Raw genomic sequence first — 72089 nt, 5'->3', positions numbered from 1 at the left:
TTATGAGTTTATGCATTTTGATGTACCGAAGTTAGTTCGGAGTCCCGGATGTGATCACGGACATGACGAGGAGTCTCGAAATGGTCAAGACATAAAGATCGATATATTGGAAGCCTATATTTGGACATCGGAATCGTTCCGGGTGAAATCGGCATTTTTCCGGAGTACCGGGGGGTTACCGGAACCCCCCCGGGGGTTATTGGGCCTACATGGGCCTTAAGGGAGAAGAGGAGAGGAGGCAAGAGGTGGCCGCACGCCCCTCCCCTTCCTAGTCTGAATAGGACAAGGGAAGGGGGCGGCGCCCCCCCCCCTTTTTCCTTCTTCTCTTCCTCCTATTTCCCCCTCTCTCTCCTTGTCCAACTAGGAGTCCTACTCCCAGTGGGAGTAGGACTCCCCTTGGTGTTGGGGAACGTAGTAATTTCAAAAAAATTCCTACGCACACTCAAGATCATGTGATGCATAGCAACGAGAGGGGAGAGTGGTGTCTACATACCAACGCAGACCGACTGCGGAAGCGATCACACAACGCAGATGAAGTAGTCGTACGTCTTCACGATCCAACCGATCAAGCACCGAAACTACGGCACCTCCGAGTTCGAGCACACGTTTAGCTCGATGACGATCCCCGGACTCCGATCCAGCAAAGTGTCGGGGAAGAGTTCCGTCAGCACGACGGCGTGGTGACGATCTTGATGAACTACAGCAGCAGGGCTTCGCCTAAACTCCGCTACAGTATCATCGAGGAATATGGTGGCAGGGGGCACAGCACACGGCTAAGGAATAGATCACGTGGATCAACTTGTGTGTCTAGAGGTTCCCCCTGCCTCCGTATATAAAGGATCCAAGGGGGAGGGCTGGCCGGCCAAGGAGGGGAGGCGCAGGAGAGTCCTACTCCCTCTGGGAGTAGGATTCCTCCCCCCAATCCTAGTCCAACTAGGATTCCTCGGAGGGGAAGGGAGAGAGGGGGGCCGGCCACCTTCTCCTAGTCCTAATAGGACTAGGGGAGGGGGAAGTGGCGCAGCCACCTTGGGCTGCCCCTTTCTCCTTTCCACTAAGGCCCATGAAGGCCCATATGGCTCCCGGGGGGTTCCGGTAACCCTCCCGGTACTCCGGTAAAATCCCGATTTCACCCGGAACACTTCCGATGTCCAAACATAGGCTTCCAATATATCAATCTTTACGTCTCGACCATTTCGAGACTCCTCGTCATGTCCGTGATCACATCCGAGACTCCGAACAACCTTCGGTACATCAAAATGCATAAACTCATAATATAACTGTCATCGTAACCTTAAGCGTGCGGACCCTACGGGTTCGAGAACAATGTAGACATGACCGAGACATGTCTCCGGTCAATAACCAATAGCGGGACCTGGATGCCCATATTGGCTCCTACATATTCTACGAAGATCTTTATCGGTCAGACCGCATAACAACATACGTTGTTCCCTTTGTCATCGGTATGTTACTTGCCCAAGATTCGATCGTCAGTATCCAATACCTAGTTCAATCTCGTTACCGGCAAGTCTCTTTACTCGTTCCGTAATACATCATCTGACAACTAACATATTAGTTGCAGTGCTTGCAAGGCTTATGTGATGTGCATTACCGAGAGGGCCCAGAGATACCTCTCCGACAATCGGAGTGACAAATCCTAATCTCGAAATATGCCAACCCAACATCTACCATTGGAGACACCTGTAGTACTCCTTTATAATCACCCAGTTATGTTGTGACGTTTGGTAGTACCCAAAGTGTTCCTCCGGTAAACGTGAGTTGCATAATCTCATAGTCATAGGAACATGTATAAGTCATGAAGAAAGCAATAGCAACATACTAAACGATCGGGTGCTAAGCTAATGGAATGGGTCATGTCAATCAGATCATTCAATTAATGATGTGACCTTGTTAATCAAATAACAACTCATTGTTCATGGTTAGGAAACATAACCATCTTTGATTAACGAGCTAGTCAAGTAGAGGCATACTAGTGACACTTTGTTTGTCTATGTATTCACACATGTATTATGTTTCCGGTTAATACAATTCTAGCATGAATAATAAACATTTATCATGATTATAAGGAAATAAATAATAACTTTATTATTGCCTCTAGGGCATATTTCCTTCACTTGGCGCGCCACACCCTGTCCGGCCGCCTCCTCCCCTTGCTCCTTTATATACGGGGGCAGGGGGGCACCCCTAGACACACAATTGATCCACGTGATCGTTCCTTAGCCGTGTGCGGTGCCCCTTGCCACCATATTCCACCTCGGTCATACCGTTGTAGTGCTTAGGCGAAGCCCTGCGTCGGTAGAACATCATCATCGTCATCACGCCGTCGTGCTGACAAAACTCTTCCCCGACGCTTTGCTGGATCGGAGCCCGGGGAACGTCATCGAGTTGTACGTGTGCTAAGAACTCGGAGCTGCCGGAGTAACGGTGCTTGGATCGGTTGGATCGGGAAGACGTATGACTACTTCCTCTACGTTGCGTCACCACTTCCGTTGCGGTCTACGAGGGTACATAGACAACACTCCCCCTCTCGTTGCTATGCATCACCATGATCTTGCGTGTGCGTAGGAAAATTTTTAAAATTACTATGAAACCCAACAGTGGCATCCGAGCCTAGGTTATGGTTTGATATTATTTGCACGAGTAGAACACAAGTGAGTTGTGGGCGATATAAGTCATACTGCCTACCAGCATGTCATACTTTGGTTCAGCGGTATTGTTGGACGAGGCGACCCGGACCGATATTACGCGTATGCTTACGCGAGACCGGTTCTCCCGACGTGCTTTGCACATAGGTGGCTTGCGGGCGACAGTCTCTCCAACTTTAGTTGAACCGAGTGTGGCTACGCCCGGTCCTTGCGAAGGTTAAAACGGAGTCAAATTGACAAACTATCGTTGTGGTTTTGATGCGTAGGTGAGATTGGTTCTTTCTTAAGCCTGTAGCAGCCACGTAAAACTTGCAACAACAAAGTAGAGGACGTCTAACTTGTTTTTGCAGGGCATGTTGTGATGTGATATGGTGAAGACATGATGCTAAATTTTATTGTATGAGATGATCATGTTTTGTAACCGAGTTATCGGCAACTGGCAGGAGCCATATGGTTGTCGCTTTATTGTATGCAATGCAATCGCGATGTAATGCTTTACTTTATCACTAAGCGGTAGCGATAGTCGTGGAAGCATAAGATTGGCGAGACGACAACGATGCTACGATGGAAATCAAGGTGTCGCGCCGGTGACGATGGTGATCATGACGGTGCTTCGGAGATGGAGATCACAGGCACAAGATGATGATGGCCATATCATATCACTTATATTGATTGCATGTGATGTTTATCTTTTATGCATCTTATCTTGCTTTGATTGACGGTAGCATTATAAGATGATCTCTCACTAAATTATCAAGAAGTGTTCTCCCTGAGTATGCACCGTTGCGAAAGTTCTTCGTGCTGAGACACCACGTGATGATCGGGTGTGATAGGCTCTACGTTCAAATACAACGGGTGCAAAACAGTTGCACACGCGGAATACTCAGGTTATACTTGACGAGCCAAGCATATACAGATATGGCCTCGGAACAAGGAGACCGAAAGGTCGAGCGTGAATCATATAGTAGATATGATCAACATAGTGATGTTCACCAATGAAACTACTCCATATCACGTGATGATCGGACATGGTTTAGTTGATTTGGATCACATGATCACTTAGAGGATTAGAGGGATGTCTATCTAAGTGGGAGTTCTTAAGTAATATGATTAATTGAACTTTAATTTATCATGAACTTAGTCCTGGTAGTATTAGCATATCTATGTTGTAGATCAATAGCTCGCGTTGTTGCTTTCATATGTTTATTTTGATATGTTCCTAGAGAAAAATTGTGTTGAAAGATGTTAGTAGCAATGATGCGGATTGGATCCGTGATCTGAGGTTTATCCTCATTGCTGCACAGAAGAATTATGTCCTTGATGCACCGCTAGGTGACAGACCTATTGCAGGAGCAGATGCAGACGTTATGAATGTTTGGCTAGCTCAATATGATGACTACTTGATAGTTTAGTGCACCATGCTTAACGGCTTAGAATCGGGACTTCAAAGACATTTTGAACGTCATGGACCATATGAGATGTTCCAGGAGTTGAAGTTAATATTTCAAGCAAATACCCAAGTTGAGAGATATGAAGTCTCCAACAAGTTCTATAGCTAAAAGATGGAGGAGAATCGCTCAACTAGTGAGCATGTGCTTAGATTGTCTGGGTACTACAATCGCTTGAATCAAGTGGGAGTTAATCTTCCAGATAAGATAGTGATTGACAGAATTCTCTAGTCACCATCACCAAGTTAGTAGAACTTCGTGATGAACTATAATATGCAAGGGATAACGGAAACAACTCCCAAGCTCTTCGTGATGCTGAAATCAACGAAGGTAGAAATCAAGAAAAACATCAAGTGTTGATGGTTGACAAGACCACTAGTTTCAAGAAAAGGGCAAAGGGAAGAAGGGGAACTTCAAGAAGAACGGCAAGCAAGTTGCTGCTCAAGTGAAGAAGCCCAAGTCTGATCCTAAGCCTGAGACTAAGTGCTTCTAATGCAAAGGGACTGGTCACTGGAAGCAGAACTACCCCAAGTGATTGGCGGATAAAAAGGATGGCAAAGTGAATATAAGTATATTTGATATACATGTTATTGATGTGTACTTTACTAGTGTTTATAGCAACCCCTCAGTATTTGATACTAGTTCAGTTGCTAAGATTAGTAACTCGAAACGGGAGTTGCAGAATAAACAGAGACTAGTTAAGGGTGAAGTGACGATGTGTGTTGGAAGTGGTTCCAAGATTGATATGATCATCATCGCACACTCCCTATAATTTCGGGATTAGTGTTGAACCTAAATAAGTGTTATTTGGTGTTTGCGTTCAGCATGAATATGATTTGATCATGTTTATTGTAATACGGTTATTCATTTAAGTAAGAGAATAAATTGTTGTTCTGTTTACATGAATAAAACCTTATATGGTTACACACCCAATGAAAATAGTTCGTTGGATCTCGATCGTAGTGATACACATAATCATAATATTGAAACCAAAAGATGCAAAGTTAATAATGATAGTGCAACTTATTTGTGGCACTGCCGTTTAGGTCATATTGGTGTAAAGCGCATGAAGAAACTCCATGCTGATGGGCTTTTGGAATCACTTGATTATGAATCAGTTGATGCTTGCGAACCATGCCTCATGGGCAAGATGACTAAGACTCCGTTCTTCGGAACAATAGAGCGAGCAACAGATTTGTTGGAAATCATACATACTGATGTATGTGGTCCGATGAATATTGAGGCTCGCGACAGGTATCATGATTTTCTGATCTTCACAGATGATTTGAGTAGATATGAGTATATCTACTTGATGAAACATAAGTCTGAAACATTTGAAAAGTTCAAAGAATTTCAGAGTGAAGTGAAAAATCATCGTAACAAGAAAATAAAGTTTCTACGATCTGATCGTAGAGAAGAGTATTTGAGTTACGAGTTTGGCCTTCAGTTAAAAACAATGTGAAATAGTTTCACTACTCACACCACCTGGAACACCACAATGTAATGGTGTGTCCGAACGTCATAACCGTACTTTATTAGATATGGTGCGATCTATGATGTCTCTTACCGATCTACCACTATCGTTTTGGGGATACGCTCTAGAGACGGCAGCATTCACGTTAAATAGGGCACCATCAAAATCCGTTGAGACGACGCCTTATGAACTGTGGTTTGGCAAGAAACCAAAGTTGTCGTTTCTGAAAGTTTGGGGTTGCGATGCTTATGTGAAAAAGCTTCAACCTGATAAGCTCGAACCCAAATTGGAGAAATGTGTCTTCATAGGATATCCAAAGGAAACTATTGGATATACCTTCTATCACAGATCCGAAGGCAAGACTTTTGTTGCTAAATTCGGAAACTTTCTAGAGAAGGAGTTTCTCTCGAAAGAAGTGAGTGGGAGGAAAGTAGAAATTGACGAGGTAACTGTACCTGCTCCATTATTGGAAAGTAGTACATCACAGAAAACTGTTTCAGTGACACCTACACCAGTTAGTGAGGAAGCTAATGATAATGATCATGAAACTTCAGATCAAGATACTACTGAACCTCGTAGATCAACCAGGGTGAGATCCGCGCCAGAGTGGTACGGTAATCCTGTTCTGGAAGTCATGCTGCTAGATCATGATGAACCTACGAACTATGAAGAAGCGATGGTGAGCCCAGATTCCGCAAAATGGCTTGAAGCCATGAAATCTGAGATGGGATCCATGTATGAGAACAAAGTATGGACTTTGGTTGACTTGCCCGATGATCGGCAAGCAATTGAGAATAAATGGATCTTCAAGAGGAAGACGGACGCTGATAGTAGTGTTACTATCTACAAAGCTAGAATTGTCGCAAAAGGTTTTCGACAAGATTCAAGCTATTGACTACGATGAGAGTTTCTCACTCGTATCTATGCTTGAGTCTGTTCGAATCATGTTAGTAATTGCCGCATTTTATGAAATCTGGCAAATGGATAAACAAAACTGCATTCCTTAATGGATCTATTAAAGAAGAGTTGTATATGATGCAACCAGAAGGTTTTGTCAATCTGAAAGGTGCTAACAAAATGTGCAAACTCCAGCGATCCATCTGTGGACTGGTGCAAGCATCTCGGAGTTGGAATATACGCTTTGATGAGTTGATCAAACCATATAGTTTTATACAGACTTGCGGTGAAGCCTGTATTTACAAGAAAGTGAGTGGGAGCACTACAGCATTTCTGATAAGTATATGTGATTGACATATTGTTGATCGGAAATAATGTAGAATTATTCTGTAAAGCATAAAGGAGTGTTTGAAAGGAATTTTTCAAAGAAAGACTTCGGTGAAGCTTCTTACATATTGAGCATCAAGAGATAGATCAAGACGCTTGATAAGTTTTTTCAATGAGTACATACCTTGACAAGATTTTGAAGTAGTTCAAAATGGAACAGTCAAAGAAAGAATTCTTTCCTGTGTTACAAGGTGTGAAGTTGAGTAAGACTCAAAGCCCGACCACGGCAGAAAATAGAATGAGAATGAAAGTCATTCCCTATGCCTTGGCCATAGGTTCTATAAAGTATGCCATGCTGTGTACCAGACCTATTGTATACCCTACACTAATTTTGGCAAGGGAGTACAATAGTAATCTAGGAGTAGATCACTGGACAGCGGTCAAAATTATCCTTAGTGGAATAAGGATATGTTTCTCGATTATGGAGGTGACAAAAAGGTTCGTCGTAAAAGGGTTACGTCGATACAAGTTTTGGCACTGATCCGGATGACTCTTAGTCTTCATCTGGATACATATTGAAAGTGGGAGCAATTAGCTAAAGTAGCTCCGTGCAGAGCATTGTAGACATAGAAAATTGCAAAATACTTACGGATCTGAATTTGGCAGGTCCGTTGACTAAATTTCTCTCACAAGCAAAACATGATCACTCTTTGGGTGTTAATCACATAGCGATGTGAACTAGATTATTGAATCTAGTAAACCCTTTGGGTGTTAGTCACATGGAGATGTGAACCAATCACATAAAGATGTGAACTATTGGTGTTAATCACATAGCGATGTGAACTAGATTATTGACTCTAGTGCAAGTGGGAGACTGAAGGAAATATGCCCTAGAGGCAATAATAAAGTTATTATTTATTTCCTTATTTCATGATAAATGTTTATTATTCATGCTAGAATTGTATTAACCGGAAACATAATACATGTGTGAATACATAGACAAACAGAGTGTCACTAGTATGCCTCTACTTGACTAGCTCGTTAATCAAAGATGGTTATGTTTCCTAACCATGAACAAAGAGTTGCTATTTGATTAACGGGATCACATCATTAGGTGAATGATCTGATTGATATGACCCATTCCATTAGCTTAGCACCCGATCGTTTAGTATGTTGCTATTGCTTTCTTCATGACTTATACATGTTCCTATGACTATGAGATTACGCAACTCCTGTTTGCCGGAGGAACACTTTGTGTGCTACCAAACGTCACAACGTAAATGGGTGATTATAAAGGAGCTCTACAGGTGTCCCCAAAGGTAGATGTTGGGTTGGCGTATTTCGAGATTAGGATTTGTCACTCCGATTGTCGGAGAGGTATCTCTGGGCCCTCTCGGTAATGTACATCACATAAGCCTTGCAAGCATTACAACTAATAAGTTAGTTGCAAGATGATGTATTACGGAACGATTAAAGAGACTTGCCGGTAACAAGATTGAACTAGGTATTGGATACCGACGATCGAATCTCGGGCAAGCAACATACCGATGACAAAGGGAACAACGTATGTTGTTATGCGGTCTGACCGATAAAGATCTTCGTAGAATATGTAGGAGCCAATATGGGCATCCAGGTCCCGCTATTGGTTATTGACCGGAGATTTGTCTCAGTCATGTCTACATTGTTCTCGAACCGTAGGGTCCGCACGCTTAACGTTACGATGACAGTTATTATGAGTTTATGCATTTTGATGTACCAAAGTTAGTTCGGAGTCCCGGATGTGATCACGGACATGACGAGGAGTCTCGAAATGGTCGAGACATAAAGATCGATATATTGGAAGCCTATATTTGGACATTGGAATTGTTCCGGGTGAAATCGGCATTTTTTCGGAGTACCGGGGGGTTACCGGAACCCCCCCGGGGGTTATTGGGCCTACATGGGCCTTAAGGGAGAAGAGGAGAGGAGGCAAGAGGTGGCCGCGCGCCCCTCCCCTTCCTAGTCCGAATAGGACAAGGGAAGGGGGGCGGCGCCCCCCCCCCTTTTCCTTCTTCTCTTCCTCCTATTTCCCCCTCTCTCTCCTTGTCCAACTAGGAGTCCTACTCCCGGTGGGAGTAGGACTCCCCTTGGCGCGCCACACCCTGGCCGGCCACCTCCTCCCCTTGCTCCTTTATATACGGGGGCAGGGGGGCACCCCTAGACACACAATTGATCCACGTGATCGTTCCTTAGCCGTGTGCGGTGCCCCCTGCCACCATATTCCACCTCGGTCATACCGTTGTAGTGCTTAGGCGAAGCCCTGCATCGATAGAACATCATCATCTTCATCACGCCATCGTACTGACAAAACTCTTCCCCGACGCTTTGCTAGATCGGAGCCCGGGGAACGTCATCGAGCTGTACGTGTGCTAAGAACTCGGAGGTGCCGGAGTAACGGTGCTTGGATCGGTCGGATCGGGAAGACGTACGACTACTTCCTCTACGTTGCGTCACCGCTTCCATTGCGGTCTACGAGGGTACGTAGACAACACTCCCCCCTCTCGTTGCTATGCATCACCATGATCTTGCGTGTGCGTAGGAAATTTTTTGAAATTACTACGAAACCCAACACTAACACACCCCGTCAACTAAGCTCTTTTCTGGCGCCGTTGCCAGGGAGGTGAGTGCTTGAAGGCATATCTTTAGATCTTGCAATTGAGTCTTTTAGTTTCTTGTTTTATCACTAGTTTAGTTTATAAAAAAACTATAAAAAATGGAATTGAGTTTGTCTCATACGCTTCACCTTTTTAATATCTTTCGTGAGTATGATGGAAAGGATAATTGTGCTCAAGTGCTAGAAGAAGAAATCTATAAAATGTTTGGCACTAAATCTTTGAATGATGAGCATGATTGCAATGTTGTTAGTACGAATTCTTTGAATATCCATGATGCTATTGATGATTGCACTAGTTATGCTGAAAATGTCTCCTATAAACATGTCAATTTTTGTGGAGTGCATTGGGTTTGTAAGTACACACCAAATAGGGAAGATAGATATTGCAAGAAGCATAAGTACTTAGAAACCAAATTGTTGCAAGAAGAGCTAGATGAATGTGCTGAAAATTTAAATTATCTTGGCCGTACTTGTGGACTTTGCAATGAAAGTAGTCATTTAGCTATCCGATGCAAATTATTTCAAGATCTAATCATGTCCAAAAATTGTGATGACTTGATTTCCCTTGCACATTATAATGAACTTAGTTTGCTTATGGGTTATGAAGAAATGAAACGTTTAACTAATGATCTTCCAAAATTTGCCCGTTACAAACTTCTTGGCTTTGATCTAGAAGAAATTTATATGTATTGTGCGGTGAATTGTATTGAAAATCCTTATATTGCCAATTACATAAAGAAAGGAAAACAAATAGAGGATGAAGAGAATACTAATGAAAGGGAAGAGACTTCCCAATATCCTCCTATTATTTCTTATGATGAATCAGGTAACGAGGAGGAGCCTTCTATTCAACCAATCTCATTAATAAGGAGCTCCAAAAAGAGGATTGAACTCACACATGATGTGAAGAATAAGAAAAGAAAAAGGAAGAGAGGTAAAAAGGTGTCTCTCCCAAATAAAGTTGCACCTATTATTGTTGTGCCTCATGAAAATGAAGATGATACACTTGATGATGATCTCATTATGCCTATTGCTTGTTGTGATGATTATGATTGGGAAGATAATTATACTTCTTATGATCTTGAAAATCTTTTTGGCACTTGCTTGGAAGAATATAATAATTGCTATACTATTGGTGATAGCCATACTATTAATGATGAGAGTGATTATGCTTATGATATGAAAAGGCCCAAGCTTGGGGAAGCTATGTTTGATGAGGATGACATATTTGAGAATATATTTGCTGCAATTAATGTTTGTCCCAAGCTTGGGGATGCTATGATTTATGAAGATGATATTTTTAGTCTCCCAAGTTTTGATATGCAAGTTTATAATGATGATAGCATGCCTCCTACTTATGATGATTATTGTGATGATACTTATGCTATAAAAGTAGTGATTATATTTATAAAACTTGTCATGATTATGATTACCCCTTCTCTGAACAGTACTCTTTTAATGTGGAAACAATTTATAGTATTCGAGTTTCCTATGATACTCCCACTATTCCGAATGAGAAGAATTTTGCCTATGTGGAGAGTAGTAAATTTTCTATGCTTGTAGATCATGAAAAGAATGCTTTATGTGATGGTTATATTGTTTAATTCATTCATTATGCTACTGAAAATTATTATGAGGGAGGAACATATGCTTTTAGGAATTGCAATAATATCAAGTTTCCTCTCTATGTGCTTAAAATTTTGAAGTAATGCTTGTTTTGCCCTCCTATGCTAGTTGATTATTGTTCCCATAAGTTGTTTGCTCACAAAATCCCTATGCATAGGAAGTGGGTTAGACTTAAATGTGCTAGTCATATTCCTCATGATGCTCTCTTTATGTTACAATTCTTATCCTTCATGTGAGCATCATTGAAATCATCATGCCTAGCTAGGGGCATTAAACGATAGCGCTTGTTGGGAGGCAACCCAATTTTATTTTTGTTCCTTGATTTTTGTTCCTGTTTAGTAATAAATAATTCATCTAGCCTCTGTTTAGATGTGGTTTTATTCTTTTAATTAGTGTTTGTGCCAAGTAGAACCTTTGGGAAGACTTGGGGAAAGTCTTGTTGATCATGCTGTAAAAAACAGAAACTTTAGCGCTCACGAGAATTGCTGCCATTTTTATTTGGAGAGTGCTATTGAGTTAATTATTTTTGCAGATGATTAAAAGATAAATTCCTCAGGTCCAGAAATTTATTTGAGAATTTTATGAGTTACAGAAGTATACGTTTGATGCAGATTACTACAGACTGTTCTGTTTTTGACAGATTCTGTTTTTCATGTGTTGTTTACTTATTTTGATGAATCTATGGCTAGTAAAATAGTTTATAAACCATAGAGAAGTTGGAATACAGTAGGTTTAACACCAATATAAATATAGAATGAGTTCATTACAGTACCTTGAAGTGGTGTTTTGTTTTCTTTCGCTAACGGAGCTCACGAGATTTTCTACTTTAAGTTTTGTGTTGTGAAGTTTTCAAGTTTTGGGTAAGGATTCGATGGACTATGGAATAAGGAGTGGCAAGAGCCTAAGATTTGGGATGCCCAAGGCACCCCAAGGTAATATTCAAGGACAACCAAGAGCCTAAGCTTGGGGATGCCCCGGAAGGCATCCCCTCTTTCGTCTTCGTTCATCGGTAACTTTACTTGGAGCTATATTTTTATTCACCACATGATATGTGTTTTGCTTGGAGTGTCAACTCATTTTATTTTGCTTTGCTTGCTGTTTGAATAAAATACCAAGATCTGAAATTATTAAATGTTAGAGAGTCTTCACATAGTTGCATAATTATTCGACTACTCATTGCTCTTCACTTATATCTTTCGGAGTAGTTTGTCATTTGCTCTAGTGCTTCACTTATATCTTTTAGAGCATGGTGGTAGTTTTATTTTGAAGAAATAGATGAACTCTCATGCTTCACTTAAATTATTTTGAGAGTCTTAATAGCATGGTAATTTGCTTAAAATACTAATATGCTAGGTATTCAAGAATAATAAAATTCTCGTATGAGTGTGTTGAATACTAAGAGAAGTTTGCTACTTGATGATTGTTTTGAGATATGAGGATGGTAATATTAGAGTCATGCTAGTTGAGTAGTTGTGAATTTGAGAAATACTTGTGTTCAAGTTTGTGATTCTCGTAGCATGCACGTATGGTGAACCGTTATGTGATGAAGTCGGAGCATGATTTATTTATTGATTGTCCTCCTTATGAGTGGCCGTCGGGGACGAGCGATGGTCTTTTCCTACCAATCTATCCCCCTAGGAGCATGCGCGTAATATTTTGCTTTGATAACTTCTAGATTTTTGCAATAAGTATATGAGTTCTTTATGACTAATGTTGAGTCCATGGATTATACGCACTCTCACCCTTCCACCTTTGCTAGCCTCTCTAATACCGTGCACTTTTCGCCGGTATCATACACCTACCATATACCTTCCTCAAAACAGCCACCATACCTACCTATTATGGCATTTCCATAGCCATTCCAAGATATATTGCCATGCAACTTTCCACCATTCCGTTCATCATGACACATTCATCATTGTCATATTGCTTTGCATGATCATGTAGTTGACATCGTATTTGTGGCAAAGCCACCGTTCATAATTTTTCATACATGTCACACTTGATTCATCGCAATCCCGGTACACTGCCGGAGGCATTCATATAGAGTCATACTTTGTTCTAGTATCGAGTTGTAATCATTGAGTTGTAAATAAATAGAAGTGTGATGATCATCACTAATAGAGCATTGTCCCAAAAAAAAGGGGCCAAATAAAAAAAAGAAAGGCCAAATAAAAAAAGGCCAAATAAAAAAGGAAAGGCCAAATAAAAAAAGAAAGGACAAATAAAAAATAAAAAATAAAAGGGACAATGCTACTATACTTTTACCACACTTGCACTTCAAAGTAGCACCATGATCTTCATAGTAGAGAGTCTCTCATGTTATCACTTTCATATACTAGTGGGAATCTTTCATTATAGAACTTGGCTTGTATATTCCAATGATGGGCTTCCTCAAAATGCCCTAGGTCTTCGTGAGCAAGCAAGTTGGATGCACACCCACTTAGTTTCTTTTTGAGCTTTCATACATTTATAGCTCTAGTGCATCTGTTGCATGGCAATCCCTACTCACTCACATTGATATATATTGATGGGCATCTCCATAGCCCGTTGATACGCCTAGTCGATGTGAGACTATCTTCTCCATTTTTGTCTTCTCCACAGCCACCACTCTATTCCACCTATAGTGTTATATCCATGGCTCACGCTCATGTATTGCGTGAAGATTGAAAAAGTTGGAGAACATCAAAAGTATGAAACAATTGCTTGGCTTGTCATCGGGGTTGTGCATGATTTAAATATTTTGTGTGGTGAAGATGGAGCATAGCCAGACTATATGATTTTGTAGGGATAGCTTTCTTTGGCCATGTTATTTTGAGAAGACATGATTGCTTTGTTAGTATGCTTGAAGTATTATTATTTTTATGTCAATATGAACTTTTGTATTGAATCTTTCGGATCTGAATATTCATATCACAAGTAAGAAGAATTACATTGAAATTATGCCAACTAGCATTCCACATCAAAAATTATCTTTTTTATCATTTACCTACTCAAGGACGAGCAGGAATTAAGCTTGGGGATGCTTGATACGTCTCCAACGTATCTATAATTTTTGATTGCCCCATGCTATATTATCTACTGTTTTGGGAAATATTGGGGCTTTATTATCCACTTTTATATTATTTTGGGACTAACCTATTAACCGGAGGCCCAGCCCAGATTTGTTGTTTTATGCCTATTTCAGTGTTTTGAAGAAAAGGAATATCAGACGGAGTCGAAACGGAACGAAATCAACTAGAGAAGTTATTTTTGGAAGGAAACACACCTGATGGACTTGGACCCCATGTCAGAAGATACGGGAGCTGCCCGGGGGGGGGGGGGGGCGCCCCCCCCCCCCCCCCCCCCAGGGCGCGCCCCTTGCCTCGTGGGGCCCCCGTGGCTGCCCTGACGTCCTTCTTCTGCCTATATAACTCCATATACCCTAAAACTTCCATAACAGAGATTAGATCGGGAGTTCCGCCGCCAGAAGTCTCCGTAGCCACCGAAAACCAATCTAGACCCGTTCCGGCACCCTGCCGGAGGGGGCAATCCTTCACCGGTGGCCATCTTCATCATCCCGGCACTCTCCATGACGAGGAGGGAGTAGTTCTCCCTCGGGGCTGAGGTTATGTACCAGTAGCTATGTGTTTGATCTCTCTCTCTCTCTCGTGTTCTTGAGGTGATACGATCTTGATGTATCGCGAGCTTTGCTATTATAGTTGGATCCTATGTTTCTCCTCCCCCTCTTCTCTCTTGTAATGAATTGAGTTTTCCCTTTGGAGTTATCTTATCGGATTGAGTATTTAAAGATTTGAGAACACTTGATGTATGTCTTGGTGATCAACTTGCGGGTTTCGTGACATTGGGAACCTATGCATAGGGGTTGGCACACGTTCTCGTCATGATTCTCTGGTAGAAACTTTGGGGCACTCTTTGAGGTCCTTTGTGTTGGTTGGATAGATGAATTGAGATTGTGTGATGCATATTGTATAATCATACCCACGGATACTTGAGGTGGCATTGGAGTATCTAGGTGACATTAGGGTTTTGGTTGATTTGTATCTTAAGGTGTTATTCTAGTACGAACTCTAGGGCTGTTTGTGACACCTATAGGAATAGCCCAACGGATTGATTGGGAGAATAACTTTGATGTGCTTTCGTACCCTACCATAATCTCTTCGTTCGTTCTCCGCTATTAGTGACTTTTGAGTGACTCTTTGTTGCATGTTGAGGGATAGTTATGTGATCCAATTATGTTAGTATTGTTGAGGGAACTTACACTAGCGAAAGTATGAACCCTAGCCCTTGTTTCAACGCATTGCAATACCGTTTACGCTCACTTTTATCACTTGCTACCTTGCTGTTTTTATTATTTCAGATTACAAATACCTTTATATACCATCCATATTGCACTTGTATCACCATCTCTTCGCCAAACTAGTGCACCTATACAATTTACTATTGTATTGGGTGTGTTGGGGACACAAGAGACTCTTTGTTATTTGGTTACAGGGTTGCTTGAGAGAGACCATCTTCATCCTACGCCTCCTACGGATTGATAAACCTTAGGTCATCCACTTGAGGGAAATTTGCTACTGTCCTACAAACCTCTGCACTTGGAGGCCCAACAACGTCTACAAGAAGAAGGTTGTGTAGTAGACATCACGCCTCAAGGCGACCTTCCGGACTGTGGGAGCAAAGGGAGTAAGGCTCCCGAGGGCTCCGAGTTCGGCCCCCGGCCGAACACTGCGCCGGAACCTCCAGCGGTTCTGGATTCGGGCAGGCGGCCTTCTTCCAAGAGGGGTAAGACGCCCGTGCCGGTGACCTATGTCCATGCAGAGGCGCCGGACAACTTGCTGGGAGCGCTTCGCGGCACTTCCATTGACGAAGAGCACTGCACAATTATGAGTGCGGTGATCAAGAAGGTTCAGTCCGCCAAGAGCGGACTGACTGAAGCCTGTGCCAGCCTTCTAACAGGCTTTGTGGTAAGTGTTTAAAATATGGGAAAAATATTACCACATAGACAGTAGCCCCTGATGCTCTGTTTGGTGTTCACAAAGAAAAGCCGAATAGAGGATCAAATAATATCTGCAGGAGTCTAATATAAATATGTTTGTATGCGTGTGCAGGCTTCGCTACTGACCTCTGCCGCACTGACTGCGGAGGTCGCCGCACTGAAGCAGGACCTCGAGGGGTCCGAGAAATAGCTCGGCCTTGCTAAGAGGCAGCTCGAGGAGAACAAAGGTAAGTAATACCTAGTCTATATATATAAGATGTGATTGCAAAATGACAGGATCATCCTGAATGTACCAGGGGACACAACCAAAGTGGCGTCCCTGAAGCAAGCGTTGTCCGAGGCCGAAAACAAAGTGGCCAAGGAGCGCACCGAGCGGGAAAGGCAGGAGGCGCAGGTGGGCGAGGTGCAGCAGGAGCTCCAGGCTCTCTTGACGAAGCATGAGGGTTGGAGCTTGACTCGAAGACAAGAGAGTCCGAGCTTGCCGCGGCCCACGAGAGCGCAAAGAATGCCAATGCCGAAGCCCAAAAGGCCCTCTAGGAGATTGATGTGATGAGGAAGATAGCGGCGGGTAAGGCATTCAATATGCAGAGCAAGCATGTGAAATTAAATTACTTGTTACTTACCCGAGTTCAGAGCTCTCCAGGAGCATTCATAGATTTGCCCCACAGCGTGTCAGATGCCGCGACATTTTACTGGGCCGAGGAGGGAAACTCGACGGAGAAGTTATTCTGGGCCCAGTATACTGGGACCGAACACCCGGTGCCTATGAGCGACCAGCTTAAGCAGCTGGTCGAGCTACACAAGGCGGCCGAACAGGCCATGTAGGGCTTTATAGTTCGGATGTGGCCTGACGACGCCCTTCCCAACAGCTACTTCGGCCTGGTTAGGCGGCTTGTGGATGCCTGCCCACGCCTGGAAGTCATCAAGCGGTCAGTCTGCATCGAAGGTGCTCGTCGGGCTTTCGCCAGTGCGAAGATGCACTAGGCCAAGATGAACGCTGTGAAGCTGGTGAAGGAGGGGCCGCCGCAGGGCAAGGAGCATCGCAACCCCGAGATGTACTATGAGGGTGTCCTGAAGGGTGCCCGTCTTGTAGCGGACGAGTGTACTAAAGATGTAATGTTTGAATGAATTTGCTCGTGTGATCCGGTATGATGAAAACTTGTTCATATGCGCTATGCAACGCTTGTTTGAATTTAAAATATTACCTTCTGTCCGGCTGTTTATCAAATCTGAGAGATGGCTAGTCATCGGCTTCTGCCCCCATGCCACAAGTGTTGGGGTGTTCGGGATAAACCTAAGCACTCTTGTTCCCATTTTTTGGGTCCTTCGAGGGAGGTGCTCAGCACAACGAACAAGGCAATTGGACTATAATGCTTTATCACTCTCACTTAGCCATAGAATTCTATAATTTTAAATTTCGGCGAAGCCCCTCGTATTCGGAAGGCCGAATTCGGGGCGCTATACACGCCTTAGGCCGGACAGAGCCAAATCCTCGCTCTAAGCGGCATAAGTCTTTAGGGACTCGAAACCTCGCGAACAGCGACCAGTCTCTCGCCTTATCATGACATTCAGTTTTAGCTTTCTCTACTGAGGTGCTTAGCCCAGCAGAACCGGGGCACAATCGCAGTAGTTCTCCCAGTGCTACCTTAGCCGATATAGCGGAACGTAAGATACCAAAACATGGGAGCCGGGCAAACCCAACTATTGACCCGAGACATGATTCGGAGCTGATGCATATAATGCTATAAGTTCGGGGTGCCGCACTGTCGAAAGTGTTCGGACTTCTAACGCTGTATTATGGGTACGTTTAAGCCCCTTGCATATTGGCCGTACCAAAGTGTACAGGTGCTGGGTGTCATGAATGAACATATATACATATAAAAAAGAAAAATGCAATAATAGTCTTAATGCTATGCATTGTTTATTAAAAAAGGTGCGTTAAAGCCACACGATACAAGTAGTGCGATAAGAAAAAGGTGGGACTATTTGACATGTCCCCTCCAAGGGCAAGCTGAGGAATATTATTGAAAGCAGGTATTTCGCTTGTTACAACAGACCACCTGGGAATTCCATGACGCGACATAGCTTTCTGCCTCCTTGGTTGTTGTGTCATGTGTCCGGCAAACATACTGCCGGTCGGAGTTTCCAAAGAGTAAAGTCCTGAAAGAGAGAAAAAATAATAAGGCGAGAAGCCCCTAGTGCGGTTGAGTCGCGTCTTGGAGCGTGCTATAGTCGTGCCCCCCTCCCCACTTGTGCCCATGGTATTTCAATGTGTAATTATGTATGCGAGGCACAGATTTAGCCGTTTGGCTGGGATTGGGGTGGGGGCCGCATTGCTATGCGAGCTCGGAACGTGCCAGGCGGTCTTGTTGCCGATTACTCCAGGCGCGCTTGAAGGTGTCCGGGTCCGGAATCGCCGAACTGGTGGATTGCCTTAAGAGGCTGCTTTGCACTTCTGCTGCGAGGGCCGCAGTGTGCTCCTCCATGCGGAGAGAGCGCTCTGTGTTTCCATTGACTGTGATGACCCCCCGAGGTCCTGGCATCTTGAGCTTGAGATATGCATAATGCGGTACCACATTGAATCTCGCAAATGCGGTTCGCCCGAGCAGTGCACGATAGCCACTGCGGAACGGGACTATATCAAAGATCAACTCTTCGCTTCGGAAGTTATCCAGGGATCCGAAGACCACTTCCAGTGTGACTGAGCCTGTGCAATGGGCCTCTACACCTGGTATGACGCCTTTAAAGGTCGTTTTTGTGGGCTTGATCCTTGAGGGGTCTATGCCCATTTTGCGCACTGTGTCCTGGTAAAGCAGGTTCAGGCTGCTGCCGCCATCCATAAGGACTCGAGTGAGGTGAAATCCTTCAATGATTGGGTCTAAGACCAGTGCGGCAAATCCGCCATGACGGATACTAGTGGGGTGGTCCATGCGATCGAAGGTGATCGGACAGGAGGACCAAGGGTTGAACTTTGGGGCGACTGGCTCCAACGCATATACGTCCCTGAGCGCACGCTTCCGCTCCCTCTTGGGGATGTGGGTTGCGTATATCATGTTCACCGTCCGCACTTGTGGGGGGAACCTCTTTTGTCCTCCGGTGTTCAGCTACCGGGGCTCCTCCTCGTCATCGCTATGTGACCCCTTATCTTTGTTTTTGGAATTTAACTTGCCGGCCTGCTTGAACACCCAACAATCCCTGTTGGTGTGGTTGGATGGCTTGTCGGGGGTGCCATGTATTTGACACAAGCGATCGAGTATACGGTCCAAACTGGACGGGTCCGGAGTGCTTCTTTTTAATGGCTTTTCCGCTGACCGGGTTTGGAGCCTTTGAATCCGGCATTGACTGTCGTATCCTCGGTATTGTCGCCGTTAATGCGGCGCTTATGTTTGTTGCGACGTGACCTGCCGTTGCTGTCCTTGGTATCCGAAGTACCATGGTTCTTTGATATGTTATTGCTGCGAGCCAGCCAGCTGTCCTCTCCCGCACAAAAGCGGGTCGTGAGTGTCGTGAGGGCTGTCGTGAGGGCTGCCATAGATTTCGTCTTTTCCTAGCCAAGGTGTCGGGCGAGCCACTCGTCGCGGATGTTGTGCTTAAAAGCTGCTAGGGCCTCTGCATCTGGACAGTCGACGATTTGGTTTTTCTTTGTGAGGAACCGTGTCCAGAATTGCTTGGCCGATTCCTCTGGCTGCTGAATTATGTGGTTCAAGTCATCGGCATCTGGTGGTCGCACATAAGTGCCCTAAAAGTTGTCGAGGAATGCGGCTTCCAGATCTTCCGAACAGCCAATGGACTCTGCTGGCAAGCTGTTGAGCCAATGCCGAGCTGGTCCTTTGAGTTTGAGTGGGAGGTATTTGATGGCGTGTAGGTCATCACCGCGGGCCATGTGGATGTGTAGGAGGAAATCCTCGATCCATAGCGCAGGATCTGTTGTGCCGTCATATGATTCTATATTTACGGGTTTGAAACCCTCTGGGATTTGATGATCCATTACTTCGTCTGTGAAGCATAAGGGGTGTGCGGCGCCTCTATACTGGGCTATATCGCGACGCAACTCAAATGAGTCTTGCCCACTGTGTTCGGCCCAGCCGGACTTACTTTTACTGTATCCGGCGTGACGATTGTCGTCTCGCATAGTGGCGCGCCCTCGTGATCCGTAGATCGATCTTGCATGCTTTGCTTTATCCTCCAATATATCTCGTAGGTCTGGCATATTTCCCCATGCCTTTTTATTTGAATGGCGTCGGGATGCAGGATGGGCTTTTGGCTGGAATACCTCTCTGTCGCGGCCACGAGGTGGCCGATCAGCCGCCTCATACGCTGGAGATGTAGGTTTTGGTGCTTCCTCCTCCAGTCGGCGTAGCAACCTGCACTTTGGGTAACTCTTGGAGGGGCGTTCGAGTTTATATTCCTCGGCCGTAAGGACTTCGGTCCATCTGTCAGCTAGCAAATATTGATCAGCTTGAAGCTGTTGTTGCTTTTTCTTATGGCTGTTTGCCGTGGCTATAAGCCGGCGCTTGAAGCGCTCTTGTTCGATGGGAGCCTCTAGCACGACGAATTCGTCGTCGTCGAGGCTTGCCTCGTCTTCGGAGGGAGGCATGTAATTATCATCCTCCGCCTCTCCATCTGCCGCTCTCTCAGGAGGGCTGGCTTCTCCATCCTCCTGCCCTAAGTCTTGCTGGAGGGGATTATTGCCGTCTTCGGCACTGTCCGGAGTGCTATTATCTCCTGTGCCGGTATCACCACTTTTGCCTTGGCAGGACTTAGAGCGGCGCCGCTGACGCCGGCGCTTGGGTTGCCTCTTGGAGGGGCCATCCTCCGTTTTCTCGTCGCCCTTGCCTTCTTTGGGTGTGTCCACCATGTATATATCGTATGATGAGGTGGCTGTCCAGTGCCCTGTGGGCAGTGGTTCCTCTTCGTCTCCCACATCGTCGTCCACTATACTACAACACTGATGCAATGGCACGTAAACTGCCGGGAGAAAGCACTTCAAATGGCAGGCTATCTGCCGGGACAGTATTTCTCCCGGCAGATAGAACCGCCACGAGAACGGCTGCCGGGGATTACTTCTCCCGGCAGATACAATATTCCCGGCAGTTTATCTGCCCTAGCGCATTAATTTGCCGGCACTTTACTTTCTCCCGGCGGATTAGTCTGGACACATGAAACTTCAATTACCGGCAGTCTTACTGCCTGCATAAGCTTGTTTACCCGGCAGTTTTTTTGCCAATACGTAGATTTCAGTCCAAATTGTTCTAGGCAATCCTATGCATACCCATTCAGTATGTTCAAACAATCAGGACATATCACACAATTTATACAGACTTCAATCAAAGTAACATATGTCTCATCCCTACACTTCAGTCAATGTAACATTAGGCCTCATCCAAAACCTTTAATCTTCATTCGATCATCATATATTTAACGACCATATAATGGCTTAACAAAAAGTACAGTACATAAATGTTTTAAAATGTGCCACACAACCAAAATGAAACATATAGTGGTTTAACAACCAGCAAAATGAGCATAGCGAGTGTCCAGGTCCAACAGATTAACAAAGCATATTACATATTCACTCCACCAACTTAATTGTAGGTCTTCCAAATCTTCAGGAGCTTGAAAATCTTCCAAACTTCCATCGACTTGTGTACCTTTGGAAAACCTGCAACAGATAGGATACTCAAAATGGAGCTCTCGTTTCAGAATTTAAATTGACACATTAAAGTTGACATGCTACAGTTTAACTAAAGGAATATGTACAAAGACCTGGCAGAGTAGTCATTATTTCCATCTCAAGGAATGATACGACACATGTAGAAAAGAATACACCATACTACAAAGTGACAATTTGACAAACAAAACTATGCGCCCATGCCTCGATCTAGAATAGAGGAACCCAAATATCAAAGAATCAATATTTTAGTAGCAAAAAACCAAAATAGTCCAATACAGTAGTAGGACTTGATGACTTAACATGCAACAGTTGGGAAGGGTAAATAGAAAAAGGGATAAATATTTTAGTGTACTTCAAAAAGAGAAAAAAAATTCAATGGCAGATCCATAACTGGACTATCCTTTGGTACTGAAATGAACAGGAAGCAAGTATACAGAAATAATAGTGGAAGATGTTAAATCCTGAACCAGATACTGAACTTTACTGTACACTGAATTCAGAAATAGTAAATTTTTTTCAACAGCATATTCAGAATTGGACTAGCATTTAAGAACAGATCAAGACCTGTGTCAAACTAAATACACTTTTCAATGGAAAGCTATATACATATTCAGGCTAAAACAAAGGCATCAGAACAAGCAGGCTAAGCTTCCACTAATTATATGCAAGAACATGCATACACGGGACATGTAAAAGCTTTCACTAATATATGCATACACAGGACATGCAAGAACATCCAATAAAAGTCTCATCGGTCCAGACACATGGATCTAGCAATTAACCATGCAGCAACTTAACATCACACACATAGCAGCCAGGAGAAACATGTATATTACCTCCTCACCTGGCTTGTGGTGCATTCCTGCTTTTTCCATGGACTTGTCCACTTCCAAATGCATACATAGAAGCAAAGCTTTTGAAGCAATCAACCATCATAGTCATTGGTAAGTTTAATCATATTATATACAAACGTATCCCCGTATCCTAGTTTTTTTAAATTTGGCGTATCGGGCGTATCCCCGTATCACGTATCCGATACGTATCCAAGTATCCATGCAACATAGACCGTATCATGACAAAAGAAAATACATTAAAGCCATTAAGCACTTCATAAGGGAAAAATATCTTATTTCGGCGATTTGAACCATAAATAGATTAGCGAAATAATATTGTTCAAACTAAAGACCAACTCGTCGTCAAATTAGGGTGATGCTACCAACAAATTAGTGCGTGTAACTTGTTTTACCTCTTCAAAACAAGGAGCGCAACCATCCTTCCCTTTTGGGACAGTTTCAGTATTTTCTAACTATTACACTATCCAGGCCTTCTACTTGACTCTCCTAGTCCAGAATGCCATGCCTCAAGAACAAGTAAGCATCTGTACAGTCCTTCCATGCATTCATCTATTAAGAAGAACAAGGCTAGTAGTAAAAAGACAGAGCATGGATTGGATAATGGTTTTTGCAAACTAAATTTAAACAAATCTACATTCAGTATATAACCAAGAAATCAATGAAACACTTTTGAAACAAAAGAATAATGGTAGGCTAATAGGAACTCGCTCCTAGATTTTCTACCAACCTATTGATTTATAAGGGAGAAATAGTAGAATCATACAACTTTTGATGTTATACCATGCATTCATCTCACAAGCGAGCACATGAAAACCCAATAGGCAGGAACTATCAGGCAACATAGCAGATGAAAAGCTTTGGCAATCCATGTGTTAAACTAATCAGAAGACATGCTAGCATATTACCTGCAGAAAAGGCTGTGACATGTTGTCTGAACAATCTGGCAGCACACTGGAAAATTCTTTCATATATCATCATAAAAGATCCAATAAAGTTGTGGAATTGTCAACAGTCAAGGCTCCTTTAATATGCTAGACCAAGATTCAGAAAAAATCAGTACCCACATTTGACAAAGAACTCGAGCACCTTTTGGTCAAGAAGGAAACCTGGTGCATTTAAGTTAATTCAACACATCCAAAAGTAATATTTCATATGATTTGTTCTAACTACAGGCCTGTACCACTTCTACACATTGCGTATCTGCACATTCTAAACAAATAAAAGGTACATAAATTGCAACAAAATGTCACCTTTCACTTGAATTGAAGGAGGCAGGGATGTCCAGGGAAAAGACGTTGAGGATGCAGACCCGTGGCTTGGTGCTCAGTGAAGCTTGCGGGGAGGCCTGCTCGAGGAGGAAGCGCGCGTGTAGGTTAGTGGCGAGGAAGGCGTTCTCGGAGGATGGTGGCCGCTGGTGGAGCGGCTCGGCGACGACGGTGGTACTCCCTGTCAAACGGGTGCTCGGCGGCGCAGCTCTGGAGTGGGGCGACGACGGCAGTGACCGGGGGTAGTGGAGTGGTTGTTGGGGCAGCGGAGGATGGTGGAGGGGCTGCCGTGATGGGGGGCAACAGCGTCAGTGATTTTGTCGGAGGGCGGTCGTCGGCGGTGGGATGGTTGGGGGTCGGCGACGGGATGGTTGGGGGCGGCGGCGGATTGCTGTCCGGTGGAGGGTGGATGGGGTATCGACTTGTGGGCGGCGGAGGAGCTGCGGCGGTGGGGGGGCTACGCCGGCAGTGTTCCGAAGCGGCCGCAGGCGCCGGTGGTGGGAAGATTTGGGGCGGCGGCGGTGGTCTGGTGGAGGGCACGGGTGGATTGGGCGTGATTTGGGGGCGGCGTTGCGGTCTGGTCTTTTTTTTGAGACAAATCTGGTGGAGCGGGAGGGCCGGCGCGTCTATTTCTTTCCAAAATTTCGCCAAGTCGCGCGCTTTTTTTCTCGCTGGCGCGTGCTTAGAGAGCCGATATTATTTGGGTCTCGCTCAAAAGAAGGTCTCCGGGAGATTATGGGCCGAGATTTAGTTCTCCCGGCAGAATATGGGCCATAAAGTGTACCGGCAGTGTTGGCGCCGTTGCAGCTCAGGTTCTCCCGGCAGTTCATCTGCCCTAATGTGCTTCTAGCGGCAGTAACTAATCTTCCGGCAGATACATTGTCCTTAGACAGGTTTTTCTCCCGGCAGTTAACTGCCCCCAATAAGGTGTTGTGGTGTAGTGGTCCATACCGTCGATGTTTTTGGAGTCGAAGTCGAGCATGTCGGTTAAGTCGTTGACAGTGGCTACTAAGTGGGTGGTGGGTGGGCGGCGAATTTCTTCGTCATCCGCATCCCAATCCTGCCGAACATAGTTCGGCCAGAATCCTCCTGACAAGGAGAGAGACCTTAATGAGTTCAGTATGTCGCCGAAGGGCGAGTGCTGAAAAATATCCGTGGAGGTAAACTCCATGATCGGCGCCCAATCGGATTCGATAGGAACGGGCACAGGCGGTTCGGAGTCCGTGGCCGGAGAAGGATCCGGTAGTTTAGCAACACAGCTCTCGTGAAGGGTAAGGTCGAGCTCCAGCTCGATCGCCGTTGAGGATACAGCCTCAGAGACGGGGTCTATCCACCCGTCTATGGACGGCGCAACTGACTCCGAATTGAGGCTCGGAGTGGCTGCCGGTGCGATCTCCTGAACATTGTCCGATGGTAGAGCTAAATCGTACTCATCGTGACCGCGTGGCGCACAAGGCAGGGGCTCGAATCCGTCGAAGATCAAGTCTCCGCGGATATCGGTTGTGTAGTTTAAGCTTCCAAACCTGACCTGGTGGCCAGGGGCGTAACTTTCAATCTGCTCCAGATGGCCAAGCGAGTTGGCCCGCAGTGCGAAGCCGCCGAACACAGAGATCTGTCCGGGGAGAAAAGTCTCACCCTGGACTGCATCGCTATCGATGATCGTAGGAGCCATCAAGCCTAACGGCGACGACACAGAGGAACTCTCAATGAAAGCACCAATGTCGGTGTCAAAACTGGCGGATCTCGGGTAGGGGGTCCCGAACTGTGCGTCTAAGGTGGATGGTAACAGGAGGCAGGGGACACGATGTTTTACCCAGGTTCGGGCCCTCTTGATGGAGGTAAAACCCTACGTCCTTCTTGATTTATTCTTGATGATATGAGTATTACAAGAGTTGATCTACCACGAGATTGGAGAGGCTAAACCCTAAAAGCTAGCCTATGGTATGATTGTATGTTGTCCTATGGACTAAAACCCTCCGGTTTATATAGACACCGGAGGGGGCTAGGGTTACACAAGATCGGTTACAAAGGAGGAGATATACATATCCGTATTGCCTAGCTTGCCTTCCACGCCAAGTAGAGTCCCATCCGGACACGGGACGAAGTCTTCAATCTTATATCTTCATAGTCCAATAGTCTGGCCAAAGGATATAGTCCGGCTGTCCGGAGACCCCCTAATCCAGGACTCCCTCAACCACCGCCATCGCTGTTCCGCTGCCAGTAGTCATTGCGCTGCTTCGTGTTGTTCTGCTGCTTGCATGGAGCAACCGTGGCACGCGTAGTTTTGTCGTGCCGATGTAACCCCCTTGTACCCATATAGATTGTAATAAAGAGCTGATTTGTTTTATGCTAAGTAGTGTTGTATTCACCAGAAGACTTCTCCTCGATCTCTGGGCTGGAATACGGGGCGTTCCGATTTCTCTGAGCCGGGGTGCCACATATGTTTACTATATGATGCATCTAGTTGCTAACCCTTTCTTTTTCGTGTTACTCAAGTATATTTTGTTGCATATGATTGTACATTCTCTTGATGAAGATGCATCTCTACCAGGTACCTAGATTCTTGATGGCGAAGAAGCAGTGCTATGTCATGTACAAAGGGAAGGTTCCGAAAGTGTATGAGGAGTGGCCTGAGTGTCAAGTGCAAGTGGAGGAGGACTCGGGCGCCAGCCATAAAGTCTTCAAAAGCATACAAGAAGCAGAAGCTAGTTACTTGAGGTTGACGCTAGTGCGAGAGAGGACTCATAACCGTCGCCTCATGTACTGCATAGTTTCGCTCTCACTCATAGTGATAGATCTTCTTGCGTATATCATTGTTTAGATGGATGACGATGTAGTTGCAAGTATTCGAAACTTGTATCGCTATTTTCGAGATGACGGCGAGAGACCACTTTGTGTTGGATAATGATTATGATGATGACATGATTTGATGAGACTATTTGTATGTATATGCTATGATTACATTTGTGTGTGTGTGATGATGACATTTGTAAGTGCTAAAGATTATTGTATAAAGCCTGTTCAAATACAAAACAAATATGCAGAAAAAAATTAGAAACTAATAAAACTAGCAGTAGCGAGGGGAGTAAAGTTAGCAGCAGCGCGTCCTTACCAATAGCGCGGGCTTAATTAAAAGTGTTGTAGCTATTAGCAGTAGCGCGTTGCTATAAAGCCCACTACTACTACGCATGTATAGCAATAGCGCAGGCCAACACGCGCTATTGCTATAGGTTAGCTGTAGCGACGTATCAGTAGCCCGGGAACCCGTGCTACTGATACACCTAATACCTGCGCTACTGCTAGGTTTTTCCCTAGTAGTACGGGGGTGTCTAAAACCCCTTCCGGTGACCCGATGGCCACCCGGTGCATCCATAAACCCTTCCGATGTCCGAATACCATCATCCTATATATCAGTATTTACCTCTCGACCATTTCGAGACTCCATCTCATCCGGGACTCCGAACAATATTCGACACCAAATCATATAACTCATATAACACTATATCGTCAACGAACGTTAAGCGCATGGACCCTACGGGTTCGAGAACTATGTAGACATGACCGATACACCTCTCTGGTCAATAACCAATAGTAGAACATGGATGCCCATATTGGCTCCTACATATTCTACAAAGATCTTTATCGGTCGAACCGTTATGACAACATACGTAATTCCCTTTGTCCATCGGTGTATGTTACTTGCCAGAGATTCGATCGTCGGTATCTTCATACCCAGTTCAATCTCATTACTGGCTAGTCCCTTTACTCGTTCCGTAAGTCACTTTGCTTGCAAGGCTTCTTATGATGTGTACTACCGAGAGGGCCCAGAGAACCTCTCCGATACTTGGAGTGACAAATCCCAATCTCGATCTATGCCAACTCAACAAACACCTTCAGAGATACTGTAGAGCATCTTTATGATCATCCAGTTACATCGTGACATTTGATAGCACACAAGGTATTCCTTTGGTATCCGGGAGTTGCATAATCTCATTGTCAAATAAATATGTATTTCACATGAAGAAAGCAATAGCAATAAACTAAACGATCAATATGCTAAGCTAACAGATGGGTCTTGTCCATCACATCATTCTCCTAATGATGTGATCCCGTTATCAAATGACAACACATGTCCATGTTAGGAAACCTTAACATCCTTGATTAACGAGCTAGTCTAGTAGAGGCTTACTAGGGACACGGTATTTGCTTATGTATTCACACATGTATTTAAGTTTCCGATCAATACAATTCTAGCATGAATAATAAACCTTTATCATGATTTAGGAAATACAATAGTAACCATTTTATTATTTCCTCTAGGGCATATTTCCATCAGGCAGCGGGCCGGATTAGTCCCTTGCGTGTCGCACATCCTCCCCCCGCCCCCGATATTGCATCTTGGTGCATCACACGCGTCCCCTCCCCCACCTGCTGCCCTCAGTCATGTCAGTCCAGTGGTGGATGTGGTATGCCTTGGTCGCGGCCATGGGCGCCCTCCCCTCTCCCCTGCTACCGGCCAAGGATGGGCGCGGGATCTGTAGCTGGATGCAGGTGCGCACATGGCCTGCTTGGTGCAGGCAACCCCCATGTCTCCGGCAGACCTTCCTTCCCCCTCGACTAGTAGTGACAGCTCTCGCGCAACAAGCAACAATAGTAGTGGCAGGGGCGGGGCGCCTTGCGGTGGGTCCTTGCTGGCGCTGCTCTAGCCCCGGCGGCCTCGGACCTGCATTATACATTGTCCATGGCTTGTCGGTGAAAGAATAGGTTGAAGCGTATGCCTCTGGCAGGGACGCGCTGCGTGTTATATAGGCATCGACAGATTACAGGGTTTGGTGGTTCGGTAGGGCTGGATTGATCCTCAAGAAAAGCTATACAAGATGAGGATAAATCCTAACTACCTAACCACCTAATTACAATCAAATCACGCAACACCAGATCCTACCAGATGTATATACGGTTTATAACAGTACCGTATATACGTGTACAATACTTTCTAACACGCCCCCTCAATCATAACTTCACCAAGTTGAGATTGCTCTTAAAGTCTTCCAATTTTCGCCATGATAAGGCCTTGGTAAAACCATCTGCAACTTGATCACCTATGGGAATAAAGCGAATATCCAGTAGCTTGCTAGCTACTCTTTCTCGAACAAAATGATAATCAACCTCTATATGTTTAGTCCTTGCATGGAATACTGGATTTGCTGACAAATATGTGGCACCAATGTTGTCACACCAAAGACGAGCAACTGGTGAATGAGCTACTCCAAGTTCATGCAGAAGAGTTTGAACCCAAATAATCTCAGCTGTAGCATTAGCCAAAGATTTATACTCAGCCTCAGTACTTGATCTAGAAACAGTAGCCTATTTACGTGCACTCCAAGAGATTAGATTGGGACCAAAAAACACACAGAAACCCCCTGTTGATCTTCTATCATCAGGACATCCTGCCCAGTCAGCATCCGAGAAAGCACTAACAAAATTGTAGGTTGACTTGGTGAATTTGAGACCTGTACTCATAGTACCTCTAAGATATCTTAAGATCCTTTTAACTGCTGTCATGTGTTGAGAGGTAGGAGAATGCAAAAACTGACACACTTTGTTTACAGGGAAACAAATATCAGGTCTTATTAAGGTTAAATATTGTAAAGCTCCTACCATGCTTCTATACCTTGTTGACTCTTCGGCCCCCAAAGGTTCTCCTTCTTCTCTTGAAAACTTTTGGGATGTAGAGAGAGGCATGTTTGAAACCTTGCAGCTCATCATACCTGCACGTTTTAATATATCCATGACATATTTTTCTTGGGTCAGAAGAATGCCATCTTTCACCTTCTTAACTTTAATTCCCAAGAAATAATGTAAGTCACCCAGATCTTTTAAGGCAAAATCTTTCCTTAAATCTTCCAGCAATGCTACTGTCGCATCCTGTGATGAGCTAGCAACAATAATATCATCAACATAAACCAACATAAAAATGATAATCTTTCCTCTTCTATAAAAGAACAAGGAAGTATCCCCCTTTGATGGTTTGAAACCAAGTGCTTGAAGTTTGCCACATAACCTAGAGTACCATGCTCGAGGTGCCTGTTTCAGACCATACAAAGCTTTGTCAAGTTTGCAGATATAATTTTCTTTACCCTTTATCTCATATCCAGGTGGTTTTCTCATATAGACTTCTTCCTCTAGAACGCCATGAAGAAACGCATTCTGAACATCCAATTGCCTAAGGCTCCAGTCACTTGAAACTGCAACAGAGAGAACAAGTCTGATAATAGCTGCCTTAACAACAGGACTAGAGGTATCTTCATAATCTATACCGTATCTTTGTTTAAAACCCTTTGCTACTAATCTTGCCTTGTATCTGTCAATTTGACCATCCGCCTTTCTCTTAATCCTATAGACCCACCTACAATCAATAATATTTTTATTTCTTGTTGGTGGAACTAGGTGCCAAGTTTTATTTCTAATAAGAGCATCATACTCATCATTCATAGCCATTTTCCACTTTTTGTCACTTAAAGCTTCCTGCAAATTTCTTGGCTCACCAGTGATTGTCAAACCTCCAAAACGAGGTTTTAACTTGTCACACCTGATTGTGCCGTCTGTACGTACTTGTGGTTTCACAATACCATGTTGTGATCTGGTTACTCGGGTTGACACACCAGATGCTGTAGCGGAGGGTGCCACAGACGATCTCGTAGAGGAGGGAGCAGCGGCACGGGATCCCGTGACAGATCCGCTGTCAGCGCCAGAGGATCGCGCGTCCCGTCGTTCAGAAGCCGTACCAGACGCGCCACACACCGCTTCTGCATGGGATTCGCCACCTGGGCCATCTTGCGCAACGCGTCCTCCAACTGCTGGCCCGCCAGGGGAGACAGGATTCGGCGGGCCAGCCAGCGACGCGCGGTGCTCCCTGGGTGGCGAGCCCGAGGCAGATTCGCCGCCTGGGCCGCCTGCGCCTGCTGCTGAGCCCAAGGCGGATTCACTGCCTGGGCCGCCTGTGCCCACTACTGCCGCGCTGTCTGCGCCTGTCGCTGCCTCGGGATCGGTTGCCACAGCACCTGGATCCTCCTCGTGCTCAGTGCTATTTTTGTCTTGTTCTGACTGCATAAAATGATGAAAAACAGCTGGATTTTCTCCAGAATTAGTACGAAAATTAGTCTGTTGATCAACTACAAGTTCGCCCTCGTGATCAATAGATTCAGAGAGAGATGTTTCAGGAAGCAACAATACTTCGGAACGAAGAGGGGTGCCTGCATTTGGGTTTAAGGATGCAAATGGAAAAATTGTCTCATCAAATATGACATCACGGGATATATAAACACGTCCGGCAGCAACATCTAGGCACTTGAAGCCTTTGTGAAGATTGCTGTATCCAAGGAATACACACTATTTAGAACGGAAAGCTAACTTTTTGGAATTGTATGGACGGAGATTTGGCCAACAAGCACATCCAAAAACACGAAGTGAATGATAATTTGGTTTCTCTTGAAACAAACGAGCTAATGGAGTTTCAAAATTAATTACTTTGCTGGGGGTGCGGTTTATCAGATATGTGGCTGAAAGAAAAGCTTCATCCCAGAATTTCAAGGGCATAGAAGCATGAGCTAAGAGGGAGAGGCCTACATCAACAATGTGTCGATGTTTCCTTTCAGCTGATCCGTTCTGCTGATGAGCATGCGGACAGGAGACATGATGAGTGATTCCTAATTGGCGAAAGAAGGAGTTAAGACGCTCATACTCGCCACCCCAATCTGTTTGCATAGTAATGATTTTCTTATTGAATAACCTTTCAACAAGAGTTTGAAACTCATGAAAAACTTTAAACACTTCAGATCGATGTTTAAGGAGGTATATCCATGTGAATTTACTGTAATCATCAATAAATGAGACATAATAGTTTTTCTTATTGATAGAATCACGGGCAGGCCCCCATACATCGGAAAACACTTGCTCTAAAGGAGCTTTGGAAACACTTAACGAACTAGGATAAGGAAGTTGGTGACTTTTGCCCATTTGGCATGCATCACAAATACCTTCTTTATTCAACTCACTACTAGAGAAAGGAATGTTGTTTTGGCTAAGGACATGACGCACTATGGTGGATGAAGGGTGTCCTAGCCGGCTGTGCCACCTCTCGGTGGGCAGTTTATTGACGCCAAAAGCTTGTTTGTTTGAACTCGAAGGAGCCGATGATAGGGGCTAGAGACCACGTCTACATCTGCCCCGGAGAAGGGTTTTCCTCGTTCCCTGTTCTTTAACAAAAAATAAACTTGGGTGAACTTCAAGATAAGTATGATTATCAGTGGACAAACGATGAGCGGAAATTAGATTTTTGGTGGCATCAGGTACATGCAAGATGTTTTTTAGATGAAGATCACGAGTTGGAGTACGAACAGTAGATTGACCAATATGACTAATTTCCATACCTTCTCCGTTTGCAGTGTGGACTTGTTCATTGCCATTGTACTTGTTGCGGACCGTCAGCTTGTCGAGTTCGCTGGTGATGTGATCAGTAGCCCCTGTATCAAGGTACCAATTTGTGTCCACTCCATAGGAAGAAGTGGTGGCCAATCCTGCGCTCTTGTCATTCTTGGTGAAGGATATGTCGAAGCGGCAATAGCATTCGAGGGCGGTGTGGTTTTGCCTCTTGCAGATTTGGTAGGTGACTTCAGGAAGATCATCAGCTCCTCCGTTGCCGTTGCCGCGAACTCCATTGCCGCGGCCGCCGCCTCCATTGCCACGGCCTCTGTTGCCGCGTCCACCTCCTCCGTTGCCGCAACCACCATTGCCGCGACCACCTCCACCTCAGCCGAAACCACGGCCACGGGAGACGGCGTTGGCCGAGGACTGGGAGGAGTGATTGCCACCTTCGAACATAGCAAGGCGTTTCTCAAAACCAATCAACTGAGAGTAGAGTTCTGCTACCTTGATTGGTTCGGTCCTCGCAGCACAGATGGAAGAGACAAACGAGATGTAGTCGTAGTCTAGTCGAGCGAGGATGTAGGAGACCATGTCATCATCGTCGAGCGGCTTTCCTGCAGAAGCCATCTCGTCGCCTAGCGCCTTCATGCGCCCGATGTAGTCGGCGATGGTCGCGGTGCCCTTTTTGGTGTTGGAGAGGGCGATCCGCATGTTGACGATGTTGGCCTGCGTCTGGGAGAGAAACATCTCCCTGATGGCGGTCCATGCCGCCGCGGCCTTGGTGCAGTGGGCAACCTGGATCATCACAAGGGCTGAGATCGAGTTGAAGATGAAGCTCAGCACCTGAGAGTCTTGCGCCAGTGCGATGAGATGCTCCGGGTTGGGCACATCGGTTGGCTTGCCATCCTTGTCAGCAAGCTTGGGTTCTGGGAACGGATGATCGGGGTTGAGGTGGTTGATCAGCTGCGCTCCTCGGACGGTGGCTAGGGCTTGCGCGCGCCACACCAGGTAGTTGCCCCGGTGAAGCTTGTCAGCAATGGGGATGAGAGGGAAAGCGGCGGCGGCGGCGGTGCTCGAGCTAGCCATGTCTAGGGTTGGATGTTGGAGAGAAAGTAGGCTCTGAATACCATGAAAGAATAGGTTGAAGCGTATGCCTCTGGCAGGGACGCGCTACGTGTTATATAGGCATCGACAGATTACAGGGTTTGGTGGTTCGGTAGGGCTGGATTGATCCTCAAGAAAAGCTATACAAGATGAGGATAAATCCTAACTACCTAACCACCTGATTACAATCAACTCACGCAACACCAGATCCTACCAGATGTATATACGGTTTATAACAGTACCGTATATACATGTACAATACTTTCTAACAGTCGGTGTCCTCTGCCGGGCAACTCCGGCCTTGGCATCCCAATAGCTGTGTCCCTTCCAGCTTTCCTGGCTCATCGATGTCCTAATAGTTGAGGCCTCGACAGCTTAGATCTACGTCCCTGTAGTCCTAGCTTCCGACGTTGACGTTCGCCGTAGCCTCCCCTGAGCGGTTGTATTTGATTTGCTGCCTGCCCTACCATGTACACCTCAAAGCCTCCCCTTTTGCCAAATCTAATGCTCGTGGGTCTGGAGGCGGTGCTACCATCCGGCGGCAAGTGCAACACTATCAACCCCCGTTACTGTCATGGTGGTTCCGACTAGATGTGGCTTCCTCATCTTCGATTCTAGATCCAGTGGCTATGTGATTGCTTAGCTTCAGGCTAGGGAGAAATCCCTGCTTGGCTTGCAGGTGTTGGCAGAAGCGGGATCCGTATGTGTCGCTTTTCATTCTTGGCGGCGCTGCCATGGCCTCCAACTACGCCCCTCTTCAAGCTCAGTGGAAACTTTAAGACCGATTTCTCTGGACCGGATGGCGACGGCGTCTGGCCATCGTCTTACATCTTAAAGGCGTTATCTTCTTGGTTTTGGCGATTTTGGACTTCTTACTGGTTTGACATGTTGTTCTTGGTTCGGACTTGGTATTTTTACCTGTTTTGTATCATCTATCCAGCCGGAGCATCTTTTGTCTCTATGCTCCGGGCACCATATTACGTTTGCATGCGTCCTTGTCATGTGTATATCTCTTATGGCACTCATTCTATTTTCTTTTATCAATGAAAGATATGCAAGTTTTGCGTATTCGCAAAAAATGAGTCGACCACAACGTCCTAGTTGGTCAAGTAGCCGCCCGGTGCCAAGGGGCCTGGCGTTCGGAACTCATCCTCCAGCTAGTCCCAACACGCTGAACATACAAAAATGGAAAAAGGAAATGATTTTACACGGTCAACATATCTATGCGGACAATCACTAGCCACAAGAAGATCAATTAAGCAGGACGCTTGTGTGGTTAGTTGTTGATTGGTTTTATGGTTAGTTCTTGTAGAGATTGATATATACTTATATAGTTGTATTATGCATATCCAGCTTAATTTTGTTTATAGACGCCAGCCGCCTCAACTAACGGCAGCTGGCGCATAATCATCAAGGGGAACAATGGGTAAATAAACAAAGTAGGAGTACGTACGTTGGCTGATTAAGACAAATTAATGCTTGACTTATTAAGACTAATTAACAAGCTTACGTATGAAGCTAGACAGTAGGTATACTTTACAAGACAAAACTGAAATTTTGTCTTCTTAGCAGAAGGAGAAGAAAATTTGATCCCTTTGGTGCATGCATGCTATCCGATCCAACTTGAAGCACACATGACCTGTTGCCTGTTGGAGCATATGGCGAGGAAGGTGCTGTTCTATCATGATGGTGGTGTAATCTTCACCTCTATCTTGATAGAAAATAAAAAATAGTGGAGGCTGCTTGTACTCCCTCCGTCCCAATATAACTATCTCAAACTTTTTTTGTTGCAAGAAATTTTTCAATATATTCATCTTCAATCATGGAAGTACAACTCTATACTGAAGGCAGTATAAAATTGAGACACTTATTTTAGGATGGATGGAGTATTATATTAATACCATATGACAGGCTACCAGCCTACCACCGGAATTGGTTGCTTGCTGCAAGGCTTGATTCTCAACTTAACTTGATCCTCGAGATTTCAACAAAATGATAGAAGATCCTTTGAAACAAGTATAAGAAGATATTAGGAGATTGCAAAATGATCTCATCAGATCTCATTCTCAACCATGCATGTTGTTGCATACCCATACTGACATGCTACAGATAGTACCAGCTAATCGAAATCAAGAAGAGAGAGAGAGAGAGAGAGAGAGAGAGAGAGAGAGAGAGAGAGAGAGAGAGAAGACGTTGCTATCGAATTGAAGACTTAATTTTTCTAGCTTATCACTGATCCAAGACATGTGAGGTTCTGTTCTGAGATCGAGATTGAGATTGAGATTGAGATGGGGATGGAGATGAAGGCGAGGATGAAGATGGAGATGGGGCATGTGCTTAGTCAAACCAGGGGCACATATTGCTTGCACGCATGCATGGGCTTAATAGCAAGCAGTATGGCAGATGTATGGCAGATGCAAGCAACAAGCAGTATGGCATAGTACGAAGCACAAGAAATTATTACCACTGCCTAAGAGCATCTCCAGTTCTTGGCCCCCCAGGCGGTGATTTTACGCACCCCCTTGGGGCAAGCTGGCGCTAAAATCGACACAGGATCGCCCCTAGACGGGTTTTTTTTTTTGAAAAACTGAATTCGGCAAAGTTCGGCAAATTGAACAAAACGTTCAGCTAAATACGGCAAACTTGACATAATATTCGACATGTTCGGGGTTATTACATAAGTTATTTAAAAAAACAACTACGGGGCGAAGAAGTCGCTCAGCGCGGCGAAGTCGCCGACGTCGCCGCCATCCTCGTTGTCGGCGTTGTCGTTGGCCTTCTACTTCTTGATGGCGCGGCCACCCCTGCTAGACCCCTGCCCGGCGTCTCCATGGCGGACCGGTGGCGGCGGCGCGTCGCCCTTGTCCCAGCCACGGCGCCGAGATTCGAAACTCTCGTAGGCGAGGCGCTCGCGCTGGCGCTCCAGCTGCGCCAGTCATCGCGCACCCATTTGAGAGCCGCCGCGTCGTCGAGCTCCTCCTCCTTGACGCCGCCGGCGAGCCCGGGCTCCGTCTTGACGGCGGCGAGCCCCGGATCTGTCTTTGGCTTGACGTAGCGCAGAGGAGCCGAGGGGGAGGGGGGCGCCTGCCGCCCTCGTTGATGACGATGCCGGTGCTGCGGGTGCGCCGGCCAAGCGGCGTCTCCGAGGCGGGCTCAGCCTTGACACCGAACAGCGATGAGGAGGAGCTGAACCTCCTGGGCATCCTGGGTATGCCAGCAGCGGGTCATTGCCGCTCTCGAGGTGCGCCAGCACCTTGTGGAATGTGTGGCCCGGGACGCCCCGCCAGACGTCGGGATGTTGGCCTCGAATAGGAGGTACGCCTCCCACTCCTGGAGCGAGCGGCGGCCGAAGCCGTTGGCCACCGCGGTGTCGTCGGGGAAGCGTTCGACCATGTAGAGGGAAAGGGAAGGGGAGGGGAGGAAAGGAGAGAGCGGTAGAGCTCGGCGGCGGACGGGATGGACGACGGCTGGTTTAGGCTTGGCGGCTCGGGCTGGTGTGGCCAGCGGAGAGGGGGAGCTTCGATTTTATAGCCCCACGCCGTGTGAACGCGTGGCGGAAGAGGAGGCGTCGCCGCGCCCGCCAGCCCTTGACGCGCCGGCCGTGAGGAATCAATGGCAAGGCTGACCGGCGGCAGCCTTGCCATTGATTCCCCGTGGGAAACCGATGCATTCTGGGGAAGACGAGGAGCGTGCCGCTGACTCGGTGGGCCCGCGGCTCTTTCACGCCAAAACCGCTCGCCTCGGCGCACCGGGCGCCCCCCAGCGCGCCGGGTTTGGCCTGGGGCCGCCGGTGCTAATTTCGGCACAAGCCGGTGAAAAACAGGCTTCTGGGGTGCCACTGAGCCGATTTTTGGGTGCCGGCGCGGAAAAAACGTCTGAAGAAAGCCTGTTGGGGACGCGGCTGAAGATGCTCTAACCTGTTTGTGCAAGCACATGCCTCCTCTCTCTCTCATGCGCGTGCGCAAACAGAACATGACATAATGCGCTCGTTATCTTCTCAAGCTAGCTAGCTACTCTCTGTGTCTCTCTATATTTGTCAGCAGAAATGCAGTTAGCTGTCCCTTTCCACACAGGCATAGAGAATAGCCCTCCGTCCGGAAGTAGGCAGTAGATGAAACTATGCACTAATAATGAACACATAATGGACGGCTGCTAGATGGAGGATAAGAAAGGGACAGTGGATCCTGCAGTGCTAATACTCCCTGGGCACCCCATGATTGCGCTTCTATTAATATGCTACCACCGGAATTAATTAGAGCATTTTTTATGTAAAAAACTTGATTCTCAACTCAGTTTGATCCTTGAGATTTCGCGGAAAAAATAATACAAGATCTTTCCAAACAAGAATAAGAACTTGTCTAGTTCGATTTACAGCTGAATGGATTCTAGACAAATGAGTAATTAATTCCATTTTGTCAGGCAGGGCACAAAAAGATCCCTACAGAAAGAAATATCAGAGTTTTGTTGTCCCAAAACTTCCTTGATCATGATAAATTTATGTCTAACAATTCTTTACAAGCTACAGTATTGCACCATAAGTGGGGCGGCGCCCAGCCAGGTATCATCCCAGAATCGAACCCGAGAACCATTTCTAACTAAGATAGTGCCAAATTGGAAAAACAATTCCTTGGCCTTCATCACACCATGCCAAAAGTATGAATCCCTGGGCTTTCAATGAACTTGAGAAATGGCTTTGGACCCCACACACTTGTTACGAAGAATTTCCCACCACGGTTCATTCTTAATGAGTAGTTTGTAAACCCATTTACTCAGAAGAGCGATATTTTTTCTCTCAAGATCTTGAATTCCAAGGAGCCCTGGACTTTTAGGTCGGCATAATACACTCCATCTGGCCTGCTGATATTCCTTGGATTCATTATCACACTACCAAAAAAATTGTATCTAAAGGAGTCCAGGTGCTGAAGAACTCCTTGAGAGTCATTCAGCATCGCAAAATTTAGAATCATTTAGCATCACTATATTACTGTTGGGCCAAAAATTTCTAAATCACGTCGTAGCGCTCCAAATTTCAGCTTGATGCATTCATATATACGATGCATTGATGCCAAGCTTGGTTATTAAGTTATGATCCTTGATCAGCGCTTGGTTGTTTGATGCATGCACATGTGTATGTCAAGCATAGGTTGCTGGTCAATCATGTATGCTTTGTTTTTCAATTTTTTCATGATTTAACGAGAAATATTGAATGTGCTTAGCTTGGCTATAGCTCCTTAGTAACATTTCATTGCTTCTGGCTGAGCTGCCGCCGAATGACATAGCACTCTATTTAAAACTTTGTCACATCTGAATCCTACATACATACATACATACATACATACATACATACATACATACATACATGAAATGGTACAGATAGTACCAGCTAGCTCAATAGTGTGAAGCTGGATGTCCTCGCTCATTAAGAAATCAAGAAAAGAGAGGAGACGTAGCCATCCACTGAATCGAAGACTTTTTTAGCATATCGCTGATTCAAGATATGTGAGTCAGGTTGTGTTTCGCAGGCTGGGAATCGGCAGCCTCAAGGTGGAGGTGCAGTTCCAGGACCTCACCGTGGAGACTCACGTGCGCATCGGCCGCCGGGAGCTGCCGACGCTGCCCAACTGCGTCGTCAACGCCGCCCAGGTACGCACTGCCACCAACAGAGGTGGAGGAGGTTCGCCTAGGCCCTCAGTGATGTAAATGTCTATACTATTTCTGAGTGGAAACATCTTTCTAATCTCTTTATGTAGGAGTTGGCATCACATTCGCACATGTGCACACCAAGGAAAAGAGCGGTCAAAATTATAAATGGAGCAAGTGGAACAATTCGACCATCAAGGTAAGGTACTAGCTCAATAGTAAATATCAAGACACAGTTTTCCTCAAAACAATTTTCTCTAAGGTAAGGGATATGCATACATTTACTAGCTCAATAGTATATGATTCATTAGTTTACTGACCAAAGATCCTTTGTAATCCTATCATAATCAGGATGACACTTCTACTGGGAGCACCTGGTTCCGGGAAAACAACCTTTTTAAAAGCATTGGCAGGAAAGCTGGATTTGTCTTTGAAGGTAGCAGATTAAGTTATATACACATGCAAATGAAAGCACCTACTTTTTTTTTGCGGGGTAATGAAAGCACCTACTTACAAGAAAAGCACTGGATAACAAAACAATTGTTCTTGATGTAACATCTGTTAATAGCGCAAAGGAAAGGTCATGTACAATGGAGATGAAGTGAATTCCTCAACACCACAACACATGCATGCTTACATTAGCCAGTATGATCTTCACCATGCTGAGATGACCGTCATAGAGACGATTGATTTTGCATCCAATATGTTGGGAACCGATAACGAATTCGGTAAGTCACCGCCGATTCATATTACTTGTATCATATAGCTCTAGATTCCATGTGCACGAATTAGCTAATTTATAATAGAACCCATATATATGTAAACTATAACTCTAGAACCACTCATGGTGATGCTCAACCTGTCTTTTTCTGTGTGTATGCTCAAGGTGTCTTTCTTTGCCGTGACATGAATACTCATTAATATAGTTCTCATATTTGGAATGAAAACCATAGAGATAATCGGAGAAGCAGCAAGAGGAAAAAAGGATGTCGTAAATGAAGTGGACAAAAATCTTGACTCATTTTTTAAGGTGCTTGCTTTGATTGTTCCTCTGATTTGCTAAAATGAGATTCAATTTTCCTAGTCACTTACAATATTTATATGCAGGCCACCACATTTGGAGAAGGAAGAAACCTTACAACAAACTACATTATAAAGGTATGTGCTATTGTAACTTCTTCATTTACTCTCATTTACCCTAACAGCATAATCACAACATCTATGCAATGCAGATACTTGGTTTGTCAGAGTGCACAGATACTCTAGTGGGGGATGAAATGAGGAGAGGCATATCTGGAGGCCAAAAGAAAAGATTGACAATCGGTTAACATTCTACCCTTTCTACTGCATGTGATCCTCAATGTTTGAATTTATTGCCAACCTTACCCCAATTGCTCAATATTTTGGGGTAAACTATTTAAATACATTCAACTGATTGAGGTACCATAGCTAAGAGGTCTATAGTTCAAGACTTCAGATAAACCACTCATGTAAAATAGATAAGAACTACTTCGATTCCACGAATAACACATATTGGCCATATTTCCTCAATATATCAAGCTTATGGCGAGATTGCTTTTTTTAAACGAACTTCCCATTTTCATAGACTACTGAACTAAAATTTTACCATCCTGTCTATGCACTTATTGTGTGCCATATTGACCAATTAAATAAAAAGGTATTAGTGCACCATGCATGTAAAGGTTATAGTATAACAACATGTCAAAATGACACCATAATTGTTGAACATATTTGATTAAAAGGTCCATGAAGAACAATATATATTCTAAAAAACAAAGCACTAGTTGCATTAATATACTAAACACCTTACAGCCCATCTAGTTGATCTACTGTCGTAAAAGAAGTTTTTCTCGTCAATTCTAGTTATGTTTTAACTTACTCTTGGATAATGAATCCTCTTAATTAACACCACAAAATGATATAATTCATCCCATGGTTTATATTTTAATTTGGTTTTCTTGGCATGATTATAACACACAAGCATTTCTCCACAAACTCTCTATATCCACCACTTCATGACACTCCCTCCATCTTTCTCCTCCATGGAACACATTTGTGCACGCTCTTAGAAGAGCTATATTATGCCAACTGGTGTGTACATTCATGGGACCATCTCATGTGTTGCTAATTCAACTAAAGTGTTATCCGTTTGAGAAAAAAATATGCATTGTAAGTGCGGTATATTGGTATTCATAGTGAGCTTATGGAAATATTATAGAATTATATATAAGTTGAACTCTTAATTATTCCCAAGAAACACCTATTCCATGGAAGGATGGCATTGATATTTTGTTCTATAACATCAGAGCAATTATGTGTGTGTGTTAGACTTAAAAGTACACATTGAACCCTAACTATGTTACAAGACCAAAATTAAACCACAAGCAGTAAAACGAGATACTCCCTTCATTTTTACATACAAGGCCACCAACTCAAATTAAATGTACCAAGATAAAGTTGCATACATGTTTTTCAACCCATCTTTCTTTTCGTTTACTTGGATCATTAATACACCACATGCATGCAAGAAAACTGAGTGGAGGAAGTAGCTGAGTGTCATTATGACTGCATGCATGCAAGTATTTAAAAAGTTGCTACTACGAGGAAACATCATTAAATTTTTTCTCGATTACTTTTGGTGACCTTGTCTAGATGCAAAATATATATTTCATAGTGGCCTTGTATAAGTAAATGGAGGGAGTATATGAGGCTTTCAACCTTCATGGCCATTATTCATTTTGGAGAATAAGGCAGTTTCAGTGATGCTTCGTCCGGCAAGTAGTATGATGGGGACAATTTTGGTTGATGTTGCACATGAGGTAGATAATAACGCAAAGTCTAATGGAAAAAGTTCCACTACTAGGAAAAGGCCTGTTAGTGGCGCATCTATTTTGGCCATTAATGGCGCACTATAGGTGCGCCACTAGTAACAAGTACTAATGGCGCACCCCTGGTGCGCCATTAGTATACCAGATAGTAGTGGCGCACCACATAGTGCGCCATTACTATGTCCAACGGTGCGTCACTACTATCTGACTTAGTAATGGCGCACCACATATCTGGTGCGCCATTACTAACAAAAAAAATTCAAATTTTTTTAGAATTTTTTTTTCAAAAAAATTCAAATATATTTTTTTGCTTTTTCTTAATCTCGGACGAATATGCTTAATCTTGAGTCAAATTGCACTAAGTGGTCAAACTTCTCAGAAGGTCACCCATCCTCACACTACTCCAACTCGAGCACGCTTAACTTCGCAGTTCTATCCAACCCCAGCACCACCTCACTTAACAGGCACTTTATATATATATATATATATATATATATATATATATATATATATATATCATATCAATCCTATTAAACCTTTTTGATGTCTAGGACTTTGTTCATGTTCATGAGTGTGATGAAATTTTGAAAAATATTTCAAACTTCCCGGTCATATTACGTATCATATTTTGAAAAAAAATACAAAAAAAAATTTGAAACCAACTTTTTTTCTGTTACTAGTGGCGCACCAAGCAAATGGTGCGCCACTAGTAAGTTTGATTTTTGTTCATTTTCCCCCCTCTAGATCTTAAAAGCCCCGTATCTTTCATTCTTTTAGGTTTTTGGGGATTCTGAAAATCTTGAACATAGTTCCCCCAGTTCAATTCGGATGTAACTTTTCGAGTAGATGATTTTTCATATAAAAAACTTTTTAATCCGAGTTCGTATGCAAAAGTTATGCCCATTTTACTAAATTCTAGAGAGATTTTGCAAATAAAGTCGAAATTCATATTTGTAAATTTTCCCAACAACTAGACCACATATCACATGGCAAACTTATTTTCTTTTTTTTGACATTTCCATCATTTTTTTATTTTTTTCTAAAACTGAAAAGGCGGTCCACAGGGGGGGTGCAAAGAAAGTTAGTGATGGCGCACCACCTAACAATGCGCCATTAGTAACCCTGGTTACTAATGGCGCGCCTGTTACGTGGTGCGCCATTATTAGTTTTGCAAAAAAATAAAAAAAATTGTTAGTAGTGGCGCACCGTGGTTCTGGTGCGCCATTACTAGTTTGAACTAGTAATGGCGCACCAGAACTAGTAATGACGCACTATACCCTAGTGCGCCATTACTAGTTTTGAAAACAAAAGTAAAAAAATTGTTAGTAATGGCGCACAGAGTGTGTGGTGCGCCATTACTAGTTAAAACTAGTAATGTCGTACTATGCCCTGGTGCGCCACTACTAGTTTTGGAAAAATAAAAAAATTGTTAGTAGTGGCGCACCGTGGGTGTGGTGCGCCATTAATGATATGGACACTAATGACGTACCTACATATGGTGCGCCACTGCTATTAATGTCCATATTAACTATAGCCTTTTTTCTAGTTGTGTTCAAAATATTTGGCAGAATAGTACCTACTAAAAATGTGGAATGATATTATTAAAACTAGTCTATGTTCAGATATATGATTCAGTAAATATTTTTAAATGGAAATATAGCTAAATATTTGGGCGACAGGGGGTTGATATTGTTTCCACTAATCTTTTTAAGTGTTTTGGACTTTTGGCAGTTTCAAACATTAGTTATAGCTAATTTCCATTAATATCTAGATTCTAGAATAACTTTATGGCTCTTTTGAAACAAAATAGCTTTCCGACGGTAGTCGTGTCCACGGCCACCCACCCAACACTTGCTTGTTCTACAACCAAATCTAATGCATGCACATGAGACAGATGTGTGGCGACCCCCACCCTTTCCACCATGTTTTTCTATGCAGAAACATGTGTGCAACAATATGTGGCCCAATGTGTCCCCCCCCCCCACAAATTTTGTTTATAAAAGTTCTATTAGTTTGAAATTACCTAAAGTTGAAGTTTCTGATAGTTTGATTTTCTTTTAGATTTTGAATTTTCCAAATGTTTTATTTTTTAAAAGTTTGAACATTTTTTCAGAAGTTCCAAGAATAGCATAAAAGTAGAAGAGTACCAATCCATGAATTTTTTTATCAAAAAAGTAGATTAAATGGGGGAGGGCATGTCTAAAAATTGGAAGTGGGGATAGTCCAAAAGTGAACACTAGCATGATCCCTAGCGCGGGAGACCTCTAAATAGTCGTGCCCTTTTATGAAATATGTCAGCTAATCAGCTATGTAGAACCAAAAAATGTTTTATGGTGCCAAAATATTTATGTTCTAACTAATAAATTTTCCTCATTGTATAACTGGTGCTATATTTCACAATGATATCCTTAATGCAGGAGAAATGCTAGTTGGTCTAGCGAAACGCTTCTTTATGGACGATATTTCAACTGGTCTTGATAGCTCCATGACGTATGAGATCATAAAAGTTATACAACAAATGGCTCATTTACTAGATCTCACAGTGGTTATTTCCTTGCTTCAACCTCCTCCTGAGACATTGGAATTATTTGATGACATAGTTCTTTTATGTGAGGGCCAAATTGTATACCTAGGTCCTTGAGAAAATGCTACCGATTTCTTTGAGATTATGGGATTCAAATGCCCTTACAGGAAGAATATAGCTGATTTCCTTCAAGAGGTACTATATCACTATTGTACGAAGGAACTATTGGATAAACAATAGTGCTAACACTTTAGTTATCCTTACCAAATTACTTTTTGGAATAACTTATGGGAAACTAGAACTTTAAAGTCGTGAAAATTCAACCCAGGGAATTTAATTTTGTAATGTGTACTTGCTCACAATAACATAGTAGCGAACTAACAATAGTTGTTTTTCCATTTTCCCAGGTGACCTCTAAGATGGACCAAAAGCAATATTGGATTGGTGACCAACATAGGTATCACTACCATTCAATTGAAAAATTTGCAGAATCCTTCCGTTCATCCTATCTACCTCGACTTGTACAAGACAAACTTTTAGTGCCAAATAGTAGTAGAGTAAAGAGTGCGGAGGTAAAAACTAGATTAGGTATGTCCAGATGGAATATCTTCAAGGCATGTTTTTCAAGGGAAGTACTACTTCTGAAAAGAAACTCCCCAATACATATATTCACAACCGTACAAATAACTATCCTTGCTTTGGTGATATCGACTATTTTCCTTCGGACAAATATGAACCACAAATCTGTACTTGATGCCAACAAGTATGTCGGAGCTCTCTTTATTGCTGTCATGCTAGTAAATTTCAATGGCATGATTGAAATTGCAATGACAATAAAGAGACTTCCCACTTTCTACAAACAAAGAGAGTTATTAGCATTGCCAGGATGGGCACTCCTTACTCCAAATTTCCTTCTTAGTATCCCAATATCACTTATGCAGACAGGTCTTTGGACTAGCTTAACCTATTATATGATTAGCTATGCACCTTCCTTTATCAGGTACCTCTCCTCTTGGTCAATTAAGTATATAATGGTCATGGTATTTTAAATAAATTTGATTGTGAGAAAACACTTGCCTTAATTACTTATTGCAGATTCATGAAGCACTTTTTGGTACTTTTTTCCATGCATCAAACATCAATGGGCATGTGTCGTTTGTTAGCAGCAGTGGCAAGGACGCTAGTAATGGCCAACGTGCTAGCAACCACAACACTTATAGCAATCTTTATATTTGGAGGCATCGTCATTTCAAAAGGTTAGATCATATTTAGCTTAATCTAATGCAATATATATTAAAAAAGAGACATAGCTCATGTTTTAGGACATGTGTGCAACTTAGACACTAAAAATTCTACAATGAAACAGATGATCTCAAACAATGGTTACAATGGGGATATTGGACATCACCATTCACCTATGCGCAAAATGCAATCTCCTTAAATGAGTTCCTTGATGAACGATGGGCTACAGTAAGCAATCATTTTAATTAACATTTTTATAAGGTGCATGAAATATGTACTACAATTGCAACTTCATGATGATGTTCTTGTTTTCTATAGGAATTTCATTATGAAAATGCTAATACGATTGTTGAAGCTATCCTCAAGATCAGGGGTTTTCTCACGGAGTCGCACTGGTATTGGATTTGTGTCGGCATTTTATTTGGATTTGCGCTCGTCTTCAATATACTCAGTATATTTGCCCTGGAGTTCTTGAACTGTACGTACATCAATATACTCAGTATATTTGCGCTCGTCTTCATACTAAGTATATTTGCACACGAGTTCCAAAACACCATAAGTGTTGAATCATAATTATAATTGGTATATATTATGTCTATTTACCATTTTGCTATTTGTAGCGCCACATAAACGTAATGTTCACACTGATGCCACGGACACAATGATGGAGTGTGAAAACAAAATAGTTGAAACTCAAGATGCATCAATTCTACAAGGCGTCCTTCCATTTCAGCCTCTTCCCTTTGCATTCGATGCTATCAATTATTCCGTCGATATGCCTAAGGTATGCTCGAGCACACAACACCTTACTAAATAGTAGCATCCATTCTGATCACATGTTCACCAAAATAATGCATATCTTACACCAGGAGATGATGAAGTATGGAGTAACAGAGAAAAAACTTCAGCTACTACAAGATGTTAGCGGTGCTTTCAGACCAGGAGTGCTAACAGCTCTGATGGGGATCACTGGTGCTGGAAAGACAACATTGCTCGATGTTTTGGCCGGAAGAAAAACCGGGGGGTATATGGAAGGTACTATAACGGTAGCAGGATACCCAAAGAGGCAAGAGACATTTTCAAGGATCTCGGGCTATTGTGAACAAAGTGACATTCACTCACCTAACCTCACTGTATATGAGTTACTTCAGTTTTCTGCAAGACTTCGCTTGTCTTCAAAAGTTACATCGCACCAAAGAGATGTATGTGCAATTGTTAACATCATTCAAAGTTAATACACATACAGTATCTCACAATACATGTCTCTATTTTTTTAGATGTTTATACATGAAGTCATGCACCTAGTTGAGTTAACTAGATTAAAGAATGCAATGGTGGGTCTGGTAGGAGCAACTGGCCTATCAGCTGAGCAGCGAAAAAGGCTAACAATGGCCGTGGAGATGGTAGCTAGTCCTTCCATCATATTTATGGATGAGCCGACCACTGGCTTGGATGCCCGATCTGCAGCAATTGTCATGAGAGCAATAAGAAAGACAGTGGACACTGGACGAACTATTGTATGCACAATTCATCAGCCAAGCATTGAGATATTTGAATCATTTGATGAGGTAAGAGTAAGTCTCATTTTAAATAGGTCAATATTTTTAGGGAAAGTAGGTCGAAATAAGTCATATAAATACAAGCAAGAAAGAAAAATAATAGTCTTGTGGCATCAAGTCAAAGACTGGAAAAAGCAGCAAATTGTCAATACACATGATAATAATTCTTAACGATAATCAAGTGTCCATTTATATGATTTTTTAAACATACATGTATTTCTTATTACGCATCAGTACCACTAAGTTGCTTTCTACACATTAATTGAATTTGACTAATTGCAGCTTCTACTTATGAAAAGAGGTGGTCGGATAATATATAGTGGTTCACTAGGTCCAAATTCTTGCAACATGATAAAGTATTTCGAGGTAAGAGTGCCTAATTTTGAATGTATATTTACAAGATGGGAACAAAAGAAATTATATTCGTTGTCACAGGCTATACCAGGTGTTCCTAGAATAAAAGAGGGCCAAAACCCAGCAGCATGGATGTTGAATGTTAGTTCACACACAACAGAATACGAGATTGGACTGGACTACGCAGAAATTTATCAACGCTCCTCTCTACAAGTAGGTGTGGTGTAATCATAATGCTATAACCCCTATAATGTAAAATGGATTTTATAATGAACAATAATATTGTTATTTTCTTGATTTTGTAGGGAGAACATAATTCTAGTTAATGAGCTTGGAAAACCAACACCAAACACAGAGGATCTACATTTTCCACCAAGATACTGGCAAAACTTTTGGGCACAATGCATGGCTTGCTTGTGGAAACAAAGATGTGCATATTGGAAAAACCCGGAACACAATGTTGCTCGGTTCCTAAACACGTTTGTTCAATCAACTATGTTTGGAATTGTATTTTGGCAAACTGGATCAACGATGTAAGTAGGAATTACAACAGACCTAATGATTTTCTTTCATGAAAATTTATCATACCTCAACTATATCTTAACTTGGTTTTCCTGTGTGATATATAGTAAACAACAACAAGATATATTCAACATACTAGGACTCATATATGGAACATCACTATTTCTGGGCTTCAATAATTGTACTATGTTACAACCGGTTGTGGCTGTGGAGAGGGTTGTTCTCTATCGAGAAAAGGTGGCAGGCACATACTCCACCTTGGCCTATGCCATAGCTCAGGTAATGTTACTTTACCAACTTATTCTAAAGTGCAAAAATTATTCTAAACCTAGAAGGCCTGGCATATTTTCTCAACTCCAACATTGGATTTTTATTTGTAGGTGGCAATTGAATTGCCTTACATGCTTGTCCAAGTGTTCATGTTCGCGGTAATCATTTACCCAATGATTGGATTCCAAATGACGGCTGACAACTTCTTTGAGTTTATCCTTTACATGGTGCTAAGTTACATGTACTACACACTCTTCGGGATGATGACAGTAGCACTCACACCAAACGTTGAGATAGCTTCTGGATTAGTCTACCTTATCTTCCTCTTTTGGAACATCTTCTCCGGCTTCATCGTTGGAAGATTGGTATGACTCCCCTCTCAGTTTACCACTTGTTAACCCGCCCCCCCCCACAAAAAAAAATTCCCAGTAATTATAGTACAAACTTGAGAGGAAAACCCAAAATTTAGGCGATGGAATTCCTAACTAACACCTAAATATATTGCATATTCGATTTATATTTGGAGTTTAGTTTTTGTCAAAATAAGTAAATAATAAAGGGGGATAGATCATGCATGGTTAACCTGATGAACAATAACAATGTGTATGCAGCTAATCCCAGTGTGGTGGAGGTGGGCGTATTGGGCAAACCCAGCAGCATGGACGGTGTATGCACTCATGTTCTCTCAGCTGGGCGACCGTACAGAGCTAATTCTTGTGCCTGGGCTGCCAGACCAGACCGTGAGGGACTTCCTCGAGAGCTACCTTGGCCTTGAAGACGTCTACATGAACCTTGTCACCTACCTACATGTTGCCATTATCGCCTTGTTTGCCATTGTCTTCTTTATCTCCCTGAAGTACCTCAATTTCCAGCGGAGATAGCACAAACAAAATGAATGATGTCATGTGAATTACAAATACACTAAGTGATAAACCACAACTGTATAAAGCTAAGAGAAGCACTCAGTTAATTATAAATAAGCACATGAGCACGATGATGTTGATTTAAGAGGAAATGTTGAAGTAATCAGCATATTTGAGTGAGAAGTTGTATATGTACTCTCTCCGTTCCAAATTAATTGTAGTTTTAGCTTTGCCATAAGTCAAACTTCTTTTATATGTCGAATTTGTTGGAGTGAGAATATCATTTTGAAATGTAAAGCATGGTGGTAATGCAACGAAAATTTCTTATTTTAGTCACTGCAGATATATGTGGTCGTTGTTGCGAATTTTTGTTATGAGGCATATCCAGTAACACGTGCCAATTCTGGGTCGTACTATTGTACTTGGCAGTCGCACGATTCAATCAATCACGTAAACACATTTTATAGTCATTTTTCTAAACCCCATTTGTGTTTATTACTAAAGAAATATTCTTACAATCAGAAAGAACCAACTCGTTGCACGAGACAACATACCCCCCACTAACAGATTCCTAGCTTTAGCATTGATTTTTTTTCCTTTCTGCTAACTCAAGGGCCACAAAATCCTCTTAATCATCAACAATTTGAAGTCATGTAAATCAAAGCAGAGACACATTTTTTGTGCAATATATCGTATGCAACCGGATCACAGGATGGGCAACCACTTACAGCTGAATGGATGCTCCAAATAATGTACGTATATATGTATGGATACGTAGCAGGCCGCGTACGTGTCAGATGCACTCTAAGGAACTCGTGCATATCGCAACCCGTGGTCTCTTATGTTAACCCTTTGTAAATGTGGATATGTGGTCATGACAAATAAAGACGTAGGTAGTTCTATAAAGAAAGACTAGCAAATGGGCCCGTGTGTTGCAACGGGAGAAAAAAAACTACAGACCCCTAACTCAATAAACATGGCTCTAGACCCCGGGAGGCCGAGTACTCTATTTCAACACAACACTCCATTTTATTAATATTAGCTGGGAAAATTGCCCGTGCGTTGCAACGGGAGATACACTATCATTTTTTTGATGAAATACAGCTAGATGCTGCTTTTCATTCATTAAGAGGAATAATCCATCCGGAAAATACATGAGGGCAAGGTGTACCAGAGTTGTTGGCGCCCTCAACCAGGAACTTTACATGTGTAGAAAAGAGAAAAAAAGGAAAAAGAAAAACTAGGCTACTGTGCCAGCCACTGTACGCCTTTGACACCAGCCCGAAACCGAGTGTGCAACTCGTCAGTTATCACGTTACATGTTCCCATGAAGTCGGTGTCTTTGCCATTGAAAATTCTGTTATTTCTCTCTTTCCAAACCTGCCACCATATGATCATGCAAAGAGATGAGAATTCTTTCTGTCTATGCAAAGGAATATTGTCCAGAGTGTGAAGCCACCATTGGATCAAAGAGTTAGTATCATAGCTTGGTCGGAGGTCAAATCGATATCTGAATTTGGTCAGAAAGAAACCCCATACAGCAGCAGTGAACGGGCAAGTTCCAAAAAGGTGAATAGCAGACTCCAAACCGATGCAGCACAGTGGACACACAGGGTTGTGTGGCCAATTTCTTTTTGCGAGGTTATCTGCAGTTAGGCATTTACCTTGAATGGTGAGCCACACAAAGAACTTCACCTTTTGTGGTATCTTGATCTTCCAAATAAGTTGTGAGAGAGGGGTGTACATCCGGCCAATGAACTGGCAATGGTATGCAGAATTAGCAGAGTAAATCTTGTTGGAGGTCCATTTCCAAATGATTTTGTCATCGGCTTGGGAGAGCACCACCTGGTCAGCACGATGCCAAAAGTCCAAATACTCAGCAATCACTTCAACGCATGGGTTTGGCTTAATCAAGGTGACCCAAAATCTGTTGTTTATACCCTGAGAAAGAGTGATGTTCCTCCTTTTACTATGTTTGAAAAGTTTGGGGTAAGCCAAGGAAGGGGAGATCCCATCAAGCCAGTGATCATGCCAAAAAGATATGCCAGATCTCCCAGGACGTAGATGCACAGAAAAGATTCTTGATCTCCTTGTCGATAGGTAGGGGTAGCCCATGCCAAGGTTTGTCAGGACAGGAAGCATTCTGCCAAAGCCATCTCACCTTCAAAGCCTTGCTTTGTCTGTATAAGTCATGAATTCCCAGACCACCAAGTTCCAGGGGAGAGCAAACCAGAGACCACCTCACTAAACATTTGCCTCCACTGACCGAGTCTGAACCAGCCCATAAGAAAGACCTTCACAATTTATCAATCTGCTTGAAAACCCATTTGGGTTGTTCCACTGCCAGCAACTGGAAGATGGGCATGGCGGAGAGCACGAATCTTACAAGAGTGACACGCCCAGGAGTAGAAATCCATCGAGCCTTCCACCCAGCGATTTTCTTCATAATTTTTTCAATGAGAAGCTGCAGATCTTGCCATTTGAGCCTCCTATCAGACAGTGGCATCCCAAGGTAAGTACAAGGGAAACTACCAAGCTGACATCCCAGTGCAGTCTGAATGTCTGAGAGGTCGATGTGCTCGCACTGGATGGGAATGATTTTGCTCTTGACCATATTAGTCTTCAGACCAGTGGCATTGCCAAAGAGCTTCAGAATTTGAGAGACGGCATTAATCTCAGAGAGTAGTGGTTTGCTGAAGATAATCACATCATCGGCATAAATGGAAGCCCGGTGTCTAATAGTCTGTGTACCAAGCCCTTGTGATGTATTCATCAATCTACCAAGACAATCAACCACCCAGACAAAAAGAAGGGGGGATACGGCCGGGGTCCCCTTGTCTAAGTCCCTTGCGATGCAGAATCTGATCGGTAAGCGCCGAATTAACCAAGACCTTGGTGGAGGAGGTAAGGAAAAGAGCGGAAATCCACTCCCTCCACTTCGGCCCAAACCCTCTAAATTCCAGTAGGCTGAGAAGGAACTCCCAAGACACAGAATCAAAAGCCTTGGCCAGATCCAACTTGAACATAATTGATGGAATTTTTTTTGTCTGAGCACCTTTGCCATGGATTGCACATACACGAAGTTGTCATGGATGCTTCGACCCTTTATGAAAGCATTTTGGCATTGGGAAACAAGCTTATCCATCTGAGGTTGCAACCTAGTCGCAAGAATCTTGGCAACGAGCTTGGCAAAGAAATGTATAAGGCTTATAGGCCTAAAGTCTTGTGGTCTGCTAGCACCAGCATGCTTGGGCAATAGAGTGATGATGGCACTATTAAGAAGGAACAATTTTTGCTAGTTGAGGTTCTGGAAGTGGGAGAAAGCGGCCAATAGATCCGGCTTCACGGTGTCCCAGCAACTTCGAAAGAAGTGCCCAGTAAATCCATCAGGCCCGGGAGCTTTTTCTGGGTCTTTATTTCCTTCTCAGTAAAGTTGTTGTCCAGGTGAGAAAGGTCGCAAGGCTGAAAACCTAGAGCATTGAAGTTCAAGGCAGCAGATCTCGGTTGGTAGGTACCAAGCAGACTGTTGAAATGAGACCAGATACATTCCTCCTTAGTCTGATCAGCAATGTCAACACCATCAACGCACAGACTAGGGATAATATTCTTCCTCCTTCTAGATGTTGCTTTCATGCGAAAAAACTGGGTGCTGCAATCGCCTTCTCTTAACCCTAAATACCTAGATTTCTGCCTCCAAATACATCTGCCCAAGTAGCATCATATTCAACTTTCCCCTGAAAGTGTGCTCTTCCCAGGAGAGGGTTCTGGAATCTCTAGCAACATCCAACTGGTATATTATCTCGTTAATAATGAGCGTTCTGAGCTTTATATCCGAGAAGATAGAGGAGGACCATGAATTGAGCTTCTTAGCAGTAAGGGTGAGCTTGTTGTGCAAGTTTTGAAAGGGGTCAGTGGATGTCACCGCATTATCCCAAGCAGAATTAACAGTCTCCGGAAAACCATCAAGCTTGGTCCAAACATTCTGAAACCTGAAACGTCTCTGGGGCTTCATGTCAGAATTGCAAGTGAGTAGCAAAGTGTAGTGGTCCGAGGCAGCAGAGGATAGACCTTGTAGTATAGCACTGGGGAAAGCAGAGTTCCATTGCTGATTGTAAAGAACCCTGTCCGATTTTACCAAAGTAGTATTGAACTGCTCATTACTCCAACCATGAAGATACATATCCTTTAGCTCAAGCACATTAATGAAGTTTCTAAAGGCATTGAGCAATCCCCTATGGATGTTGCTATTAATTGTTCTTATCAGCAGCAGAAGCAATCAAATTAAAATCACCCAAAATAACAAGCACATCAATTGCAGTTCAGCAAGGAATGCTATCTTGTCCACATGAGCCTGAGGACCATACACGTTAATGAGATGCCAAGAGACCCCAGTTGCAACATTTGTACATTTAGCAGAGATGAAGGATTTAGAGCACTGGGTGGAGCTAACAAACAAGTCATCCGTCCATGCAACAAGCAAACCTCCACTAGCACCTTCAGAGGGGGAGAAAGCAAAGCCAGTGATTTCAGAGACCAGACTCGAATCAAAGGTTGACATCTTCGTTTATTGCAAGCAAATCATACTGACAGCATTATGCCTAACAACCGCACGAACAGCAGCTCTTCTAGCAACCGAATTGAGACCCCTGACATTCCCCTCTCTTCTCCTGTGTAAATCTGTGAGTGTGTCTGTGTTTGGCGCCAATCTTGGCTGCCGTGTAATCATCGGTGAGAGCGTGAATACCTCGTGTAGCGCGCTAGCAGGTCGGCGGGGTCAGAATCGGGCGCAACCACGAGGCAGCGGCTGACCAGTTTCTTCGCCAGCGTGAGAGATGACCTTTGTGCGGTGGAGTCACGATGGGCTTGAAAGTTGGGCCCCTAAGTAGTCCAGGCGAGATAGGCTCTCCAACCAGGCCCATGAACTGCTGAATGGGTGAGGGGGTTCCAATGGGCTGGTACTGTATTGTTGCCAGAAGCGGTCCAGTATCTAAACCTTCTCCCCTAGGTACGGGAAGGAGAGGCGCATATGGACGGGCAGTGGTGCAGTTGTCGACAGGGGTCCAAGCCGTGCCTTGGCCGGCAGCTTGAGCAGCGGGGAGCGGGGTCCTTATTAGCTATGTGTCCAGCTTGGCTTGGCGGCAGTGATGGCAACGAACTGGGTTCTTGCAGCTAGCGATGAAATGGTGAGGAGAAAGGCACTTGAAGCAACAAGCATCTGCAGGCAGATTATGGAGGAGCGTCCTGCTAGTCATTAAAGAAAGATAAATATGATCATGTGTGTTTTAGCAACGTGACAACTAACAACGCTAGCGCCATTAAGGATCTTCCTCGGCTCTGTCATTAACCCCAACCATCCATCGCCGCCACACGATGGCAAGTTGTGGTAGCCTTGGTTTGTGTGTGGCCTACAAGAACTGTTGGGAACCTAATGTTGCCTCCGACCTCCTACTCTTCCTAATGTTGCCCCTGACCTCCTCCTCTACCCAACAATTCAACCTATGGGAACACGCCGGTATGCATTGACGCGAGCATGCAGACCTCGTGATTCGGCCTACGGGAGCACACAATAGTCTGAGGCTGGCCTCCTTGTCGAGGCCTAGCTGCGTGAGCATCCAGTCTAGTGTGTCCTCCACGTCAGGGCCGGTGGGCAGCCAATGGCTCCAGAATCTAGTATGGTATTATTACCACAAATGTAAAGAATTTCAACATATCATGACATATGGTATTATTACCACAAATTTAGTGAGCAAATGTTCTCACATGTACATATATTTATATTGAGCATTTTGCAGAATTTCAAATATCCTACGGCCTTGTTTGGATTACCGTTTTAGTCCATCGTTTTGTTTCCGACTGGAAATGTGCTAGTGGCCGGTAAGTTACACGTGTAAAATAAATACGTCTGTATATATTTGATTACACTGATTCCAAGCGCGGCCTACATGTCTTTACTGATCAACTCCTTTTCTTTTTTGCTTTGATTCCACACAGCTCAATAAAAATAAACTTAGTCCCCTAAAAATAAATTTGCTATCATTCCTAAATTACTCCTACTTTTTGCATTATTGAGCTTCCAACCGAAATTTAAAATAGATTATTACCAAGTAAATTTGAGAGGAAAATAATGCAGGTGGAAATACCAGTAAACTAAGAGCACCTTCCTGCATGCACTGGCAGCAGGTTCTTACTTAATTAAAATTGCAGTCCATATACATAAATAAATGAGAATTTAGGTCTGACTTGCAGCACTAAGAGAAAAAACTTCCCCCAAACTCACATGGGTAGGAAAATTAAATTTATATTTGGTAAATCGAATTTTATTTGTGCAAAAAATAGCAAAATAAAAGAATAAGTCAACCAAGCGCCTGCAACGTCTTCTTCTTACCTACTGATGACTGAAAGAAATTATTTCTCTTGTTTCATTGTGAGAGTATATCGAATTGATCTTATTTGTTGCTGCCAAATACTATTACTTTAACTATTTTGCGTGCATGAGTGATGCATTATGTATGTTCTTTTCAGATGTAGAACAATCAAAAGCATCAGCATGCACAAAATGGCTACAACCTTGCCTGTTTGTATAAACAGGTCGGGCTTGACCTTGCTTGGGAAAAAAATCGCCTGAAATCTTGTCATAATCTTGCTGGACAACACATGTGTGTTCTTGCTTTGCAGTTAATCTTCATCATGCTCTAATCCATTATTTCCAACCAAACTGGAGGCATCGCATTGGTGTCGTCGATCAGGATGAAGACGCGGTGGCGTCGATTCATGCGAAGGACCACGAGGGCGCCTCCCATGTGGAGAAGACCACTGACAACACAGATTCCAGGACGCATCTTATTCAATACATAAGGTATGCTTCGCATCTACTATTTTCGTTTTGCAGGTGGCAGAGAGAGCTATGTTTATGTGAAACAACAAAAAAGCAAGGTGTTACTGCCCATAATCCTTCCTGCATTAGAAAGAAATACAGAAGGTCACTGCAATCAGGCAGTTCAAAGCTAGAGCCTTAATGTTCTCAAAATATTCTTGAACCATGACCATGTACTGTTTGAGGAACACTTCAAGAAGTTTCGGGACGATGAAGCTCAATAAGCTATGATACGATTAAAACATGAGGCTACAGGGAAGCACATTCAGGAAATTGCCTTGTCAAATACACAAGCAGGGAGCCCAAAGGCTCATTCTTGGCTCACTTTTGTATGATTAATTCTTTTCAGGATTAAGCTAAATCGCTGACATGAACATTTTAAGATGTAGACTAGCACATATGCCTGTGCGTTGCAACGGGAGAGATATTATTATTTTTCGACAAGCAACGGGAAAGATAATTGATGTGTCCACCAAAAGTGGTCTTCACAATGGTAGGTGACAGAGCAAGGAGTTGTGGTCTTCTTGGTGGACATGTTTGGCCCGCGTAATCTTGATAGTGATGGGGTTGGTCGGGGTGGCGGCGAGCATCTAACTCGTGCCATTTTTCCTCCTGGTCTGCCTCCACCTCGAGATTCTGCATGCCTCCTCATTTGGTGGATGCACGGCGATGTTTGGGACACAGTTGCTTCAACCACTCTCTCGCACGCCGGTATAAAAATGAATGTTCCTTCTTTATGACAGTTTTATTCTCTTTGATTATTTTAGCACTCACATGCTCACTTTTTTTCTTCTAATTAGAGGCAAACAAGATATTCTTTTTTATTGGCACATGCCCACAATTTCTTTAATTTATAGCTAACCAGCACAGGACAGACGTGCACTGCTAACCAATGGACATCGCATATATTTAAGAAAATACTCTAGCGTCATATTCGAAATTTTATTTGATTCTTGTTGAACATTCAAAGAAATATGAAGTGCCGAATATTCTTGGAAATGTTAAATTTTTTGAAACCCCGATCGGTTTTCAAATATGCGAGCATATTTTTTGGAAATTGTGTATATTTTTCGGAAAAACATGAATACAATTAGGAAAAGGAATATTTTGTTAAATTCAAAAAAACTATTTCGAAAACATCAACATTTTATAAAAACAAAAATATCTTTGTTTTTTTTAAAGGGGAACATTTAGAAAAAAATTAGAAACAAAAAATTCTTTGACATAAATATCATTTTGTATTTGTGAATATTTCACTAAAACAAGAATATACTTTGAATGTGAAACAATTTATAAAATTTAATTTTTATAAAAAAATCTCAAACAATTTGAAAAACACAATTTTCTTAAAAACAAATCATGAACATTTTTAAGTGTTAAGAAAAATTCTAAACGAGATTTTTTAAAGTTCCATTTTTTTTTCAAAATAGAAATCAAAATACGTAATTATGAACATTTTTCGAATATTTGAACACAAATTAAAATTCTGAATAGTTTTTGTAAAATTCTTAGTTCATGGAAAAATAAAAATAAAGAAGGAAAAATGAAAAAGAATAACGAAAGGGAAAGGAACAGAAAAACGCAACATAAACAAAACATTGAAAAAACAAAAATGGACCGGCCCTGTCATGGGCGACCTGTGCGTAGATTCAACTATTTATTGTCCTGTGTTACGAATAAGGTCTTTCCCACTGCATGTGAAGGATAATTACTAGGCTGGCTTTGTTGGGCAGGAGCGCGCGCGGCCCAGTTGTAGAATTCTGGATAGAAACACAAAGTTTAGTACCACATCGGATAGGCAAAAAATCTTTTGAGCGGTGAATGGATGAAAAAATTGGACAAACGCACCTCGCTTTATTAGTAGGTATAGAAGATATGGACTAAATATGAACCGTGAAGCTTTAGCGCTACTAGAAGAACACCCGTGCGTTGCAACGGGGCCACATTAACTTTAAGAGTTCAATATTAATATTCTCATACATATCAATCCTTCTCCTCCTTCCATCTGCCACCGAGACAGGGACCTAGACTTTGTGCTTCTCTTATTGATTTAATGAAAAAAGTTATTTATTTCTGTTAGAACACAAATGCTTAGATAGCATCTGCATGTCAGGGAAGGATAATGTGGCCTGGATAGCATCTGCAAGTTAGGGAAGAATTATGCGACTGTGTAATATTTGGATAGGAACAAACATGGACGTGCGTTGCCCCGTTGCATTACCCCGCTGGCGGCCCGGTGGAGCTCGAACCCGAGAGACTCTGCTGCTTGCTGGGAGGGGTCGGGGAGGGTCGGAGCACAGGAGCATTGACGTGAAGAGAGAATAGGCCGGGGAGATTACTGTGCACGCCGCACAGCGACTTGGACCTCGGAGGGCCTTGGCTCGGTCAGGAGGAGGTCCCGAGTTCCTACCGAGGACAGCCTGACGGGGGAGACGCACGGCCGCTTGTGCTGCCCGGAACGCGACCACGCCCTGCCCTAGGGTTCTGCGACGGCGGCAGCGTCGTCCACAACCACACCCTCCCTGAGTCCTGCCTTGAACTGGGGTTCCGAGATGGCGGCGGTGGCGGAGGTCTCTGAGGTTGGAGAGGGGCAAGATGTAGGACGGCGGAGGCTGGAGCCTGGAGCGATGGCGGCGTCTCGGGATTGCAGGCAGGGGGACGTGCACGGTGAGTGTTTTTTTCACCGGTTTATGTTGTGTTGCCTGCACGGATATATAGGAGAACAAATAGGTGGATTATAATTCCTTCCATTGTATCAGTGCTGGGAAAGGAAGCGAGGGACAAAAATCAATCGAGGGGCCTTTAAGAGTAGAGATTAGTTAATTGGATTTTTCTTTAAAGTCTGTTATTTGTTTTCTTAAAATTTATTATATGTTTTCTAAATCAAATTGCATTGATGGGATGGATCGATTGATTTGGATAGTCTATTATTTGTTTCCTTCACATCCATTATATGTTTCCTAAAGCAAATTGCATTGATGAGATGGATCGTTTGATTATAATTCCTTCCATTGTATCAGTGCTGGGAAAGGAAGCGAGGGACAAAAATCAATCGAGGGGCCTTTAAGAGTAGAGATTAGTTAATTGGATTTTTCTTTAAAGTCTGTTATTTGTTTCCTTAAAATTTATTATATGTTTCCTAAATCAAATTGCATTGATGGAATGGATCGATTGATTTGGATAGTCTATTATTTGTTTCCTTCACATCCATTATATGTTTCCTAAAGCAAATTGCATTGATGAGATGGATCGTTTGATTTGGGTAATTTAATAAAGTTAGATCTGTGTCTTTTTGTACGGTAGGAAAGTGTTTGTTTAGAAGGAAATAGTGAAAAAATAAACAGATAGGGTGGTGGGAGAGGGGATGAAAAAACCAAGACGAAAGTGGTGGGAGGATGACGAAAATAAAACGGAGGTGGGAGGATGACGAAAAAAAACCAGCGAAAAAAAACCATGCAGACTATTCACCAAGTCGTCCATTAGGAGTAGAGACTCTTGTGCTCTGTTGGTTGCGAGATCATGAATTCAGTTTCATCATGGGGCGAAGGGAAGGAGGCAAGTTACCTGTCCTGGCTTATATAAGGGTATGTGCTGCAACATGTTAATACGCACAGAAAATACATTTTTTCGATAAAGGGTGCTTTTATTATCTTAAAATGTAGCATCAAGCGATACAAATTATTTAGAGTATCACCGACCTCTGCATAATTAGAATGCACACAACCAAACATAAAAAATCTCACAAGAAAAATATGACAATTCGGCAACAGTAAAGTCATATAGACCGACACTATGCCTATGTCGAAACGGTTGGTGGACCGATGCGGAGATTATGCTGACACCCATGTTGGGTAAAAACCTCCATAGCCACCTGCTCCAATCGCGTACACACCGCCTTGAATAGCGGTTGGTACTCCGCACGTTATAGTATAGACCACATATGAAGTGAGTGCGTACAACGGGAAATAACCTGCAGAGGAGAAGCATTTTTATCATTAAAAACTAAATCGTTTCTACATAGCCAAAGCGACCATAGTAAGGCGTACGCTCCCACCCTTATTAGCGTTTTGAACCTATTTGAAATACCGTCCAACCAATGACCAAAAATATTGGCAACACTTATGGGCGGATACAAATTTGACGCTATTTCGATGACTGACCACGTAGAACGCGCAAAATTGCATTGAAAAAAGAGGTGTTTGATTGTCTCGTTATGAGTACAAAAACAACACTTCTTACTTCCTGGCCAGTTGCATCGTGCAAGGTTGTCTTTGGTTAGCACAACACCTCTACGAAGATACCACATGAATATTTTAACTTTTAGTGGAATCTTTGCCTTCTAGATTTTCTTGTTATTGCTCTCCAATACCTCAGAATGCGTGAGCGCACGATACATATAGTATACCGTGAAAGACCCCGATGTAGTAAGGTTCCAGCCAAACACATCATGGCCTTGCGTCAGTTTAATCAGATCCAGTCAGGATAAGAGATTATGCCATGATATAAGTCGGACGCCAACCAAATCCCGCCTGAACGAAATATTCGGCGGGGATGAACTGAGCACATGCGCAATAGTATTGTTCTTACCGCGAGCAATGTCGTACAAGGCTGGATATTGTTTTTGGAGACTGGCATTGCCTAGCCAGATGTCTTCCCAGAAACGAATCTCCGACCCATCCTTTATCGCGAAAGACCCAAAGCGAAAGATTTGTTTCTTTGCTGCCATTAGGCCAGCCCAAAAGTGTGAGTCGCCAGGTTTCCAATATGCCTGAGACACCGCCTTTTGGCCTAGATACTTGTTGCGTAGCATGGTTTGCCAAACACCATCCTCATCAATAAGAAGTTTGAACAACCATTTACTAAGTAGGGCCTCATTCTTGACCTGCGGGTCATGAATTCCAAGGCCACCTTGGTCTTTCGGCCTACAAACCATGCTCCATTTGGTCAGCCGGTATTTTTTCTTTTCACCATCTCCTTGCCAAAAGAATCTGGACCTAAAATAGTCCAATCTTTGCAAGACCCCTTTTGGGAGTTGGAAGAAAGAAAGCATATAGAGAACCATATTTGTGAGGACAGAGTTTATCAAAACCAACCGTCCTCCAACTGAGAGAAACTTTCCTTTCCAACTGCTCAACCATTTCTCTAGCCGCTCCTCTACATGCTTCCACTTCGCAATGGTGAGACGTCGATAATGAATCGGTATTCTTAGATATTTTATCGGGAATTGGCCAAGTGTGCAACCAAATAGGTCCGCGTAATCGGCCGCTACCTCGACGGCTTCTCCAAAGCAGAACACTTCACATTTATGGAAGTTAATTTTAAGACCTGATATTTACTCAAACGCTGACAACAGGAGTTTCATGTTTCGAGCCTTGTCCAGGTCATGTTCCATAAAAAATATTGTCTCGTCAGCATATTGCATAATAGAGAGGCCACCATCCACAAGGTGTGGCACTACCCCAGCAATTTGCCCGTCCTACTTGGCGCGCTCAATCAGAATAGCCAACATGTCAGCCACAATGTTAAATAACATTGGGGACATGGTGTCACCCTGCCGTAGTCCTTTTTTTGTCTGGAAGTAATGACCTACATCATCATTGACTTTGATGGCCACGCTACCTCAAGTTACAAAATTTTGGATCCACTGGCACCATTTTTCACACAAACCTTTCATCCTTAGGGCATGTTGTAGGAAAACCATTTGACCTTGTCATAGGCCTTTTCAAAGTCAATTTTGAATACTACTCCACTTAGGTTTTTCCGATGCATCTCGTGGACGGTCTCATGCAGGATTACTACACCATCAAGTATATTCCTTCCTTGCATGAAAGCCATTTGATATGGTCGGACAACATGGTCAGCTCCCGAGTTAAGCCGATTCGTAGCCACTTTGATGAAAATCTTGAAACTAACATTAAGGAGGTATATGGGTCTGAACTGCTGGATCCGTTAAGCCTCCTTAATCTTTGGCAACAAGACAATCTCGCCAAAATTAAGCCTAAATAGCTCAAGTCGGTCGGCAAGAAGACAATTGAACAACTCCATAAGGTCAGCCTTGATGATATCCCAGAAATTCTGATAGAATTCTGCGGGGAAACCATCTGGGCCTGGAGCTTTGTTATGTTCCATTTGCAACATTGCAGCTCTCACCTCCTCTTCCGAGAATGGTGCCGTCAGGATATCGTTTTCTTCTGTCGTGACTTCTGGAATGTCATCTGTTTGGGTCTCGTCAAGGGTGAAATTCCCTTCAGTCGACGCTCCGAATAGAGATTTGTAGTAGTCGGTGATATACTCTTTGAGCTCCCCTTGACCTTCGATCCGCCCCTCATCTTGTTGGAGACTATAAATACATTTCTTCCTATGCCGCCCATTAGCGACCAATTGGAAGTATCTTGTATTACTATCACCCATCAAAATGAAATCGGCTTTGGATCTCTGGTTGTATTTGATCTCCTCTTCTCGCAGAAGATGGGCAATCTTCTCATTAGATCGATTTTTAATTCAATCTCTTGTTGAGATAAGATGCGCGTCTCTGCAATTTTGTCGAGGTCATCAATAATGGTAGAGAGCCGTTGTTTTTCTTTTTTATAAATCCCGTTGGTATGTTTTGCCCATCCAGAGAGGTGTTGCCTCATGGCCCTTATCTTAAAGTTCCATCTCTGAATAGGTGTACGACCAATAGCCGGCCTCTCCCAAATATTCTTGATCATGTCTACAAATACATGCCTATGCATCCATCCCAATTCAAATTTGAAAGGGCGTCATGTTGGGTTTCGTAGTAATTTCAAAAAATTTCCTACGCACACGCAAGATCATGTGATGCATAGCAACGAGAGGGGAGAGTGCTGTCTACGTACCCAACGCAGACCGACTGCGGAAGCGATGACACGACGTAGAGGAAGTAGTCGTACGTCTTCACGATCCAACCGATCAAGCACCGAAACTACGGCACCTCCGAGTTTGAGCACACGTTCAGCTCGATGACGATCCCCGGACTCCAATCCAGCAAAGTGTCGGGGAAGAGTTCCGTCAGCACGACGGCGTGGTGACGATCTTGATGAACTACAGCAGCAGGGCTTCGCCTAAACTCCGCTACAGTATTATCGAGGAATATGGTGGCAGGGGGCACCACACACGGCTAAGGAATAGATCACGTGGATCAACTTGTGTGTTTCTGGGGTGCCTCTGCCTCAGTATATAAAGGAGCCAAGGGGGGAGAGGGGCGCCGGCCAGGAGGAGGGCGCAGGAGGAGTCCTACTCCTTCCGGGAGTAGGACTCCCCCCCAATCCTATTCCAATTAGGATTCCCAAAGGGGGAGAGAGAGAGGGGGGCCAGCCACCTTCTCCTAGTCCTAATAGGACTAGGGGAGAGGGAAGGTGCGCAGCCACCTTGGGCTGCCCCTTTCTCCTTTCCACTAAGGCCCATGAAGGCCCATATGGTTCCCGGAGGGTTCCGGTAACCCTCCCGGTATTCCGGTAAAATCCCGATTTCACCCGGAACACTTCCGATATCCAAACATAGGCTTCCAATATATCAATCTTTACGTCTCAACCATTTCGAGACTCCTCGTCATGTCCGTGATCACATCCGAGACTCCGAACAACCTTCGGTACATCAAAATGCATAAACTCATAATATAACTGTCATCGTAACCTTAAGCGTGCGGACCCTATGGGTTCAAGAACAATGTAGACATGACCGAGACACGTCTCCGGTCAATAACCAATAGCGGGACCTGGATGCCCATATTGGCTCCTACATATTCTACGAAGATCTTTATCGGTCAGACCGCATAACAACATACGTTGTTCCCTTTGTCATCGGTATGTTACTTGCCCGAGATTCGATCGTCGGTATCCAATACCTAGTTCAATCTCGTTACCGGCAAGTCTCTTTACTCGTTCCGTAATACATCATCTCACAACTAACATATTAGTTGTAATGCTTGCAAGGCTTATGTGATGTGTATTACCGAGAGGGCCCAGAGATACCTCTCCGACAATCGGAGTGACAAATCCTAATCTCGAAATACGCCAACCCAACATCTACCTTTGGAGACACCTGTAATGCTCCTTTATAATCACCCAGTTACGTTGTGACGTTTGGTAGCACCCAAAGTGTTCCTCCGGAAAACAGGAGTTGCATAATCTCATAGTCATAGGAACATGTATAAGTCATGAAGAAAGCAATAGCAACATACTAAACGATCGGGTGCTAAGCTAATGGAATGGGTCATGTCAATCAGATCATTCAACTAATGATGTGACCTCGTTAATCAAATAACAACTCATTGTTCATGGTCAGGAAACATAACCATCTTTGATTAACGAGCTAGTCAAGTAGAGGCATACTACTGACACTTTGTTTGTCTATGTATTCACACATGTATTATGTTTCCGGTTAATACAATTCTAGCATGAATAATAAACATTTATCATGATTATAAGGAAATAAATAATAACTTTATTATTGCCTCTAGGGCATATTTCCTTCAGTCTCCCACTTGCACTAGAGTCAATAATCTAGATTACACTGTAATGATTCTAACACCCATGGAGTCTTGGTGCTGATCATGTTTTGCTCGTGGAAGAGGCTTAGTCAACGGGTCTGCAACATTCAGATCCGTATGTATCTTGCAAATCTCTATGTCTCCCACCCGGACTAGATCCCGGATGGAATTGAAGCGTCTCTTGATGTGTTTGGTCCTTTTGTGAAATCTGGATTCCTTTGCCAAGGCAATTGCACCAGTATTGTCACAAAAGATTTTCATTGGACCCGATGCACTAGGTATGACACCTAGATCGGATATGAACTCCTTCATCCAGACTCCTTCGTTCGCTGCTTCTGAAGCAGCTATGTACTCCGCTTCACATGTAGATCCCGCTACGACGCTTTGTTTAGAACTGCACCAACTGACAGCTCCACCGTTTAATGTAAACACGTATCCGGTTTGCGATTTAGAATCGTCCGGATAAGTGTCAAAGCTTGCATCAACGTAACCTTTTACGGTGAGCTCTTTGTCACCTCCATATACGAGAAACATATCCTTAGTCCTTTTCAGGTATTTCAGGATGTTCTTGACCGATGTCCAGTGATCCACTCCTGGATTACTTTGGTACCTCCCTGCTAAACTTATAGCAAGGCACACATCAGGTCTGGTACACAGCATTGCATACATGATAGATCCTATGGCTGATGCATAGGGAACATCTTTCATATTCTCTCTACCTTCTGCAGTGGTCGGGCATTGAGTCTTACTCAACTTCACACCTTGTAACACAGGCAAGAATCCTTTCTTTGCTTGATCCATTTTGAACTTCTTCAAAATTTTGTCAAGGTATGTGCTTTGTGAAAGTCCAATTAAGCGTCTTGATCTATCTCTATAGATCTTAATGCCTAATATGTAAGCAGCTTCACTGAGGTCTTTCATTGAAAAACTTTTATTCAAGTATCCCTTTATGGTATCCAGAAATTCTATATCATTTCCAATCAGCAATATGTCATCCACATATAATATCAGAAATGCTACAGAGCTCCCACTCACTTTCTTGAAAATACAGGCTTCTCCGAAAGTCTGTATAAAACCAAATGCTTTGATCACACTATCAAAACGTTTATTCCAACTCCGAGAGGCTTGCACCAGTCCATAAATGGATCGCTGGAGCTTGCACACTTTGTTAGCTCCATTTGGATCGACAAAACCTTCTGGTTGCATCATATACAACTCTTCTTCCAGAAATCCATTCAGGAATGCAGTTTTGACATCCATTTGCCAAATTTCATAATCATAAAATGCGGCAATTGCTAACATGATTCGGACGGACTTAAGCATTGCTACGGGTGAGAAGGTCTCATCATAGTCAATCCCTTGAACTTGCCGAAAACCTTTTGCGACAAGTCGAGCTTTGTAGATAGTAACATTACCATCAGCGTCAGTCTTCTTCTTAAAGATCCATTTATTTTCAATTGCTTGCCGATCATCGGGCAAGTCAACCAAAGTCCATACTTTGTTCTCATACATGGATCCCATCTCAGATTTCATGGCTTCAAGCCACTTTGCGGAATCTGGGCTCACCATCGCTTCTTCATAGTTCGTAGGTTCATCATGTTCTAGTAGCATGACTTGCAGAACAGGATTACCGTACCACTCTGGTGCGGATCTTACTCTGGTTGATCTACGAGGTTCAGTAGTATCTTGATCTGAAGTTTCATGATCATTATCATTGGCTTCCTCACTAACTGGTGTAGGTGTCACTGAAACAGTTTTCTGTGATGTACTACTTTCCAGTAAGGGAGCAGGTACAGTTACCTCATCAAGTTCTACTTTCCTCCCACTCACTTCTTTCGAGAGAAACTCCTTCTCTAGAAAGGATCCATTCTTGGCAACGAATGTCTTGCCTTTGGATCTGTGATAGAAGGTGTACCCAACAGTTTCCTTTGGGTATCCTATGAAGACACATTTCTCCGATTTGGGTTCGAGCTTATCAGGTTGAAGCTTTTTCACATAAGCATCGCAGCCCCAAACTTTAAGAAACGACAACTTTGGTTTCTTGCCAAACCATAGTTCATAAGGCGTCGTCTCAACGGATTTTGATGGTGCCCTATTTAACGTGAATGCGGCCGTCTCTAGAGCATAACCCCAAAACGATAGCGGTAAATCAGTAAGAGACATCATAGATCGCACTATATCTAGTAAAGTACGATTACGACGTTCGGACACACCATTACGTTTGTGGTGTTCCAGGTGGCGTGAGTTGCGAAACTATTCCACAGTTTTTCAAATGTACACCAAACTCGTAACTCAAATATTCTCCTCCACGATCAGATCGTAGAAACTTTATTTTCTTGTTACGATGATTTTCAACTTCACTCTGAAATTCTTTGAACTTTTCAAATGTTTCAGATTTATGTTTCATTAAGTAGATATACCCATATCTGCTTAAATCATCTGTGAAGGTGAGAAAATAACGATATCCGCCACGAGCCTCAATATTCATCGGACCACATACATCGGTATGTATGATTTCCAACAAATCTGTTGCTCTCTCCATAGTACCGGAGAACGGTGTTTTAGTCATCTTGCCCATGAGGCACGGTTCGCAAGTACCAAGTGATTCATAATCAAGTGGTTCCAAAAGTCCATCAGTATGGAGTTTCTTCATACGCTTTACACCGATATGACCTAAACGACAGTGCCACAAATAAGTTGACTTTCATTATCAACTCTGTATCTTTTGGCTTCAACATTATGAATATGTGTATTACTACTATCGAGATTCAATAAAAATAGACCACTCTTCAAGGGTGCATGACCATAAAAGATATTACTCATATAAATAGAACAACCATTATTCTCTGATTTAAATGAATAACCGTCTCGCATTACACAAGATCCAGATATAATGTTCATGCTCAACGCTGGCACCAAATAACAATTATTTAGGTCTAATATTAATCCCGAAGGTAGATGTAGAGGTAGCGTGCCGACCGCGATCACATCGACTTTGGAACCGTTTCCCACGCGCATCGTCACCTCGTCCTTTGCCAGTGCCCGCTTATTCCGTAGTCCCTGTTTCGAGTTGCAAATATTAGCAACAGAACCAGTATCAAATACCCAGGTGCTACTGCGAGCTCTAGTAAGGTACACATCAATAACATGTATATCACATATACCTTTGTTCACCTTGCCATCCTTCTTATCCGCCAAATACTTGGGGCAGTTCCGCTTCCAGTGACCAGTCTGCTTGCAGTAGAAGCACTCAGTTTCAGGCTTAGGTCCAGACTTGGGTTTCTTCTCCTGAGCAGCAACTTGCTTGCCGTTCTTCTTGAAGTTCCCCTTCTTCTTTCCTTTGCCCTTTTTCTTGAAACTAGTGGTCTTGTTAACCATCAACACTTGATGCTCCTTCTTGATTTCTACCTCCGCAGCTTTCAGCATTGCGAAGAGCTCGGGAACAGTCTTGTTCTTCCCTTGCATATTATAGTTCATCACGAAGCTCTTGTAGCTTGGTGGCAGTGATTGGAGAATTCTGTCAATGACGCAATCATCCAGAAGATTAACTCCCAATTGAATCAAGTGATTATTATACCCAGACATTTTGAGTATATGCTCACTGACAGAACTGTTCTCCTCCATCTTGCAGCTATAGAACTTATTGGAGACTTCATATCTCTCAATTCGGGCATTTGCTTGAAATATTAACTTCAACTCCTGGAACATCTCATATGCTCCATGACTTTCAAAACGTCGTTGAAGTCCCGATTCTAAGCCGTAAAGCATGGCACACTGAACTATCGAGTAGTCATCAGCTTTGCTCTGCCAGATGTTCATAACATCTGGTGTTGCTCCAGCAGCAGGCCTGGCACCCAGCGGTGCTTCCAGGACGTAATTCTTCTGTGCAGCAATGAGGATAATCCTCAAGTTACGGACCCAGTCCGTGTAATTGCTACCATCATCTTTCAACTTTGCTTTCTCAAGGAACGCATTAAAATTCAACGGAACAACAGCACGAGCCATCTATCTACAATCAACATAAACAAGCAAGATACTATCAGGTACTAAGTTCATGATAAATTTAAGTTCAATTAATCATATTACTTAAGAACTCCCACTTAGATAGACATCCCTCTAATCTTCTAAGTGATTACGTGATCCAAATCAACTAAACCATGACCGATCATCACGTGAGATGGAGTAGTTTTCAATGGTGAACATCGTTATGTTGATCATATCTACGATATGATTCACGCTCGACCTTTCGGTCTCCGTGTTCCGAGGCCATATCTGCATATGCTAGGCTCGTCAAGTTTAACCTGAGTATTCTGCGTGTGCAAAACTGGCTTGCACCCGTTGTAGATGGACGTAGAGCTTATCACACCCGATCATCACGTGGTGTCTGGGCACGACGAACTTTGGCAACGGTGCATACTCAGGGAGAACACTTCTTGATAATTTAGTGAGAGATCATCTTATAATGCTACCGTCAATCAAAGCAAGATAAGATGCATAAAAAGATAAACATCACATGCAATCAATATAAGTGATATGATATGGCCATCATCATCTTGTGCTTGTGATCTCCATCTCTGAAGCACCGTCATGATCACCATCGTCACCGGCGCGACACCTTGATCTCCATCGTAGCATCGTTGTCGTCTCGCCAATCTTATGCTTCCACGACTATCACTACCGTTTAGTAATAAAGTAAAGCATTACATCGCGATTGCATTGAATACAATAAAGCGACAACCATATGGCTCCTGCCAGTTGCCGATAACTCGGTTACAAAACATGATCATCTCATACAATAAAATTCAGCATCATGCCTTGACCATATCACATCACAACATGCCCTGCAAAAACAAGTTAGACGTCCTCTACTTTGTTGTTGCAAGTTTTACGTGGCTGCTACGGGCTTAAGTAAGAACCAACCTCACCTACGCATCAAAACCACAACGATAGTTTGTCAAATAGACTCCGTTTTAACCTTCGCAAGGACCGGGCGTAGCCACACTCGGTTCAACTAAAGTTGGAGAGACAGTCGCCCGCAAGCCATCTATGTGCAAAGCACGTCGAGGGAACCGGTCTCGCGTAAGCGTACGCGTAAGGTTGGTCCGGATCGTCTCGTCCAACAATACCGCCGAACCAAAGTATGACATGCTGGTAGGCAGTATGACTTGTATCGTCCACAACTCACTTGTTTTCTACTCGTGCATATAACATCAACATAAATAACCTGGGCTCGGATGCCACTGTTGGGTTTCGTAGTAATTTCAAAAAATTTCCTACGCACACGCAAGATCATGTGATGCATAGCAACGAGAGGGGAGAGTGCTGTCTACGTACCCAACGCAGACCGACTGCGGAAGCGATGACACGACGTAGAGGAAGTAGTCGTACGTCTTCACGATCCAACCGATCAAGCACCGAAACTACGGCACCTCCGAGTTCGAGCACATGTTCAGCTCGATGACGATCCCCGGACTCCAATCCAGCAAAGTGTCGGGGAAGAGTTCCGTCAGCATGACGGCGTGGTGACGATCTTGATGAACTACAGCAGCAGGGCTTCGCCTAAACTCCGCTACAGTATTATCGAGGAATATGGTGGCAGGGGGCACCGCACACGGCTAAGGAATAGATCACGTGGATCAACTTGTGTGTTTCTGGGGTGCCTCTGCCTCAGTATATAAAGGAGCCAAGGGGGGAGAGGGGCGCCGGCCAGGAGGAGGGCGCAGGAGGAATCCTACTCCTTCCGGGAGTAGGACTCCCCCCCAATCCTATTCCAATTAGGATTCCCAAAGGGGGAGAGAGAGAGAGGGGGGCCGGCCACCTTCTCCTAGTCCTAATAGGACTAGGGGAGGGGGAAGGTGCGCAGCCACCTTGGGCTGCCCCTTTCTCCTTTCCACTAAGGCCCATGAAGGCCCATATGGTTCCCGAGGGGTTCCGGTAACCCTCCCGGTATTCCGGTAAAATCCCGATTTCACCCGGAACACTTCCGATATCCAAACATAGGCTTACAATATATCAATCTTTACGTCTCGACCATTTCGAGACTCCTCGTCATGTCCGTGATCACATCCGGGACTCCGAACAACCTTCGGTACATCAAAATGCATAAACTCATAATATAACTGTCATCGTAACCTTAAGCGTGCGGACCCTACGGGTTCGAGAATAATGTAGACATGACCGAGACACGTCTCCGGTCAATAACCAATAGCGGGACCTGGATGCCCATATTGGCTCCTACATATTCTACGAAGATCTTTATCGGTCAGACCGCATAACAACATACGTTGTTCCCTTTGTCATCGGTATGTTACTTGCCCGAGATTCGATCGTCAGTATCCAATACCTAGTTCAATCTCGTTACCGGCAAGTCTCTTTACTCGTTCCATAATACATCATCTCACAACTAACATATTAGTTGTAATGCTTGCAAGGCTTATGTGATGTGTATTACCGAGAGGGCCCAGAGATACCTCTCCGTCAATCGGAGTGACAAATCCTAATCTCGAAATACGCCAACCCAACATCTACCTTTGAAGACACCTGTAATGCTCCTTTATAATCACCCAGTTACGTTGTGACGTTTGGTAGCACCCAAAGTGTTCCTCCGGAAAACAGGAGTTGCATAATCTCATAGTCATAGGAACATGTATAAGTCATGAAGAAAGCAATAGCAACATACTAAACGATCGGGTGCTAAGCTAATGGAATAGGTCATGTCAATCAGATCATTCAACTAATGATGTGACCTCGTTAATCAAATAACAACTCATTGTTCATGGTCAGGAAACATAACCATCTTTGATTAACGAGCTAGTCAAGTAGAGGCATACTAGTGACACTTTGTTTGTCTATGTATTCACACATGTATTATGTTTCCGGTTAATACAATTCTAGCATGAATAATAAACGTTTATCATGATTATAAGGAAATAAATAATAACTTTATTATTGCCTCTAGGGCATATTTCCTTCATGTCAAGCAGCTGGTTTCGTAGAATTAGAATCCAGAATAATGGGTGCATGATCCGATAAAGCCTCAATACGCTCTAGGGCTCGCACGGTTAGCAGAGGAAATTTTAGTTCCCATTTGATATCCATGAGTACCCTATCAAGCTTCTCGTATGTCGGCACATGTCGGTTATTAGCCCAAGTGAACTGTCATCCCGACATACTGGCCTCCTGAAGATCCAAACTGTCTATCACAGCATTGAATAGGAAAGGCCAGTGTCAAAACGGTCATTATCTTTCTCTTCCTGATACCTAAGGATATTAAAGTCCCCTCCAATAAGCATTGGATGCGGCTTATCCTTAGCCAGATTTACCAATTCCCAAAGGAAAGCGGACTTATGCTCATCTTGGGCAGCCCCATAGACAGCGACAAGAGTCCATGTAAAATTATCAGCTCTGTTTCTTAGGGGAAATTTTATATGAAATTCACTGATCAAAAAAGCTAACAAGTCCATGACCCAAGAAGG

At 43.5% G+C, this 72089-nt stretch overlaps 2 pseudogenes; one reads left to right on the top strand and one right to left on the bottom strand.

Moving 5' to 3' along the window:
* Window positions 1-32771: 32771 nt before the first annotated feature.
* On the bottom strand, window positions 32772-32913 carry LOC125511803 (annotated as a pseudogene).
* Window positions 32914-36513: 3600 nt separating this feature from the next.
* LOC125507675 lies at window positions 36514-49249 on the top strand (annotated as a pseudogene).
* The last annotated feature ends 22840 nt before the right edge of the window (window positions 49250-72089 follow it).

This window comes from Triticum urartu, chromosome 5 (genome assembly GCF_003073215.2).
Source record: "Triticum urartu cultivar G1812 chromosome 5, Tu2.1, whole genome shotgun sequence".
Classification (NCBI taxonomy): Eukaryota; Viridiplantae; Streptophyta; class Magnoliopsida; order Poales; family Poaceae; genus Triticum; species Triticum urartu.
This window is presented reverse-complemented; position numbering and strand designations above follow the sequence as displayed.